The sequence below is a fragment of the Spermophilus citellus genome (assembly GCF_964194105.1).
Source record: "Spermophilus citellus genome assembly, chromosome: 5".
NCBI lineage: Eukaryota > Metazoa > Chordata > Mammalia > Rodentia > Sciuridae > Spermophilus > Spermophilus citellus.
Genome location: NC_138186.1, coordinates 113,709,864 through 113,781,952, shown reverse-complemented (window position 1 = coordinate 113,781,952; position 72,089 = coordinate 113,709,864).

Below are 72,089 nucleotides of genomic sequence, written 5' to 3'. Positions count from 1 at the left end.
GATACTCGAGGGAATGAAAGGCAACTTGTGCCAGCAGAAAACTGGCAATGAGCTCCCGTGGAGTGTAGGAAGGAAAACTGTGGTGTTTGAAAGATGATGAAACTGGAGCATGAACTGGGCCCAGAAAGGGAACCTTATGACCAACACCCCCCGCCTCCAAGCCCAGTAGTTTCTTAGTATAAATTTTCTAACTCATATACGTTAGTCATAATTAACATAGCAATTATTTTATATGCTTCTAAGGTCCTTTAAACTCATGAATCTGGTGCTTTAAAACCCTCTTTTCCATGATGTCCTCTGCTTTATCAATTTGCAGTCAATACTTGGGCAGGCTTCCCTCCCATCGCTGCTTCTTGGTGTTCCTTGCCCCAGCACCTACCCCTGACCCTCCTGCCCACAGACTTTCTGGATGGCTCTTCAGGGAAACCCAGAGTGAACCTTTGTCCCACTCTTTCTGAGTGATCAGCTTGTGATGTCATCCACATCCAGTCCGTGGAGTTTTCTGGCTCAGAAAACAAAAAGAAATGCTGCACCCAACAGGCTCTGAATCTTTGAGTTCAGCCCCAAACCCTAAAATTCTCTGGCCTAAACAGTTAATATTTACCAGAAAAGCAGTGAATTCTGGGATGTTAGGGATTGCTTTGAAGTCCCTCCTTCTAAGAGAAGGCCATCCTTTTATATATCACCCCGCTTCTACTGGGTACTTGCAGTTTTTGAAAACAAGCCTACAAAAGGCTTTTGCTAATAAGTCACATGCACCATGAAGTTGAAAGTTTGCCTGTCTGGCCTGAAAACATTTTGCCTGTTCAAACTACTTGGCAGAGATGGAGGGAGAGGTGGTCAGAGAGGAATAAACACAGCTGGTTTCAATATTAGAAGCAAAGATAGGCATTTTGCTCTTTCTTGTGGTACCTGCCTCAGGAGTCAGATCAAACCCCTGAAGAGCATCTGTGTGCGGGGCCTGGGAGCATCCAGTGTGGGAAGGTGGCCGCAGGGGCCCCGCTTCCTTCATCAGGCGCTGTGGTATCATCGTCTCCCCAGCCCCTCCTGTCAGCACTCTTGGTTTTCACTAATTGTGAAAGTTCCTCTTTTTGTAGAAGGATCTACGTCTACCTCGCCTTGTAAAAATCATCCCGAATTTTAGCTGCAACTATGAAAAATCCCCAGTAAACAAGAAGCAGCCTTTCTAATCTAAATTATGGGAAAGTGGACTTTTATTTTCTATTTAAAGAAGTGGGAGTTTTTGTAATGTATCAGTAAGTCAGGCAAGGAGATTGTTTTCCCTGCAGTCTAAAACATTCATCCATTTCGGCTCAGAAGCATCACTTTCAGTTTTTGTAAAAAGTAAAAGCAATTTGGAAATTGGAAACGATATCACTTGTGATGCTGCAATTCTCACACAAAAATTTAAGGAAAAGGGAAAAATGAGCATTTTTTTTAAAACCAGAAGTTCATGAAAGGTACCAGATAGTGAGAATTTGGTATTTATTGTTAAATACAGTAAATTCTCTCAGGAACTTACTGTGCTTATTCAAGGCAGCCTCTCTTCTTTAATATTTCTTTACTATTCTCATTTTGATTGTGTTTTTCTATTAGACTATTTTCTAATTAAAAAACATACATTGTCGAGCACAGTGTTGCATGCCTGTAAACCCAGCAGCTGGGGAGGCTGAGGCAGGAAGATGGAGAGTTCAAAGCTAGCCTCAGCAATTTAGCAAGACTCTAAGTAAGTTAGTGAGACCCTGTTTCTAAATAAAATAAAAAAAGAAAAGGTGAAAAAGGGCTAGAGATGTGGCTTATTGGTTAAGCACCCCTGAGTTCAGTTCCTGGTACTAAAACAAAAAAGCAAACAGCAGCGACAAGAAAGAACGCACAAAACTCTTTGTGTCTCAGGGCTGAGGCTCTGCTGGTTATGAAGAGGTGATTCTCTGCCCATCACCACTCTGAGCTCTGACCCTCTTCACCTTCCTTCCCATTCCATGTCTTCTCCCTGGGTGATTTCATTTGTTCTCCTCATTTTAACAACCTGATGACTCCTAGATATATTTAATCAGTATCAACCTCTTCCCTGCACTTTAAACTTGAATGTGCAACAGGACCCTCCAACCGGAAACATTCCAGTCTCAATGCATCATCAATACACCCCCCTCAAAACCACTCTCCCTGAGTCATTGTCTTCCAGCACCCAAAAACCTAGGAGTCCCTCTGGACTCAATTGTTCTTCTTTCCTTAAATCCTGACACGATGCAGTCTTATAAACTTGGCTCCAGCTTCTCTATTCCCACAGTCACCTCCATGGTACAAGCCTTATCCTTTACTTGGGCAATAACTTCCACTTGGTTTCCTGCTTTCTGCATGGCCTTCCTCTGCTCTGTCCTCCCCTTCTCAGCCAGATCCATCTTTCCAAAGCACATTTCAGATTAAGTGGCTCTGTTGCCCCATACATACCCAATTTTCTGTGACTTTCCAAGACTATGGGATGGAGTCTAAATTCTATAGTGTGTTGTTGAGGGGCCTTGTAATCTGGCTTCCTTTCCTAGTCTTCAGTACCTTTGGGCATTCTGAAATCCCTGATGTTGCCTCCATGATCTATGACATTTCACAGCCCTGGGCCTTTCCATTGATCACTCTATATGCTTAGAATTTTATTTTCTCATTCTTCCTGATCAAATATATATATATATATATATATATATATATATATATATATATATATATATATATATATATATATTTTCCCTCCCTCCCTCCCTCCCTCCCTCTCTTTCTTTCTTTCTTTCTTTCTTTCTTTCTTTCTTTCTTTCTTTCTTCTTTCTTTCTTTCTTCTTCTTTCTCTTTCTTTCTCTCTCTCTTTCTTTCTTTCTTTCTTTCTCTCTCTTTCTTTCTCTCTCTCTCTCTTTCTTTCTCTCTCTCTCTCTTTCTCTCTCTCTCTCTCTCTCTTTCTTTCTTTCTTTCTTTCTTTCTTTCTTTCTTTCTTTCTTTCTTTCTTTCTTTCTATTTTTTCCAGCAACAGGGGCTGAACACAGGACCATAAATACACTAGGTCAGTATTATCCCACTGAGCCACATCTCCACATTTACTTTGAGATGTGTCTTGCTAAGTTATCAAGGCTGGTCTCCACCTTGCAATCTTCCTCTCAATCTCATGAGTACCTGAGATTACAGGCATGTGCTACCGTGCCTGACATAATTTTTTTTTTCTCCCAGATTTCTGCCCTTTTATGAATGAACCTTCCCCTCAGGGCTGCTCTGCACATTCACCTTAATTTCTATAAAACTCAAGGGGAGGGGCAGGCATGAAGATGAAGCCATTTTTTTGTTTCTTTTTTCTCAGACCTGCCTTGACCACTTCTTACCTTTTGAGGTGTTCATATACTCCCCAAGTATCTTGGAACTTTGCCATAAAAGCCACTCAGACATGAGAGTCCCTGGGTCTGGATTTGTATATCGCCTGCCTTACCATGGGCTGGAAAAGACTGGGCTCTGTGCAGCCTTAACATCTTCTTTGAGGAAATGATATGCAAAAATTGAAATTAATGTGATTGAGAAGTGAGAAATGATTGTTCATGTTTTAACCGGATAGTTTGAAGTATTTGCTGTCTTTTCTATGTATTGAACATAGGCATTAGAACTGTAATGATCATGAAGAGAACAGTTTATCTACAGCCCCTTAACAGACCATCCATAAAGAGCCCGTGTTGCCACATGGTATGGTTTGCACTAAGAAGGTGACTTTGTCTTGCTCAATCCTAACCCCCTCAAGGTGATGATGTTAGGAGGTAGGGTCATTGGGAAGTCATGAGGGGAGAGCCATCACAAATGGGATTAGTGTCCTAATAAGAGAGGTCCAAGAGGGACCTTCACCCTTTTGACCATGTGAGGACACAATGAGAAGGCGACTTCTCTGAGCCACAAAGTGAACCCTCACCAGACACAGAATCTGCTGGCACTTTGATCTTGGACTTCCAAGCCTCTAGAACTATGAGAAATACATTTCTGTCATCCATAAGCCACTTGATCTATGGGTAATTTGTTATAGCAGCAGCCTAAAAAGACTAAAGCAGAAGGGGTTTTCATCCTAAACGAGTTGTTACATTGGTTCAAGTAGAGAACTTGGTCCTATAGGAGCTAATAAATGAATTCTAACATTTATATGTGATATAGGAGCAGAGATTCAAAGATTGAGGGTGCAGGGGGTGAGAGAGAGGAGAGGGAGGGAGGGAGGGAGGGAGAGAGAGAGAGAGGGAGGGAGAGAGGGAGAGAGAGAGAGAGAGAGAGAGAGAGAGAGAGAGAGAATGTGCATGCACTACAGATGGAACCCAGAGCCTTCTATATGTAAGGACATGCTCTACCTCTGAGCTCTTTCTCAGCCCCAGTTATATCTTTCTTTCTGCATTTCATGATAACCACCCAAAGTCCCACTAGCAGAAAGGCTCGAGTATGGGTTTGTTCTGTTTCTTCTCCCTTTTTCCTTAGGTAAGCTTGGAGCCAATGGCTAGGTACCCAGACAATTCACCTAGCACATTCAGGACACTGGTCCCTGTCTGACATGGATGATAGAATGTGACTGGGTCATTTCCACCTCATCCTGTGATCTAGGGGGAGCAGAGGCTGAGTGAAGGCAGGTCACTCACATAGCAAGCTCTTTTAAGCTTCAAGCCCTACTGCCACCAAGCCCAACCAAGGACACCACTGACTGCAGACTCAATAGAGTAGGCTTATAACTAGCAGAAACAAAAAGTAATTAGTTTCCTCTGAGACTCTGAAACGTGTCCTTTCTAAAGATTTTTAAGAATTACAGTTAAAGTTTTGGACGGCCTGCTGTGGAAGTCACATTTGACCACCTCTAGACTTGGGGCTGTTATTTTTGTGAAAGTCTATTTTAACCAAAGGAAATCCTGTTTCACCAGCAGCACTGGCAACAGCCCTGAGATGCACAGTCTCAGGAGTGTTGTGAGGATATAGGCTCTCTTTAATCTCAGAATAAAAATATTTGATGTTTACAAGGTGTATTAGTATAATTGGAACGTGTCTGCCTGTCTGCCGGCCTTCCTTCCATGTAGGACCTCGTAATTAAAGAGCATCATGTTCATGTGGCTGCCTGTTTATCCTTTCATAGCCTCTTGAGAGCAGTCACGGTCAAGACCGTTACCCTGGACTCTTAGAGAGCTCATCCAGGCAGAGACAGCTGCTTCCAGAACAAAGGGGAGGTGGCTTTTCACTTAGGATTCTCCCTTGTGCTCTGGGGCAAAGAGGAAAATGAGTCTTGTATAGTTCAGTGGGTGAGGGATGTCTGGACTCCCCAGAAACTACCAATGTGTGCATAGGATTAAATGTATATGAATATAAAAAAATCTATCTATCTTATCTATCTATCATCTATCTATCTACTATCTCAAGACCAAAAAGTGATTTTTCTTTTTTTTAAGTATCAAGTTAAAAAAAAAAACTCACCCTTATTTCTCTGTGTATCCAATTCCATATTGTTATGAACACACAAGCATACCACTTACTTGAAAACAACTATTAGATAGAGTAGAGAATGTAAGTGTCTTATAAAATACATAAAGTGCTCTGGGAGTCTAGAGAAAAGAAAATACCTAGACAGACGAGTTTGTCCTATAAGACAAAAATGACAAAATTCGAATGCTGAATAAAACCCTTAGCCTAACTGATGGCATTTTGATGCATTAAAAAAGCAAGATCTAAGGGCTAAGATAACTAGACTGGCTCCCTCTGACCCTGCTATATTGGGGGCATTAATATGGTTTTATGACCAGTGTAAATCCACATCATGTACAACCACAAGTTATACTCCATGTATACATATGTCAAAATACATTCTATTCTCATGTATGACTAAAAAGAACAATTTTTTTTGAAAGAATCCACTACTCAAAAAAATATATGATTTTATGAAGAAGTAAGTCCACGGTAAAGATGGAGCAGAGACTGTGTCTTCTTCATTTTTTTTTTATATCACTTCAGCCCTGAGAACAGATCTTTGCACATGGTTTATGGAACTGAAAAGATTCGAAATAACTTGTCAGCTGATCTGTTCCCTGCACCTAATAAAAGACTCAGAGGAACAAGCTACTTGATAATTAAGCAGCATTTTCTATTTGAAAGTTGTTTTTAACAACCACAAATCTGAAGTGTGTCAAAGAAACAGTTTTGTGATTCATTTGGGTAACACTGTCTTTCCTGGAATGAAAAGATTTCTTTTCATATAGAAATTGAAAAAGAAGACGGCCCTTATTTTGAACTTATAGTTGACACAGCTTTGTAAACAAGAGCAGTTCCAAGTCGCAGAGATATTTTCCCAGTCTGCTGTCTGGGAAGAGGTACAGGAAATAAACAGTCCTGAGGACTGGCCAAATAAGATGCTTCCTGGGGCAGCTCATCCCTTCACCCAGGTACCTTCCGATCTCTGCTCACACTTGTGAGGATGCAGTTGGATTGTTGGCACCTGGCCATACACATGTATCTTTCTTGTCTTTATTGATGGACTGTTGTTTAAAGCTTTATTCAGTTATTCCATAGACACACCAGGTCTGTAGCAAATGTTTGTTGTGTTAACAAAGGGACAAAATGTATAGCTGCAACCCTAACTAGATTGTAAATGTTTAAGGGTAGGAGAATCTCTCTTCAATTTCATTTTTTTCCTTTTCTTTAGATTCTTACTGCACTCATCTTGTAGCATGAAAGTCCAACATCAGACACTTATTATTTCTTAATAAATAGAATTGTCTTGAGATAATGGGTATTTTTAAGTATTTGAGTGTCCAACACCATGGTTGGACAACTCTGTGAAAACTTAGCTTCATGGATGATATATGGGCTCAGTGAAAAAAGTCTCAAATTACAAGGAATTGTAGTAGACACTTGTGATTCTATTCTTGTTTATGCTTTCTTTCCTTTAAGGAGATGTGCATGTTATCTACTATCGATTATGAGGTTTAGGACATTATCAAGATCTGAACGTAAACTATTAGTTGAAGAACATACTTTGAAGCATATCCGGTTATTTTAAGATTCACTTGCAGATTTTTCCTTGAAAGAGAGTGCTCGACTTTTTGGCCCTTCCCTTTACAAGTGAGGTTTCTTTGAATAATTAAGGCCCTAAGAAAAGTTACAACACACTGTCTTCAACCCATCTGCTAGACTATCTTTGCACGCAAGTACCCCATTGACGTCAGCAGAACTTGGGTGAAGTTCTTTTTTTTTTTTTCTTCCTGTCAGTGGGAACTGGGGAATGGAGGTGGTGGACTAAAGTGTCTGGGCCTGGGCCTGGGTGCTGAGGATGAATTGATGATGACGACATTTGGAATGTTACAGTTTTCTAATAAAATTGAGTCTTGTGCTATTTTCCTATAGGACAAGAAAAAAAATTACTCAGAATGTCATTTATTCCAGGAACTTTTAAAATTCTTCCATTATGTTAGACTGACGGCTGTTTTATGGTTTATGAGGATGCGCTAGTGTTAAAAGATTTGGCATTTGATTTTGGAAAAGGGTAACTGAGCTAAGTTTATTAGATTCTTTGAGGCTGGTCAGCAAGTGGGGATTCTGTGCCTTATTCTGAGATGATACTTCAACATTGAAGATAGTACATTCATAAGCATAAGCCTCTTAAATTTGTTTCAGAAAAATCTATGGATCTAACCTTTTGGAGATACAAAATAATGGATTATTTTTATACAGGATTTCTCAACCATGCATCTTTCTTGCATATTAAAATTCACTTCTAAAACTCCCTGTACTGTTAAATTTGAGCAAATAACCATCTTTAAAAAAATTTTTAGATACTGATGGACCACTATTTTATTCATATATTTATATGTGGTACGGAGAATCCAGTACCTTACACATGCTAGGCAAGTGCTCTACCACTGAGCCACAACCCCAACTCCAGTATAACCATCTTTTTTCCAGTAAATAGGACTAGGATTTTCTGCTAGATTAACAGATTTTTTCCCTATGGGTCTATGTACTAGCTTTGTAGGGATATATTGAAAAGTTTGCAACCTAGTTGAGGAGATAAGACATAAACACAAAGCATTTATGAGAAAAACACTCTTTGAGGTGGCTCAAAGTCTCAGTTTAGTTGCAATTTATAGACAAGATGGGTGGCAGTTTCCATAGGAGCGGCAGAAAATTTCATGAAAAACTTCTGGCAAATTTTGAAGGTGTAGCATAAAATTTATAAAATATCAAAAAAGCCAACAGAGGATGGGAAATTTTAGAATTCATTTTGGACTTTGTTGGGGTTAACCATGGAGTCATGAGTAAATGCAGTTTCAAGTTGAGCTCTGTCTTCTTGGCAGATAGACACGCGCCTGTGAACTCTTATTAGTGCTCTTTTATTTATAGCTCCCATTTGATTGTCTCATCAAGTTGTTACTAATAATGATAAAATTTGTGGGTACAGAAACACTTTGAAAAAAACCTTTTATATGTTTTGTAGTTCTTCAGCTAATTTGAAGAGGAAATTGAACAATAGCAAAAAAAAAAAAAAAAAAAAAAGAAAAAAGAAAAAAGAAAAAGAAAAAAAAAGAGTAACCAAATACTGTGAAGCCCCTAAATTTTTGGACCTTAGGCCAGGTGTCTGTTGTGAATCTTACTAATTCTAATAATTTTTAGTTTCATTTAAATTAAGTAACATGAAGAATTTTCTTATCCTTGATCATTTGAGTCAGTATATAGTACTAACTAATGAGAATATATTGAGTTGTTATTGTGTACTCAGAATTTTCTTATATACCTATAGTTAAACTTCTGCCTTATCAAATTTAGCAAGGCTAAATGTGTACAAATGTTAGTTAATAGTGTGATGCTTTATGGGAGTGTTAGTGGAAATCCAGGAAAGAAAGAAGTAAAAGACAGCTGGGATAATCAGAGGTTTAGATAGGAACATAGAAGGTCTTACAGGTGATTGGAAATGTAGAAAGAAAGCCCTGAGGCTGGGGAATGGAATGAAGGAATGGCAAAGGGATTAGAATTGATGGTGTTTTCCAAGCACATCTGACTTTCCTCGTTGGAGTGTGCAGCAGGAAGAATCCTGAAATACTTTTACTTAGCATTGCTTGGCAAAGAGCCCCAACCCACGTACACAATGTACATTCTCTTTCACACACACACACACACACACACACACACACACACACACAAATTTAAAACTTTGAATCAATTCCCTGTATCATCTTTGTACTTAATAATAAGGAATATGTATCTTTACCATAATTGACTGAGACTATTTGGGGTAGTCACATTATTAAATATTTTAAGATTTAAGCTATGAAGTTTTATTGGTAAATGACATAATTTGTGATTTCATTTAAAACCTCAAAAATATTCTGAATAAGTGAGTTCCAAGGTTGAGAATTTTATAACATTCTTGAGAAAAATCAAAGCAATCAAGACTTTCCCCCCTTTAATAAGACCATTTGGAAGTAAAAGTTTAAAACTAAGTATGAGAAATGCAGAAGTTATAAACGGAACTTGAGAATTTATTTTTATACTATTAACCAGACATATTTTTCTTGGTTGGCTCAAAACCCATTAAAATAATGCTCAACCAGAGAAACTATGATCAACTCTAAATGATTGTTTCAAATAATACATACAAAATATTTGCAGATTTATGCTCATGGGTAAAAGGCAGCATTAATGTATATATATATATATATATATATATTTTTTTTTTTTTTTAAATAATAGGGTTCTTCAAAAGTCCATATGCATGTGGTCACTTGGGTAACAAAATGCAGAATCAGCGGGTCTGAGGTGGGGCCTGGGTTCTGCATTTCTAAGAAGAGATGCTCAGTGATAGTGATGCTGCTGGTGCTAGAATGTGAGCCCTGCTCTGAATGGAGAGGTACTAGAGACCGGATAATAACCTCTGGGGATGCTGACTTAATTATGCATTGGTGTTGTTTTATTTGAAAAATAAGTGCACTGTCAGCATGGGGGAGGAGCTTTCATATCTGTAACATGGCTCAGCAATGTGAACCTTTCCTTAGATCAATTAGAAAGCTGCCCATAAGCACGGACTGAGCTAATTCTGGTCTCTACAGTACTCTAGTGGCTAATGCAAAATAGATTCTCAGTAAATAACTGTTGAGTAAATCAGTACATTTAATGCTGGTCTGGGAAGGCCATCTAGCTCTATGCTGTTCCTCATTATACAAGCAGAAGAACCTGACGAAGTACAAATGTCTTCTAGTCTAAAATAGCTTACTCTGGCCTGAAGTTACTTTAAAAAACACAGCTCAAGCATGGGATCACTGCATGTACAGTGCAGCCAAACCACCAAGGCTGAAGGGGGTCAGGGGAAAGAGAGTCAAGCTAATTCCCACCTTCCCTATATATTCTCTCTCACTTTTTATTATTATTTTACTTTATTTATTTGTTCTTTTTATATACATATGATAGTAGAGTGTATTTTTTTTTTAATTTTAATGTTTATTTCTTTTAGTATTTGGCGGACGCAACATCTTTGTATGTGGTGCTGAGGATCGAACCCGGGCCGCACTCATGCCAGGCGAGCGCGCTACCGCTTGAGCCACATCCCCAGCCCCAGTAGAGTGTATTTTAACATACATACATGGGTTATAACTTATTCTAGGATCTCATTCCTGTGGTTGTACAAGATGTACTGATGTATTCTCTTTAGAACAGTTCCTGCCATGTATTGGTGGCCTCCCTAGCACCTTTCTCTGGGTCCTTATCTCCTGGCCCACATTCAAACTTCCTCTACCCCTCCTTTCGCCAGCCTCTGACACTTTTGGCCATGGCCAGCAACTTCTTTGATGTTCTCAACCTTTTTTTTTTTTTTTTTTGGTACTGAGGGATTGAACTCAGGGGTGCTTAACCACTGAACTACATCCCCATCCCTTTAAAATTTTTTTCTATTTTTATTTTGAGACAGGGTCTCACTATGTTGCTGAGGGCCTTTAAATTACTGAGGCTGGCTTTGAACCTATGATCCTCCTGTTTCAGCCTCCTCAAATGCTGGAATTGTAGGCTTGTGCCTCCACACCTAGCTGCTCTCAACATTTTGTTCTGCTCGCCTTTCCTGTGTTGAGCCCCGAGTTCTCCCCTGGGACATTTCTAAGTTAGACATACTTCTTATCATTTATTAAAACAGGACATCTCTTTCTTCCTAACTGCCATCCACATGTGACTTCAGAATTACTGTAGTATTCTAAGTATCACCTATGTTGCTGTTTACATAACTTGACATTATCTGGGTGCTGAGTACTTAGTAACATTCCACTTCAGAATTACTTCTATTGCATATTACTTTTCTGTTTTTGTTTCATTTTATTTGATTCCTCTCATTTGTCCATGATAACAAAGCACTTCTTGTCATCAATAGGACTGTAAGCTAGAAATAAAGGCAGCCCTGGCATTTCAGGGAAGGATTGAACTTCAAGGAGTCATGAAGATAATCCAAAATATGTTTACATTGATTTTTACATTACTATTGAAGTAGAAACATAAGAAAAAAAATCTTGTAGAGAACTTGAGGACTCCTAAGAATATTCCCTTGGACCTGTGGAGATTTTTGAAGCCCAACTGGGAACTTCTCCAGATCTCAGGTCACCAGGTCTAGGCACAAAGAGGCTCTGTGACTTCACGTGGTTTAACCCGTGTTACCAGCAGAAAACATTAGGGATCAAGAAGATAAAAGCCTTGTGAACAACCACATTAATTTGTCCTTCTGGTGGTGATTTTGTTTTATGCCTTCCTCTAAACCGGTGGCTACTTGTCTGGTTCAGAGTGAGTTCAGCATTCCTGGGCCTCATCAGATCTCTGAAGAAACAACCACGCATACAAAAGCTGCAGCCTTGTGCAGAAAACTTGGGTGAGTCTGAGGCTGGTTATTCTCAATCCAATAACAAACAGGAAGCTGTTTTGATCACCCATGAGATGTTTCTGAGTCAGCTTACTTAAACACAGGGTCTGAGTTTCAACACTCTCTTCTTCATATCTTTGCTTAATAACTTTCTCAGCAAATCAATCCATTTATCACAGGTGATGCTCCCTGATTCTACCTGAACACATTCAGGGAGCTTCGCTCAGTGACATCCATTAACACAAATCATTCTGTTCTTCTTTCCAATTTTACTTTTGCTGTTTTGCCAGGAGGTGCTACTGTTTAGCTTGACCAACTTCTAATTTTCCTCTCCTTGTACAAGATGTACAGTCCTCAAATGATTACAGTCTCCTCCCTAGACTGTAATCAGTTGGTGCCTTGGTTTAACTTCCTTTTAAGTCCTCTTTCCCCTCAGAGGAAATGAATCCCCCCACTATGCAAGCCAGAGCACAAAACTTCCTCTTAATGATGGTCAAGCCCCCTGATAGCATTAGTAACCGTCATACATTGCAAAGCGTATCATGTATTGCAAAGTGCAACATTCTCTTCTGGAATAGTCATTGGCAAATCTAAGAGTCACCCTTAATTTCTCCTTTCACTCTCCTCTTGATTTTTTTGTTTTCTATTCTTCGATCCTATTGCCTCTAATTTGTCTTATGATACCATCACCATGGACCCCTTGCAAACTGTACCCAACCCCACGTTTATTTCTCTCCCTCAAAGGTGATTTTCCTAAACATAAATCTGATTGATCATTCCCCATATTTAAAATTTTCAATGGCTTCCTGTGCTCTGCAGGATGAATTCTAAACAGTGCCTGGCTTACAAAGCTGTCATGGTCTGGACTCTGCTTACTCTTCAGCATCAAGTCTTATCATACATGCACACACCCTGTGCTCTGGCCAATACTGAATGGCTTTCAGTTCCCCTAATGAACGAGGTCCTTTCCCACAGCTAGTCCTTGCCACGTGCTGGCCTCTGCCCTGGGGGAGGCTTCCTTCCAGACTCCTATTCCTCTTTCAGGGGTTCTGCTTAGGCATCACTTCCCCGGATAAGCTGGAGCTTCCACAGGTGCTTACTCCTCTTACAGTCCTTGGCATTTTGGACTGCATTTGTCCACTTGTCTTCCCTGCTCCAACACCTGGAAGGCAAGCATTATCTTTTAGGTTCAGCTTCATAATTTTCTTCAGAATATCAGGACTTTCCAAGAGCCAATTTCATGACAAAGGAATTTTAGCTGGGACAAGGGGAAACCAGTCATCTATTATCTATTGTAATAAGGGCTGGATTCTTCTAGGCTTGATGTAATGTGCTGATAAGATCAATTATTTTCTATTTATCCAGGTAAGGATTAACCCACTTCTGGGCATATAATGCACTTTTAATATATAACAGCTGCTAGATATTCTTGTTAGAAGTGTTATCTATGGGCTGATTACACAAATATCTTTAACCAAGAGGCAAGCAAACCATGTCATTTATTTAAATTAGCTCATCTTCATTTCAACCTACTCTATGATTGAATTTCCTGATCTATTCTCTTTAAATTTATTTGAATTCTCAGTGTGTCTAACTTTCAGTCTGCCTTACCCCAAAATCAAAGGAAAACACCAAGGATTTCTTCAAATCCTTGGTCAAACTGCCCGAATTTAAGGCCCTCCTAAGAGAGCCATGGGAAGTTTCCATCAGATTTTATTCTGAGCACAAGGAAGCCATTGGAGTAGGGAACTAACATGGGATTTGCTCTTAAACATGGCCTTGTTGCAGTTGAATGCCCCTCTGAAACTCATGTTGGAATTTAGTGGCCACCGTGAGGATGTTGGGAGATGGGACCTTCAGCTGGTGATTGGGTCATGAGGGCTCCATCCTCATAATGGATTAAGGTCATTACTGTGGGGTGGGCTTGTTACCCTAAGCATTGTTATGAAAGTGAGTTGGGCTTTGCTGGCTATCCCTTGTTCCCATCTACTCCTCTAGCCTTGTGATCTCTCTGCTATATTTTCACCCAGCAGGAAGGGCTTCACCAAATTTCTTTCTTCTTTCTTTCTTTCTTTCTCTTTCTTTCTTTCTTTCTCTTTCTTTCTTTCTTTCTTTCTTTCTTTCTTTCTTTCTTTCTTTCTTTCTCTTTCTTTCTTTCTTTCTCTTTCTTTCTCTCTCTCTCTTTCTCTCTCTCTCTCTCTCTCTCTCTCTCTCTCTCTCTCTCTCTTCTTTCTTTTCTTTCTTTCTTTCCCTTTCATCCTCCTCCTTCTCCTCCTCCTTCTTTTAAAATCAATCGCTCAGTCTGTGGTTATAGCAGAAGAAAACGGACTAAGAGAGGCCACTTGGCACTTCAGTGGAGAAAGGGGCAAGAGTGGAAGGAAAGGCCAAGGGGATGCTGCAGGAGCCCAGGCAAGCCCTGTGATGGCTTGATGAGAGTGGGAGCAGTAGAGGAAAAGGGGACTTGTCTGTGGCATGCCCTGGAGTTAGAATCCACAGGGCTTGTTTATGGGAGTAAATGTGGGGAGCAAGGAAAAGAGCCAGCTCAAGCCAAAGACCCTGCCATTCTATGATAATGGAGATAAATCTCCAGAGATGGGGATTTCAGGAGGGCTTTGCACAGACTGGGACTCATTCGGTAGGTAACTTACTTTGATGGCCCAGTATGACTCAGTCCTCAAATGAAACACTCCTGGGTATCACACAAAGGTTCCCTTAAGGCAATAAGAGGATAAAAATCTCCTCTCAGAGTTGTTTCTTTCATGTTTTTTTTTTTTCCTCCTATAGTGCTGTGGATTGAACCCAGGGCCTTGTGCATGCATGCAAGGCAAGCACTCTGCCAACTGAGCTATATCCCCAGCTTTTCTTTCATGTTTTGAGGCAGAGATCTTTGCTTATGTAACGTCTTCTGGAGTCTTGTTCTTTCTATTGTCTGAAAATTATTCTATTTTTGCTTCAGGGTGAGAAACATATTTATAATACATATAAGTAATGAAGAGCCCCAATCTAGAAATCTAGAATGTACAAAAAGATAAAGAGCTTTCTTTTATCTTCAAATACACACTATAAAAAAAGACAGTCAACACAATTACAGTGGGCAAAGACTGAAATAACTGTTGCATAAATGCTATTCCATATCTATATCTAAACATACAATAAATATATAAGATGCACTTTAACATAACCAGTAATCAGGGAACTCAATAGAATTACCATTATCCAACCATCAGAAGAATGGCTAAAGTTGAAAACAAAACAAAACGAAACAAAATACTGAGGGTTCAGAAGATACAAGAGCAACTAGGACTCACAAAAGTTGCTGGTATTGGTGTAAACTGGTACAACTGTTTTAAGATGTTGTTTGCTATTATCTACTAAAGTTAAACTAACATACTCTATGACTTGGCAATTTTGTTTCTATTACTATATTCCAATAGAAACATATAGTATGTGCACCAAAACACATATAAAAAATGTTTATAGTAGTGCTATTTGTAAAAGACAAAAGCTAGAAACAGCCAAATGACTAGTGATGAAGAATAAGTAAATTGTGGCACATTTCTACAATGGAGTACTATGCTACGATGTTAATGAATGAACTAGTGCTACACATAACAGGGCAGATGCATCTCACTCACATCCTGAGGAGCGAAGAAAGCCAGAAACATAGACCCTGACTATGCTTTCAATTATGTAAAAAACAAAAAGTGTGGTGTTGGGGGTAAGGTTCCTTTGGCAAGGACATAGGGAACAATGGCTGGAAGGGAGACTTGTGGGGCTTCTAAAGGGCAGGTTTTATTTTTTTTTTGTTATTTCTATTTTAATCTGGGTGTTGTGGGTGATATTTACTTTGTGATGTTACATCAAGCTGTACATTTATGGCTGGCTCATTCTTCTGTGTTTTTCACTTCAATAGGATGCTTAAAAATCCAGGACTCTTTATTGAATATTTTTTATTTTTTTATTTTCTTGGTTTTGGGGGATTGAACCCAGAGGTGCTAACCCACTGAGCCATATCCCCAGCCCTTTTAATGTTCTATTTTGAGACAGGATCTCACTAGGCTGCCCAGGGTGTCGCTAAGCTGCTGAGACTGACTTTGAACTTGTGATCCTCTTGCCTCAGTCTCCTGGAATCTACCTGTTTCTATTGTCTGACATTTATTCTATTTATTCTGTGTGCACCACCAACCATGCCTGACTATTGAAAGTTCTTTTTAAGTGGCAAATGGTTGGTACCTTCTTTTTGCCCTGGGATCAGTCGTTCACGGATTTCTTTTTGATCTCTTTCTTTTTCCCTGCTGCTGCCCTTGGCTTATCCACCCAATCCATCCATTTGCACTTGACCTTGAGGTCCTGGGGCTGTGGGGCAAGCACTTGGTAGCTCTGTGATGAGGGACTTGTTTACTTTAGATAGAAAGGGTAGAAGCTGCTTTTTAATCTTAATGTCCCCGAAGATCAGAATGAGGGACATTTGTCATTAGCTTTCTATCTGTCCCCAGAGTTCGTTTAATTTCTTTCTGCAAAGAACCCTACAATTTTGCTGGGAGGGCCTAAAGATCATGTGCGGTTGTCTGTCAGTCTGGCACAGGGGTAGGGACTGGGATGGGATGAAGGGCTCTAGATTAACATCTTCCATTAATCTTCCTCTGTGAGCTCTGTCTTGGCCCTCTGACACTCCTTTTCACACCTTCAGTCCCCTGATCCCTTCTCCACTGCAATTTCCTCACCGTGAATTCCAGATGGCCATTTTAATCTTTACTTTTTCTCCATCTATCTTTTGGAAACTTTTTGAAATCTCTCATGCTCTGATACTTCCCCTATAGTTAGTTCTCTGATGTTCTGGGTTTATACCTTTCCGTTTCCCTTTACAGTTTATTGCATTTGAGGAGGGAAGAGAGGCATGTTCTCATTTGGCCGTTTTGACCAAGAAAAGGCCTTATTCCATTACTGAACACATTCATGTTTAAACTGTTTCCTGCTTCATCATGTTCTGCTGTGTGTGACCTCCCCCAGGATCTATCATGAGTATTTTTTTACTACCTCTCACTTCCCTTTCCTGCTTCAACTTTTGATTCTTATCATTTCTAAATTGTCAAGGTTTATGTCATTTACATTTTTTCCTTTAATAAAATTAAACCCTTCTGTTATTGCTCTAAAGACTTCTAAAAATCAAAATCCCCCAAACAGTAAGTCACTTGACTGAGTCCATTTTGAAGGAAATACAATGCTGTGTCACTAAAAATCTTGTCAGAGTAGGTGGTCTTGAATGTCAAGGTCTAGTGGATCCTTGTTATTTTCATCTTCTTTCACTCCTTTTGGGTCAAAATCAGATGTCACTACTTTTGGATCTTCCTGTTGTTCTTGTTCTCTTTTCTCTCCCTCTCTCTCTCTCTCTCTCTCTCTCTCTCTCTCTCTCTTTCTCTCTGATACTGGGGATAGAACCCAGGGGCCCTCTACCCCTGAATCACATCCCCCAACACTATTTTTTTAAAATATATTTTATTTTAGAGACAGGATCTTGGTAAGTTGCCTAGGATCTCACTAAACTGCTGAGGCTGGCTTTGAACCTGTGAACAGTTTCCCGAGTCCCCTGGAATTATAGGTGTGTACCACGGTGCCCAGCCCTGTTGTTCTCTCTCTTTTTTTAAAGTTCTTTTTTTTTTTTTGGGGGGGGAGGGTGTTGCTCTTTTACTTCCTTGAGTAATATATTCATATTAAATTCTTGGATAATTATAATATTTCCAAGTTCTTGCATGTTTAAAAATGTCTCTACTTACCCTTGATTGGTAATTCGGCAGGGCACAGACATTTTAAAAATCAAACAATTTTCCCTTGGAAAATCGATGGTTTTCTTGTTGCTGCTTCTAGTATTTAATATGGGGATGGAAAATCTAAGCTCAGTCTGACTTACATCCCTTGCAGGTTATCTGTTTATTTGGAAACTACTGGAATTTTTATCTAAAGAACTTTGGACTCTCACAATGCTGGGTCTAGTCCTGGATCTTTTCCTCATTCATCCTGTCTTTCATTTGGAAGGGTCTATCATTCTTTGGATTCATGATTTTTTTTTCCTCAGGCTGGTGAAAGTCCATTAATTCTACTTACATAGTCTTGCCCTTAAAAAGGAAAGGAATACCCCAGATCTAGCTCCTGTTGCCTACGGTTGCTCTCACATTTCTCTCTCCTTACTTTTTTTTTTTTTTTTGCTCTATGTTCTGGGATCTAAAGTTAAATACCCGAATATCTTGGACTTTTGACTTATCTAATTACTATTTAGTGCCTATATATTTTGTTTTTTACAGTCTTATTGTTGCTTTGTGGGCAGGTTTGTCATGTTCTGTCATGGCTTCTCTTTATGCCACTCTCCCTCCAGCCCCAGTAGATGTGATGACATTAAATGTCTTTGAGACGGCACCTCTCTGTTTGGAAAGGTTCTCTTTGGTTCCTTAAATTACCTTTCTTTCTTCTGGGGTCAGTTTTTCTGTTTATTATCTGAATCCTTCTCTTTTTGTTACCCATTTCATACAAATGTTTGATAATTCATGGTTGCCAATTTATATTCCTCAAATGCATTGATTTACCACTGATTTCTATAACTATGTAATTATTTAGGGGTTTTTCCCCCTGCATTTGTTTATCATTTATTTTGATTTTTGTATGGAAAAGTTTTCCCATTATATTTTCTTAATGGTAATTCCTTAGCACATACATGAGTTTTTTTTTTTTTAAGAGAGAGAGGGGGGGAGGGAATTTTTTTAATATTTATTTTTTAGTTTTCGGCGGACACAACATCTTTGTATGTGGTGCTGAGGATCGAACCCGGCCGCACGCATGCCAGGCGAGCGCACTACCTGCTTGAGCCACATGCCCAGCCCCCACATACATGAATTTTGACAATGTTTTTGATGGTTCTTTTTTATTCAGACAATCTTCTAAACTATCTTATTATTTGTATTATCTTTCTCATTGCTTTTCTTAGCAAATTGTCATGTTGTATTCAGATTCATAATTTTCGTCTTTCTAGTTGTTCTAACTTTATTCCTGTTTCGTGACTTATTGGTTTGATAATTAAGTGCTTGGCTCAGTAATATCAAATAATGAATTATAACAATTATATTTTATATATAGGCCACTATAATGTCAATCTTGTCATAAAACATCAGAAAGCAACAGCATAAATGATATGTCAATTGTTTTCCCAGCAAAGTAAGTATTAAGGACTCAGATTTAGTAATTGAAAGAACACCGGACAAGGCTCGTCGTCGGAGAAATGCCCATTTATTGAGGAACAGTTCTGCACCTTTATAGACCTGGGGGCATTTTGACAGTTATGACAGTTTAACGGCTTGACAGTTGGCACGGGGTGCTTTCTGATTGGTGGGTAAGGATCATGTGAGTCAGCAGGGCTCACCATTGGTCGGCTCTTCTGGTGGGGGGGGGATGAGGAAGTTAGTAGTCTGATTGGTGGGTAAGGATCATGAGAGTCAGCAGGGCTCACCATTGGGCGGCTCTTCTGGGGGGATGGGGAAGTTCTTTGGAGCCCAGGCGACTCCCAACAGTAATTCTCCATTGAATTTTGCTCTCATCAATAGGGTTGATGTAAAAATGAAACCATAATAGATTTTTTTGTCTGTTTTTTAACTGCTACTGTTAGAAAATTTTCTTTTGGAATTTAGATTAGGGACGGGGGTTACTGGGGATTGAACACAGAGGCACTGAGCCACATCCCCAGCCCTATTTCGTATTTGATTTAGAGACAAGGTCCATTGAGTTGCTTAGCACCTCGCTTTGAACTCAAGATCCTCCTGTCTCAGCCTCCCCAGTCACTGGGATTACAGGCTTATGCCACTGCACCTGGCTTGAAATTTAGATTTTTAAGATGTGAATCTGGAATGGATTCTACTTTGTGAGGTTGGCCAGTTTCTATAGTAGCTACTTGTAGTATTTTTAATAGGTGCAATAGGTAAAAGTGCCCCTATAACCACTGCAGAATGATTTGTCTGTATTAAATCTGCACCAGAGTTGTTGGGTAAAGTTACAGTCCAGCTTTACCAAATAATTATAGCAAAAACAAAACAAAAATCAAGAAAACCTCAACAACAATCAAGTAGGCCCAAATTTTAATGAGGCAGGATCTTATTCCTTATATTATGAGTAGGTAGCATGTTTGATTATATGCACTTAATATTCAGGCTATGCTTTTTACTTCCAAACCATTATGAAAAACATCAATTATCTATTTTATGAGGTAAGTTCTTTGTATAAAATATCTTGTAATTTTTTTTCTTGGAATATTTTGCTGAGGATGTTCTGTAGTACAGGCTTTCTAGTTGTAAATTCTTTTTAACTTTTATTTATCACTTCCATGATTCATCATCAAATCTAAAACTTAGTTTTGCTGGATATAAGATTCTTGGTTGCCATCCATTTTCTTTCAGAGCTCGGTATATGTTGTTTCACAGTCTCCTGGCTTTGAGAGTCTGGGTTGAAAAAATCTGCTGAGATACGAATTGGTCTCCCCATTTGTGATCTGATTCCTCTCTCTTGTGGATTTTAAGATTCTAACCTTATTCTGTATGCTAGGAATTTTCATTATAACGTGCCTTGGTTTAGATCTGTTGTAATTTTGTACATTTTGAGTCCTGTAAGCCTCTTTTATTTGGTTTTTCAATTCGTCCTTCATGTTTGGGAAATTTTCTGATATTATCTAATTGAAGAGATTGTGCATTCCTTTTGTTTGAAACTCTGTGCCTTCCTCTATCCCAATAACTCCTAGATTTGGTCTTTTGATGCTGTCCCAAAATTCTTGTATGTTCTGTTCATGGTTTCTTACTATGTTCACTGTGTGATCAACTTTATTTTCCAGATTGTATACTTTGTCTTCATTATCTGATATTCTTTCTTCCCAAGTGATCTAGTCTGTTGGTTATGTTTTAAACTATTGAATTTTTTATTTGATTTACTGTATTTATTTATTGATTCATTTCAAGGATATCTGACTTTTTTTTTTCCCTGAGTCTCTATCTCTCTCTTGATGTAATCTTTTGCTACCTGTGTTTGGTCTCTTATCTCATTGTGAGTGATCAATTTTTGCCTGTATTTGCTCATTTAGGTCATCCTTTAATTCACAGATAATTTTAATTATGAACCTTCTGAACTCCTTCTCTGACATTTCATCAACTTTGCTGTCCATGGGTTATGTTATTGTAGTATCCTGGTTTGTTTGAGGCACATTCCTCCCTTGTTTTTTCATGTTGTCTGTGTGTCTTCCTTTCTTGCAGTGTGGATCTGAGATATGACAGTTTCTTCCCTATATTCTTGTAGGACCCATGCAGATTGTCTGTACCTCACCTTGATGTTGGGCTTCCAGACCCCGCTGGTGTCCCTTAATATATGCCACTGCATCCTGGATCTGGGTCCTTCACCAGTCATTGTGGGTGCATCTGTGTTGCTGGGCTTGACCTCCCTCAGGAGTCTGCTAGTTGGAAGGGGCGGTCCTGCACCAGAGGCTAGGCCCCACTGGTGGAGGGGTGGATGAGCCTACTGTGAGCCTGGGTCCCGCATGGGCTGGTGTGGGCGGTCTGTGCTGGATCTTGGCTCCTGCCATCAAAACATCTTTTTTGGTGCCATCTTACTTGTTTTAACCAAAGATGATTTCTTTCTTCTTCTTAGGTCCTCCAATGTGTATTTCCTCTCTGTGGAAGTATCTTCTTTTCATTTTAGAATTCTTCCTGGTTATACTTTGGAACAATTCCTGAAAACCTTAGAATCTTTTTCTTTGGGTCCTGTGACGGCTCCACTGACCTTAGGGGTCTGTGGAAGGAGAGAGCTCATTATTTCTTACTATATCTATTACTAAAAGTATGGGACAAATGTACTTCTTATCTGACAGATGGGAAACCATGGTTTCTCCAGAGAATATACAGTTAGTCAGTACTTTTTAGGAATTAGAATGAGTTTTCCCTTGTTCCTAGTCCTGACATGAGCCATAAAAAAAAAAAAATACCTATTCATATTTTCTTTAACACTTTGGCTACCAAGCATTTTATAGAAAAATCCCACTGTTTGCAAATTGTGAGGTCCCCAGCCTGCGTATATTCATTCTAAATCCCTCTTACTTTCCCTTTTTATTGTAATATATATTGTTTCTACCTCTGAATTTCTAAAATAATTCATATTTTTAAAAAATTTAAAAATTTGTTTTACTTAGTTGTGCATGACAGTAGAGTGCATTTATGCACTTTGATATATCATACATAAATAGGGTATAATTTCTCATTTTTATATTTGTACATGTTGTTGAATCACATCAGTTATGCAGTCATATATGTATATAAGGTATTAGTACCTGTTTGATTCTACTATTTTTCCTATCCCCATATCCTCTCCTCTTCCTTCATTCCCCTCTACCTAATCTAAAGCAACTCTATTCTTTCCTAGATCCCCTAACCCAATTATTGTGAATCAGCACCCACATATCAGAGAAAACATTCAGCCTTTGGTTTTGGGGGATTTGCTTATTTTGTTTAGCATGATATTTTTCAGTTGCATCCATTTACCAGCAAATGCCATTATTTCATTCTTCTTTAAGGCCGAATAATGTTCCATTGGATATATATACCACATTTTCTTTATCTATCCATTCATCTATTGAAAGACACCTAGGTTGGTTTCATAGTTTAACTATTGTGAATTTAGCTACTATAAACATTGATGTGGTCACACCACTGAAGTATGCTGATTTTAAATACTTTGGGTATAAACCAAGGAATGGGATAGCTAGGTCAAATGGAGGTTCCATTCTGGGTTTTATGAGGAATCTCCATACTGCTTTCCATAGTGGTTACACCAATTTGCAGTTCCACCAGCAATAAATGAGTGTACCTTTATTTTAAATTGTTTTTGGATTGCTTTCAAGCCATTTCATGTCCTTTGGGTGATACTAAAGTAAAGAGAAAGACAAGAAAAGGCACAGAGGGAAAGAAAAGGAAGGAAAAGGAATGAGAGGTAGAAAATAGGGTTTACATTAAAATTTTATTTTAAAAGAAAAATTACTGTTTTCTGGATGAGATCTTGCTGTGGCCTAACACTGATCTGGAGCAGTCTATATCTTCTTCTTCTCTCCCCTCCTCTCTCTTTTCCTTAACTATATCCTGACACTTGCCAGCAGATGAAGGCAGTCCCAAGGAGTTTATTCAACTTATCTCAGTGGGCGCTACTGACATCATCACCATTATGTTATCAGCTCTATTTTCTTTGATGGAAGAAGCATCACTCCTAGGCCCAGAGTCCAATGTATTGTCCACATGATTGTCTAGAGGATTCAAATGTTCAAGAGAGCCCTTGCATAGAGGAAGGAGGAAGGAAATTTGATATGGCAGGAACTCTCAGTTCTACTTTTTTGGATAAGAGTCTATCATTCCTCATCTGTCCTCACACCCCAGTCCACATACATATACATCACGTCACCTAGTTCAAGATTCCTCTCTGTTTCTCCCCAGGAGCCAGCCTAGGATACTGTTCTTGTCACACATCTGTTGATTGGCAAGCAAATGAGATTTTCAGACTTGCATACAAAGCATGTTACTTTCTTGCCTGTATATTAACCCAGTCTTTAAAAAAAATACATACACACACACACACACACACACACATATATATATATATATAATTTTCATAGTGCACTCTTCTGGTTTTTTATATATATATATATATATATATATATATATATATTCTGGTTTTATATATATATAAAACCAGAAGAGTGCACTATGAAGTGTTCTGCTTATTCAATAGCCCAGCAAATGAAAGATAAATGGTTTTAATATGTGATGTTAACAAAGGGTTTAGCCATTTTCATTGTGTCTATTCTAGGGTCAATTTTTTTTTTGCTTAAGTTTGTTTTTGGTGACACAAAATTCATCTGTAATAAATCTGTTTCTATAATTGCCTTTAGAGACTTAAAAAAGTAAGTAAAATGAAAAAAAGTAACACCCTTTGCAATGGCATCTGTGCTAGCCACAGCTTATTGTCTGCAGAGGAACTTTAGAGGCCGGGTGGCCCATGAGGAATAGGAGGCCTAGAATATTTCCTCTTTGACCCTTGCCAGCCCAATTGATCTTATCTACAACGTTTCATCCAAGGAGCCCCATCCTCATATCTGTCCCAAGAGAATATTGTTGTTGCCTTAAGTCCATGTACAGATAGTGCCTTGAAGTGCTTTGACCTCCTGGTCTCCATAAGGTTGGGTAGAATATCACCCTGCAGACATCCTACCCTGTGGGCACCAGCACCGACTCTGGGAACACTAGGGCAACCCAGGTTTCTGGAAACATTTCAACTAAGGCCTGCAGATTTATAGGACTATGTGTTCCGAGGCATTGGTCGGAATTGCTAATGGTGCCAGAACTTGCAAAGAGGTTGGTCCTGAGAGGATGTCACCCAGCGCTGCTGATCATGCTGGAAAGGAAAATGAATACAAATTCCCATACTACTGTCTCTCTTTGACTGTGTTTGTTGTTGTTCAGCAGGCAGACCTCCCCCTTGGGCAAGCCACAGATGTCCAAGGGGCTTCTCTGGGAGTGCCCAGGGTGCCTCTATTTCCTTGATTCAGCACAGAAGCTGTTTCTGATTTCTGGCCATGGCTCCTTACCATCTGTTCCAGGCTGCAGCTGCTGCTGTTTTATTTTGTTATAGGACTTATTACTATTGTTGATTCATCACTACATAATGTTTTATTTATACTCACAAGACCCAATACCACGTTGTTGTTCTTTTGAATAGAAGGCAGACTTTGGGGGGATCAGCAGATGTATGGAAACCTCCAGGTCCCCTGGAGAGAGAAGTTCACAGTCGGGAGAAGGGATCAGTGATCATTCTGCTTTATCTTCAGGGAGGGGTGTATGTGTGTGCATGGACAGAGTCCAACATCATTGAAATTCTCTTTAAAGATAAGTTATGTTGAGAACTTGAAGAAAGCTTAGAAAATACATACTAGTGAAGTTCATAATGCATTTAATACTGGTCATGTACATAGGCGGTGTTGTACTGTATGAAACATGAACTGCCTTTAAACCTTCTTTTGCCTGTGCCTTTCTTTGGGCCTGATAGCAGTCTGGAAATGATTGCTCCAGCAATCTTTCCACGAGGAGAAAAAGGTTTCTCTAGGACCACTGACTAGGAGGAGGCTCAAAAGAGCTTATCCTGTATTTCCTGGGACAATGTGAGAAAGTAAAGCATCCTGCTTTCCTCATTGCTCCACTTTCCCCACAAACCTTGTCATGGTCTGTAGCTATTGAAGGCCCAGACAGCAGTTGGGCCCTGCTTTTAATTGCTAACACTCTAGGTCACAGGCATAGAACTGACAAAGTAGGAGCCTCACACCAGTAAGGGAAATCATAGTCAAGTATAGACCTCATTTACAGTGAGTTTTAATTAGGGAGGAAAAGTCACTATACAAACTGAGCAGTATCAATATTGAAAACTGAGGTTACACGGGGAAGCCTCATTTTAGGATTTTCCTTTCTGAGCAGGTTGGTAGTGGAGGCTATATTTCTATAGCCAGCTATGCTCTAGGTACTAACTGTACAGGGACATGGTCTAATTTGTGATCAGGTTTGACAATGCTGAGCAATCTTACCAACCTGGTTGAGGGTTGACATTATACTCACAGATAGGTGTGGCGCTGAGTCTGATAGCAGGTCCTAATCACAAAACACTTGAAGGGTAGTTGGAAGAACTGTGGGAACCACTGTGTGTGAACAGACCCTGGTCTCCAGACACTATTAGTATTTTGCTTTTTAATCTGGCCTTCTGCTGTTTTCCACATCATCTTTTTATGAATAAAATGGTCAGTTATTGGGAAAAAAATTGGCTCACATTTTGGATAAATGTAAAGAACTTTGACATCTATTAATAGTTCCCTAGAGTCAATTATGTAGGAGCTTCACCCATATGATCTCTAACCCCCTGAAAGGAACCCAAGAGTCACAGCATGTCCTTTCAGAAATGGGAAGTCAACGGCCACTGTCACAGGATAAGGAATCCAAGGATCAGAGCCTCAATCTGGGTCTGAAAGAAAAGTCTGCCATTCTCCTGCCACTAGACCATTCTTGGCCTCAGGCCATGGTTTTAGCAGCTGGACCCAAACTTCTTTTCCAATATTGTGAAATTAAAAAAAAATAAAGAAAAGAAAAATAAGGAGACTTGATGATATCTTCACATGAGCTAAAAGAAACAAGCAAATAATAAAAACCCTGCTGAGTCAACTAAATGTTTGGATTTTAGGCCAAAGATAATAGATTTGCTTCCCTCAAGAAATAGGATCTGGGGGTACTGGGGTGTAGTTCAGTAGAAGAGCACATGCTTAGTATGTGTGAAGCCCTAGATTTGACTAGTAGCAGCACACACACACAACTAGATAAATATAAAATATAATAAATAAAAGAAAGAAAAAGAAATGAAGCAGGATGTTGGGGAAGGAAGGGTATACTGCATAGATGGAGAATTTAGACAAACATAAATGAAGTAGATTTAATGGGCAGATTGCAGTGTTCCCTTTGGGGTGATATCATCAAAAATTCCTTTTCATTGTCTAAGTCGAATGGACCCATTGAATAGACCTCCAGCAGGCTTGCATATTAAACTCCTGGTGATGCCTTGGGTACACTGGCTGATATAGCCAGCTGACTGAAGTACACCCAGAAAACAGAGGGGAAGCATTAAATCCACACAGGACGTGGATGTGACCCACTTGTATCTGGTACAGATCAAGAGTGAACGTGCCTTATGGGTTTTGGGCTTGAGTAAAGCGTGCAGCTGGGTGAGGACATTGGAGAACGGGGAGACATGCTGCAGGAACTCTATGAGAATTTTCATGGCCACCACCCAAATCCAGGCTACTGCCCAGAAAATGTGTGCACTGGTCAATAGAGAAAGTGACCTGCCAAGTGAATGGCCTCACTCCTGGATTTTTGCTGGGTGTGCTATCATTAGCAGCATTTCCTGTCATCAGGTTTATTTACCTAATATAAAAAAAATGACCCCCAGGATTTTTCCTAAAGGTTCTTATTGTAAACTAATTTCTCATCAAGCCTGCAGTGCATGGTCCCACCCCTCGGGGCCCCACCTGTGCTGTTTTGGAGGGCAGCCTTTCCTCAGCATCTCTTTTCCGCCTCTTGGAGTTACAGGCAGATGTGGCCGGCAGAGAGAGGTTAAGGAGCTAGTGAGGCAGGACAGCTGGGGATCGTTAGCAACAATCAAGAAGCAGCATTAAAAGGCAGCAGGGGTGAGGTCTTGGTTCTTACTCTGGCCTGCCTGAGGAAGCCATCTGGACAGAGGAAATGTGCCTTAAACTTTGGCAAGAGAACTTTGTTCTGTTTGAACTTTGTTTAAAGCCCCAGAGTGGGTGATCATTTTGTTTAAACTTTCCTTAAAACAAAGAATGGGAGATCCCCCGCAATTAACAACAGGAACCTTTCCCCCTCTTAACAGGCCTGATAGGAAAAAATGCAAGGACTGTTCTGACATCCATTAATGTGGCTCAGTTAGCAGGATGGAAAGAAAGATGCAGACGAATAGGAATTACCAGCCTCAGGAGAGCTAAGGTAATGTAATCAAGGAATAATCAGATTATGTGTCATCTTTATTTGGACCTTCTCTGCTTCGGGGACTACCCCATGGATTGCTGAGGCCTTCAGCTCGTGGCTTCCTTAACAGCAGTGGTTTAACTTTGAGCATAATCCCCTGCGTTTACCATTCACCTTTGCTCATTGATGCACATCATGCTCACAAATAATAGAAACTGCCCCTGTCCCAAGATGATTCAGCAGGAAAGTGCATCCTCTCAGCTGTGAGACAGAGCTGTGAATTCAGCTGCTTTTCTTTTAACATGCTTTATTCAAATATTGTTCAAATAGTGGACTTCAGCCTAATTCACAGACGGATATTAATGAAGTTGAAGTTTTCTCTTTAAACCCAAAGATTACTATTACATCATTATCTGCATTAATGTTCTCTATAATACACATATTTCTATAGGGAAGATAGAGCCCCCTCAGGAAAGTTCCCTGAGAAAAATCCTAGCACCTGGCTGGTGCAGGCCAGTGGCAAAAGCCTGTGAACCCACCTTGCACAAAATCAACCGCCTTTGGGATTTGTGGCAAGTTCTTTCCCATTCGGAGCCCTGTCACTGTCAAATGTCTGAGTTGCATTAAGCATGGTGCTTCCCTGGTCTCATACTCTATTGTTTTCCGGTTGTAAGTGGAAGCTGAAGCCCACCCAGCCTGGTCCCTTGGGCAGTTGAACAGCAAGCAGTGATTATCGCTGCCCTCCTGGCATATGTCCACCCTCTGCCTAGAATGTTTTGTCCCTGCCTCTCTTGCCACCCTGCAGTCCTACCCTTCTGCTTGGGTTATTTCTGTTCTGGATTAGCTGTTGGGCCTCTGCTTAGCATCTCTTTAGCCAGGGCTCTGCATTTCCTCTGTGTTGCCATTGCTTGTTTCATTCCTCGCCTCTTTGATTAGACCATAAACCTATGGGGCAGAGTGTTGATCATGTCTACGGATGGGTCCTCTGTGCCTAGCCTAGTAGCTACCACCTGGTTGTAGATAGGATCCTATAACTATTTTTTTTTGAATGAAGAACAAACTGAGAAATAAATACATGAATAAAAGAATGACTGAACTATTTTCTCATTCATAAGCATTCCTAAGAGATGAGTTTAGGAAATCCCAATGGAACAGATTGCTGCCTCCCTAAAGGCCTGATATAGCTACTAAGCTTGCACAGAAGGAACATTTTTAAAAAGCCACCTGATTGCTTCTTCACATGTTAAATGCAGAAAAAGGGGGTTGTTTTTATAGAGGTCAGAGCCAAATGTTCCTCAGCAACAGCCTTGGTGATTATAAACCAGGAGTACCTTTTCTCTGCCAGCACAAGATGGGCTGTGGGTAGGCAGGGTTTCCTGGAAGCCATAGATGCCCTGTAGGTGGAAGACCTTCATGCTTGTGGCCATGCTTCCTGGCCTGGTGACCCTTCTCTATCTGGAGAGAAGTTTGAATTTTCTTGTGTCCTGCTCATCAATACATCCCACACATTAGGAACCAGGTGAGTAGATGTTGTTTGAGTGGTACAGATATCAGAATACTTGATAATGATAAATAGAATTTGGGGTTCCTGTTTGTCTTGTCACTATTCCTTGCTCTTATCCCTAAACCTGATCCATTTTATCCTTTAATCCTACCTTAGTGCCCAGATTTATAATTAGGTAGACCTCTATCTAATTATAATCTGTATCAATTAAATATTTAAGTAACTAGTACTTGTTGCTTAAGAAATATATAAAATCTATACTTCTATATCTGTTATTTCATCTCAATGAAACTAAGACTTAATTTCAAATGTTAATATTTTTCAGTGTTAAGAGCAGCCAAACATAACTTATCAACTACAAAATAAGACAACTGTGAACATGTACATATGCTACAAATTGGAAACACACACTTATTTATAAAATGTTCATATGTACTTCTCAATAATTTGGCATCTGGCAGCAGAAAACCTAGACACAGCCTAAATGTCCAACTTCAAGAGAATGAGTAGGTAAAATGACAGTGAAGCCTTATAATAAAAAGGAGTGAAGCTATAGAAAAGATCTTTACAGAAGATTCTTAATGTTCATTAGTGCTGAAGACATAAAGTGTAAAGAGCAATGTGTGTGTGCATAGCAGGGTTGTAACTATTCTAGCCCAACCTGAACACACGTAGGAAAACACATTAAAATGTTAACAGTGATTATCTGCGTGGTGGGATCTTGCGTTTTTAGTCCACTTGTGATGTTCTTCAAAATTCTGCAAAGGTCCAGCATTACCTCTTAAGTGATTACTCTTATTGTTAAGAAATAAACAATTACAAAACATCAGAGTAGATGTTGTGTCATTAGACTCTTTACTAGGTCACCATCACTCTTTGTCAAGAAGAACAAATCATGACTTTTTTTCAAAGCTGCCATGAGCACTAAAAATTATGAAGAGGGTTTTGTAAGCATACACTTTGCAAATTCACTTGTCAAAGCAGAGGTGTTACTATCATATAATTCTGGATAGAAATTTTTGAATGAATTATGTTCTCTGAGAAAGATTTCTCTTGGGATCAAGACTTAATACATGTTACCAGAGTGGCAGTAACCAGTGGATAGCTAGTTACTAGGATATCTTTTAGAGAGCCTGTAGTCTTTACCCATGAAAGTTACTTCATAGTTCATGTCACAATCCCACAGGATTGTGGTGACTTGTGTCTTAGTTTACCTGTTGAGGGCATTGCATTGGTCATTATGGTCCAATTTGGGCTTGCTCTCTTCTCTTGCAAACATAACTACTTGTGTAGGCAATAGCCAGACAATTTTAAATTAGTGACAGCCTCCTTTAGGATAGTGAAGCTGTATAATTAAATGTCTAGGTCCCAGCACATTTAGTTTGATGCAATATTCTTTTTTCCTCTGAAGAGGCTGGGTTGAACAGAGGCTTCAGGTAGTGTGTGGACTTGATTATGGTCTCTGGATCATATTTTACTCACATTTCAAAACAACCCATGATGTGCCACATAAGGGCCTTTTCCTAAGAAGTGAAAGATTGCAGGAGAGAAGGAAAAAGAACTCTAGTAGAATTGGATCATAAGACTCCTGACTCTTCCTATCTAGGCTGAATCCAGTTTTACCCATTCCTTTTTTTTTATTTGCTTCTCTTAACTTTGGAGCCATGTAGTTCTCTCACTTATATCAATGTAATGACCAAATTTTAAGAGCAGACAATGTGGGATGAGAAGGCTGGACATGAGGTGAGAAAGAGAGGAACAGAAGAAACAAAGGAAAACCAATCCAAACCCTATCTTCTGCATAATCCCTAAACTACCCTGCAGTTCAGGAATATTCTGTCATAACTAATATTCAGGGGATTTGCATTGAGCCCTACATAGTTCTTTGCAGCATGACCTCATTGATTCCTTGTAGTCACCATTTGAACTAGGTGTTAGTTTTAACCCTAATTTATAAATGAGAAAAAGGAATTACAGAGTGGCTAAAGAGCAGGGTTTTTTTTTTAACCCCTTAGGCCAAGATATTATATTATGGACCCTTCACAAAGTACTATGCATTGCTAGGAATCACTTGAGCATTGCTGTACATGCAATTAATCATAACACTCTAACTCCCAAACTATCTCTGCATTTTCCTGTGTATTAGAACTTGTCCTGATTCTCAGGTGTTCAGCTCCCTGAGCCACCAACAATAGACATTCCTCATTAAATCAGGACCAGAAAGAGTTCTGTAACTTTACTTTCTAATTGCTTAAGCTAAGCCAAATAATGAACAAGGAAGAAAAACTCCACTTTGGCAGGGTTGGGATTATGTCCTCTGTGTGTCTTCCTTCCATGTTTCCAAGAAACAGAAGGAGATAGGTACCAGTGACAAGAGCAAAGGGAAGGATCAGAGGTGCTATCTTGGAACTTCAACTGGTCATGGACATCACCTTTGCCTATACTGTGTGCTCCTCTTTGCTTTTTTAAATTTTTTTTATTCTACTCTTATCTAAATCAATCCATGTGGATATTATGATAAATAAATTTGGGAGAAAATCAAGCTATTTGATGGTCTAGAGATCTGAATAGGTTTTCCATGTCATGCACATTTTATTTGACTGATACTAGTAAAAGAAAAAGAAGCAATTTTGATCATTGAAGAAAACTTAGGCATAATCGCTTAAGCTAAGCCAAAAGGGCAGTTTTCTCACTGTCTTTAAGTTTGTATGTTCAGCTTAATATTCAATAACAAGTTAAACACAAAATAATAGAAAGTGAAGCTCTGAGGTATAGTTTGCAAAGAGGCAGCAATTCTAACTTCTTTCTTTCTTTTGGTACCAGGGGTTTAACCCAGGGGTACTTAATTACTAAGCCACATTCTTAGCCCTTCTTATGTTTTGTTTTGAGATGGAGTCTTGCTAAGTTTCTTTAGAGCCTTATGCTAAGTTGCTAAGGCTGGCTTTGAACTTTCAATCCTCCTGCCTCAGCCTCCTGAGCTGCTGTGATTACAGGTGTGTGCCACCACACCCAGCTAGTTCTCACTTCTTGTCTGCTTGTCCTTAATTCTTTTAGGACCTTAAAAATTCAGCTTATTTATCAGCCATGGTGATGATAGGGCTGTCAAATCTTATTATGGAACTCCCTGAATAAGGAATTCCTCAAGTAATATATGAGCCTAATTCAACTTGCCTGATTTATAGACTGCTGCGCTTGCTCCAAGAATTGCAGCTCATGACAGAAGGAACAGCTGCTCTTCTCCAGAGAAGGAAAATTGGCAGTTGTGCCTGTTCCCGTATGCTACAGAAGACAATTGGACCTAACTCTAGCTTTACGTGCTGCCACTTTTCACCTGTGCAGAAGCATTATTCCAAGGATGACTGCTCACATTGCGTTTCTCCTGTTGTTGGCTTTGAATGTTTTTAATCACTTCTTATCTTTTACCTATTTTCCTTCTCTGTCATGTTGACTATCCCATGGATTGCAAACTCAATAATCTGGTACCCTTGAGGTCCCCATGTGGAGTCAAAATTTAAGCCTTGAGGAACAGGGCTGATGTCTGAATAACCTGATGCCAGGGTAACTTGGGTGCTCCTCCTTGCTTTGACTCAAGCTGATTATTTCTTGGGGGTGGGCAAGGATTGGGTCCCATGTGATGGAAGATTCCTTCCTTCTATTGTATCATGTGTGTAAAATGACTTTACTACATAGTATAATTCTGGCTGACTTAGTCATGTCTTCTTTCATGTAACTTTACTCCTCGGCCCCAATATTTTCAGCCTCCTTGATTGTTTTATTTTATTATTTTTACTGTGCTTTTGTTTAGACTTTTCTGGTTAGCTAGATACTAGTTGACCTTTGACCATGAGGTTGCTTCCATGAGATGAAAACCAAAAGGCTCTTTATTTTTCCCTCACTCTCTTTTTTTATCCTCTTGGTGTGATTTCCTCTTTCATCTCCTTGGTAAATACGTCTACTTTCCTTCTTATCCTTCTTTAGACTGGCCCTCTCTTTGTCCAATGTGAAAATGCCCCAGCACATCAAGAAGAAAAGAGAGGTGGAAGATGGGTGGAGCCCAAAACATCACCTCTCTGCACTGTGCACTGGGTCTCCTGGCAGTGCTCACTCCAGGGGCAGCGCCTCCCCACAAGCGTTTGGCCAACTTCCACGGCCTGTCTGTGGAGCATCCTTCTCAGGCACCATCCTGCATTCCTTTCTCCCATTGTTAAGCATATCTTTATTGTTATGTCTCAAGCCTCAACTCCTGGGATGCAGGGTGCTTCCTTGCCTTTTTTTCCTCGATAAAATAGTAATAGCTCATTTATTCTTCATTTCCTCCCTGGACTGAGTAATCTCATCTCACTGCCTCTTGTATTCCTGTCTTCAAATCTCATCTTGTCGCATTCCCCTAGACTGCTTGCGACCACTGAAAGTTTCCTCCTTCTCATCCAAAAACAAACAAACAAAAAACCCACAAAAACAAAATACCCTAATTCCATTTTTCTCTCAACTTCCTCCTCAAAACCTTCTTCAAAGTCTTGAATTGACATTCTCCACAAGTAAGGGGTGTAAACAGGGCCATAAATGTCCACTAATGTTAGCGGGTCTTTGTGTGGGCTGATCTTCCTGCCTGGGCCCAACTCCTGGCCGTTGACCATGAGGTTGCTTCCATGAGATGTAAACCGAATGGCTCTGGGATGCCTGCCAGCCTGGATCTTGTCTCATGTCCTGACTGTTGGTGGTCTCCAGGAACCCAGACAGGACTTGGCTCACTCTGATTCCTCCTTGCAGGGCTCTGCTCATTGCAACCAGGTGATTTCCTGCCGTATGTGCAGGGTCTCAGAATTCACCAGGGAAAACTCATGTCAGTTAAAAAACTTATGAACATGCTATTGATTTATGGATAAAATGTAAGCATGTTCCACTGTATCAAATACAATGCATTTTATAAAACATACAGATCATGCAACTTTTAAAGGCATAAGCTAAGGCTTAAAAAATGGTTCAAGCATAATTCTTTAGGTCAGTGGTACCAATGATCTTTTTGTTCTTGTTAGATAAATCCTGTTCATAATATTTTTAGTGAGGGCAGAGTGTTTTAACATGTCAGCTCCAATGAGATCACCAAAGTTTTTGTCTCACAATTTTGGGTAAAGGGCTCTGACTTGGAAGAAAAAGGTTGATTTGCCAGCTTCTTGCTGTTTGTCTTCTTCTTATTAGTATTCTTTTTAACCCACAATTTCTTCAAAGGAAACTTTTCTGTTTTGAGAGGGTTAGTATAGTTAAAATAAGATTGTATGAACTGTAAGCCCACTGAACCAGCCAAATGTAAACCAGGGCCCACCTGCCTATCCCTGAGCCATCCCGGAGGCCACGACCTTCTGACATACAGGTGAGGAATCCAGTGTCAACCTGAATTCTGGCACAGCTTAATTTACAAAAAGATTAAAAACTATAGAGATTTTAATGCTTTCTTCTTTCTACATACCAGTGGATCATGTCATGTACTTTGGAGACCCCTACCTTGTGACTGCTTCCTGATGTACTCTGGGTTTAATACCTTCTAGGACAACCCATCCCCGTTTCCCATCTCCCTTTTAGTAGTCCCTTGGAGACTATTCCAACACACAGCTGTTCTCAAGAAAATGCCAACAATAATTTCTTAAAACAGGCCTGCCTCTTCCTCCTGTCCCAGCCCCTTCCTCAAGAGCTCACAAATAAAATTTGATTGTACGTGATTTTTTTTCCAGTTTAATTGACTTGAATTTACCTTAGAAAATGGATGGGTTCAGGGGGAGTGTTTAACCTGTGCCTGATATTCTGGAGCCCATCTCACGCTATCCTCAAAGTCTGATAAAGGCAGTATAATAAGAAGCCCTGAGGCTCAGAGATGTTACATAATTGACTAACATAATACAGCTAGAAAACAGAACTAGAATTGGAATCCTGATCCTTTCGATAGCAAAGCCCACTTGTGTTAACTTCTATCAGGGATCTAAGCTTTGGGAAAATCTGGTTGGGGCATGTCCCCAGGGGCTATGTGGAAGCCTTAGTCTCTGAAAGACCAGAATATTTGGGTGATGGATTTTTCTGGAGTTTATCCATTCACCTATTCATCCACAGAAAGAAAATGTCTTACCTAGTATGACTCAGGCATTGAGTAGACATGGTATCTAGGAGGAGGAAAACACATAGGGGACTGAGACAAGTTTAGAAAGAGGGAGGGAGGCACTTATTGGGTAAATTCTGAAGCCACAGGAAAAGTCATTCAGACAGGGTGATGATGGTCAGCTTAGAATAACACCTCATTAGGTTGGGGTATATGATTTAAGATGGAATCTGTGGACCGTGTTTGGAAGCTGGTGATCCACCTGAATGTCCTGCTGATTACAGGGTACACATGTAGGCCAGGGTATCTAAGGATTAGGACTAAGTTTCAGTACCTGGAGCTGTTCCTCAGGTCTGTGAACCCCCTCCCACTCCTCATGGCACCTTTATTGAGCTGGGACTACATAAAATACTCTCTGAAAGCATGTCTTGTTGGATTGATTTTATTTGATTAAAAATCTATTCTCTATTTGGTATATTTGAATCACTTATAGCTGATTAAAATGAGATATTTAAAAAGAACCATGACTTTATTTTATAATGTTAACTGCTTTCTGAAAATCAAATCAATTGACATCATTTTTTACATATAATCTTGCTAAAAAGCTAACCCAAATAAGTTTGAGGCCTGCCTAATGTAGTCTCTACTTGGGGGGTCCCCTGGGACATTTTATTCCTCCTTCTTCCCCAGATGTTCAGGAGGTTCACAGAGTTAGTCATCCAGATGTCTAAATCCAAGTTTTTGACAATAGTTAAAGAATTGCCTCATAATATTAACATGACAGAAAAGGTTTTCTGCTATGATACATTTCATAAATATAGAGACTCATCTGTCATATTTATCATCGAATCCCCTAAGCACAGAACAGTGCCTGGCTTGTAGTAGATGGTCAGTAAATATTTATTGAACGAATGAACAAATGGGTTTTTTAAGGATAGAGAATAATGTGTTATATTTTATATTGTCCAGTGTGGTTGTATCTGTCAGCTTTTATTCTATAAAAATATGGTAAGCAATTAGGAACTACTTACTATTTTAAGGAAATGTTTACTATTTAAGTTGAATGACAGTGTGTGATTTTATGTGCTTACATTGGTTCTGATCATAGGAGATGGGTCCCTGAAGGTAGTCATCCTGGTTGGAAACAGCTGAGATACATGCCCATACTCTTAAATCAAGCTTAGACAAATCCCTTTTTTGTGTGATGCATGTATTGAATTATTTTCTTTCAAACATTGGCATACAATATACCAAATGTATTGTGTTGGGGACATTTTTTTTATTCATTTCTTTTTAAAATCCATGTGTGTTTTAAGGGAAATATAAGACATAAGTTTTTGATTCATTTACACTTAACTCATCATGATGTGGTTTTGTGAGCACTCTTTGATATCCAAGAAGAATTCTTTTTTGTTTTTACTATAATGTCCTTTATACTATACTGTTCCAGCTTAGAAACTGGAAGTTGCATTTTGCCAAGGATGGAAATGTATGAGGAAGTTTTAAACTTGAGAAAATGTTGCCACAATTCTATACCTTTCCCTCTACCATTGAGTGCTGCAAAGCCTCAAAGAGGACAAGGGAACAATGTGCTGGCTATGTCTTGGGAAGCTTGCTGGTTCTTTGTTTTGAGAGTTCCTGGAAACTTTGTTTTAAGGAAGTCAAGTTATGTGGCTTCCAGTAGATTTTAGCTATGGATGGGACAATCGAATAATGTGGATTTTTTCTCCTCTTTTTACTTGAATATTATTAATTTTTTTCAAGTGGGGGCAGATAGTAGCATGCTATATATGGCCTTGAAAATTTGCAAAACTTTAGTATCCGAAGAAGTGGTTTGTGTTCTTCTGGGTCTTGCCCCGCCCTCCATGTCCCATATCTGGGCAGAATTTTATGTATACAAGATTGCTAAGCCACATACAAATCCTGTGGTTACTATAAATACAGAAAATAAAATATTTTTAAGTGTACTTACATGTAGTTAATATGGAAATTATATTTCTTCTCAGATAATTATTTTTTTAAAAAGATAAATCATTATCAGACTCTTTTATGACCCAATTTTTCAAAACCAAAGTAAAACAAACCAAAGCAACACATGTGAGAAGCTAAGACACATCTAGAAATTGTTCTGAATCCCCAAGTTCTAATTTTATAACCCAAAAAGCTGATGAAAGTATTATGCACCTTGTTTGGTTGCACATAGCAAGCATTTAGGCCTCAACTATTCTTTAGACCTCCATCAACATGCATTTACCCCATTTTCTGTAACAAATTAGTCTGAATGCTTAGCTGGCAAACAGCTGCCATGGGTTGCATGAGAAAAATAACTCAAGAAATGAAAAAATGTTATTGGTTCCTTAAATACTGGAGGTCAGGACTTTGAGAAGACAGGAAACAAAGTCTTTTGGCTTTGGGGTCTTGCCAGGAGGCCTCATCAGTTTCAGCTGTGGATAAAGGCCTTGTCTAACCCCAGGTTTTTTTTCTGCTTCTATGTAAGTTATCATGGACAGATTTCTTCTAACGAAATCACTGGAAAGACATCAGAAGATGACATCAGCTCTCTTCAAATATCCCACCTCGTGTCATTCTGAGGACATTTTCCTCTTGGTTACCTATGTTAAACTGGTTTTCCCTGGGCTGTTATCCATTAATTAATAAGGTCAGCTTCTCAGATTCAGATAGGAGAGGACCCACAAGGAAGAGGAAAGGAGGCTACATTCTGACATCCGCCTCTGACTTTTTTTGACAGTAGGTGCAACCTTTTGTGACAGGAAGTGCATCTTTTTTTGTTCAAGAACTTTTCTTGAATGAACAGTAAGATATCGAATGGTTCTGTCTTACACAAATAGGCAGACTCAACAAAATCAAGGTATTCCAGGTTATAAAGTCTTTCTCAACCAAATAATGCCAATACTTGAAGCAAATTGGTATTTTATAACCGATTTAGGTAGTTTGTACATTCCATTTTTCTCTAGTTGGTTGCTTCCATTGAGATTTATATTCTATTCTGTAGCTGAGGGCAGGTCAAGCATCTCAACCTGTCAATATTGGGTAGGTCTTGCCAAGGACTGATGTCTCTACTTGTGTGCAGGAGACATCTTTCTCTGGCTTTTAAAATCCTATTTGTAGATGATAACAACATACCTCTAATGCTAGGACAAATTTATGAAGACTCAATCATGTAGATAATTCCCAGAAACTTGGGAAAGCCATCAATTTATTTTTTTCTGTCAACAAAAATGTCTTAGGGCTTTAATTATATTTTCATTGTGATATTTCTTCTTATCAAGGTACAATAGTTTATTTATTTTTTAATTTTTAATTGATTTTATTTTTAAATACACAACAGCAGAATGCATTACAATTCTTATTATACATATAGAGAATAAATTTTTCATATCTCTGTATATAAAGTATGTTTATACCAATTCATGTCTTCATACATGTACTTTGGATAATATTGTCCATCACATTCCACCATCATTGCTAACCTCTTGCCCTTTCCCTTTCTCTCCCACCCCTCTGCCCTACCTAGAGTTCATCTAGTGCTCCTATGTTCCCCCTCCCTACCCTACTCTATGAGTCAGCCTCTTTATATCAGAGAAAACATTTGGCATTTGTTTTTTAGGATTGGCTAACTTCACTTAGCATTATCTTCTTCAGTTCCATCCATTTATCTGCAAATGCCATGATTTTATTCTCTTTTATTACTAATATTCCATTGTGTATAAATACTACATTTTTAATCCACTCATCTACTGAAGGGCATCTAGGTTGGCTCTATAGTTTAGCTATTGTGAATTGTGCCACTATAAACATTAATGTAACTGTGTCCCTGTAATATGCTGTTTTTAAGTCTTTGGGTATGACCAATTTGCCTTCCCTCAACTTGTACCATTTCTATCTTTGTTTTTTGATGCAGAGAAAGTTCAGACAGAAGTGAAATGAATATGTTCCTATTTCAGAAAGGCTGTGCCAGCCACTTGGGAAGCTCAATAATTTTAAAATGATGGGCAAATGTAGGAGATTATCAGCTGCTATTTACAAATTAAGAAGTCGTAAATTCACAAATGAGAGTTTTCAGAAGTGGAACTTCCAAATGGCAAAATTCATCCCTCATCAGTCCTCCCCCTGATTCCTCATCCTGTCCTGTGGTACCAAGTCATCAGAACTTAGAATGTGGAAAAAGAAGTCCACCTCTAAGGCAGAGTTGATCCTGCTCAGCTTTCTCCTGTATGATGATTCATGCCTTCCTCCTCTGTCATACTGTCAGCATCCGCTAATCATAGCCCCATGATCACAGGACTTGTGCACGTAAACAATTTCCAGGAGGTACAGAACAGCCAGGGACCTCTCAGGCATAAACATAAGTTATTCTGCAATTCATTACACCTCATCCCCATTCTTTGACATGTGCTTGAAATAATAGCTTTCCTTAAAATGTTTGAACATGTCAATGGACTAGGTCCTTTCACTGTTTTTGGTTCTTAGCTTTTTGATTCATCAGGTTCCCTTCCTTTGAAACAAAAATCTTTGGCTGCTCTAATAAAACTCAGTAGATTTGCTTCTTGAAGAATATCAGAAGGACACAGTGATGGAATTTCAAACACATGCTCATTTCTCTTTTCATTTATGTTTTTGAGGATCCAGGATGCTAGGGAGGCCCTTTACCCTTTACCACTATTGTTAAGTAGACTACATATATTTGGTGTTTACCTTTTTTTTTTTTTTGTACACTAGTTAGTTATGTTACTTAACCCCCATTTCTGCTGAAACAGGTGTCTTCAGCAAACCAAGTTCCTTCAGTCACCCTATGTATCTAGAGGCAGGGGTCAATAACTTCTGATTACTCTGATGAAAGTAGCTTCTGCATTCAGTCAAAATGCATTGATTGAATGCATACTCTGCCACCCATCACAATAGGCCTTGGAGATTCAGCAGTAGATGTGACAGTTTCTGCTCCCATGGGAGACTAGAATTGAAAAGAGACACTTAACCATTTGAAACCACATTTCTCCAGTGCCTGAACTCCCAGATGATTTGTGACAATAAGGGGTGGAAGATTTTTATCAAGTCTCTTAATAATAGGGAACTTCAAATATAAAAGAAAAATGTTCAGAAAAATGTTTGATTCCCTATATGTCTGAGCTATGTGTCTTCAGTGATTAAAAAATGAGAAGATTGTATCTGTTGTCACTTCTATGGGCTAGGAATTCTTAGCTCTTTAGTTGTGTTTCAAAACTAAGCCAAAGTTGATAATTTCTCATATATTATAACAAATCTGATCTTCCCACAGCTTAGCTTAGGGGTTAATATTATTTCTTTTTATAAATGAAGACTCAGGCTCAGCATGCTTATTTGATTTACCCCAAATAAGTAAACTCAGTTGGTATGTAGGGTCTGGGTTTGATCCTATGCTATAGCACCTTTACCCTTTTTGTGCTAATTAGTGAGACTAGCAGTCAAGTGTAAAGACAGGGAACATGTGTTAGTTTAGAATCATTTATGGACATTGATGTGATTTTAACTGTTCTTCCTGCATATCATGTGCATTGACCTCTGACACATCATGTGAGAGAAGCACCAGGAAGAAGAACTTCCAAATCATTTAAATATGGCCTTAGAAGTCATTTACCCCCAATTATACTTTTCTTTCATGTTCTGGAAATTAATAATAGTTTTCAATGAAACTGCACTATTGAAGTCTAATTGTCATGACCAGATCGTTTACAGAAACAATAAGAAATGTTCAAATGTATGAGTAACCAGCAACATACAAATGAAAATAACAAATGAGCAACAAAATAGCAAAAATTAAAACACTACAGTGATCCTAATAAAGCAGATCTCTTACACACTTTGTGGGTAGCAGTTTAAATGAGGACAAATCCTAGGAAAGCAGTTTGGAAACTATCAAGAGCCAGAAAAATGTCCATGCTATTTGATCCTATAATCCCACTCTTGGGAATCTATCCTAGGGAGCAATCCAAAAATATGGGGAAAGCTACACACCTGAAAAAGTAAAAATAGCATAAACGCCCAATAATAGGATAAGGGTAAATTATATTTTATTCACTTGATGGATCATGGCCAAAGCAGTGACAAGTTGAAAAGATTAGGAAACAATGTCAATTAAAAATGCAAAATTGTCAGTATACATATCTATCTTCTGATTACAGATAGGAGAAAAGCAGATGAATAGGGGGAAAAGTTAAAGGAAACTTGGCCTAATACTAACAGAGGTTGAGGTCACAGGACTTCTTGGTGGTTTTTTTCTTTTTCTATTTTCCAAAAATTCAGTAGTGTTATTTTTATTGCCTTTATTCAAATTATCAATAAAAATATATCTAATTGAGTTGTTCTCCACAGCTGTGTTGAGGTTCACTGGTGGGTTTGGAAGTGAGTGGGAGGGAAGTGGTGGGGTTAGAGCCCGCAAGCAGAACCTGCCACAGAGGGTCCTCCAGGAGGCCACCCACCAGGAAGGACAGTCACTGAGGGGAGGTGTTCTGCACAAAGCTTTGTAGAAATATTTGTTAGGAGAAATCCTAATAAAGGTTACCCTTATCCATCTGTGCCTTCATCTGAAATAGCAAGATAGTAGTTGTCTAGCTTCCTTTCTGTATTGCTGTTGATACACTTGAGGTAACGCATTTTTAAACACATGCATCAATAAATACCTTATATGATGTTGGTTACTGACATTTTATCTTATTTTAAAATTTATTTATCTTATCTATCTATTTATTTATTTTGTGGTGCTGGTGATGAAACCCTGGCCTTGTGCATGCTAGGCAAATGCTCTACGACTGAGCGACACCCTCAGATGGCTATTGTTTTAATTATAATAATAGTTTATTTAAATACTGGTTTACTTTTATGAACAATAGCAATAATAGTTTCTGTCCTACCTACCTCATAAGATTATTGTTAGAATCAAATGAAATAATGTATGTAAATGAGTTTTGTTGACTCTAAGAGTTACAGAAATGAAAGCTGTTATTTTTGACAGGACACCTGGTTCCCAGGGTATTGTGAATTTTGGAGTAATGCCAAGGCCTAGTTTTACAAAATGGTGCCCACCTCAAACTTCTGGGTTGATGCTTTTTCCATGGCAGAGAAAGATAAATTCTGAAGTCTTTTCTTCTAGCTCCTGCTAGGCCAGGTGAAGAAGATCCTGTTTATGTCAAGGAAATATGTTGCTTACAAGCAGAGAGTTCTCATGCTTGAGGAGACTTTGTAGTCAAGATGGGCTGTTGCAGTATGAACAATCCATTTGAGGCAATTGGGCTGATTGTGCAGACTGATGTAGGCAATGGTGCAACTGTTCTCATCTTCAAGAACTAGAAAGCAACAACTGTCAATGTACTAGAAAAGTTATGAAACAAAAAGGCACTAATATCTACTTTTGGAATTTCGAAGACATTGCTCAATCAGAAATCCAGAATGTTCCATAGGGGGAAAATCAGATTCAAATAAATCTTATCCAAATAGATCATATCCTGTCAATTTCTCCCCAGTGAAACTGAGGTCTATGGTAGAAAGCTCTCAACACCTCCCATGACTCTATGAGTAGCTGGTTAGAAAGAAAAGATGAGAATGAGGGGGAAAGGCTTTCCCAAGTCTTTGACATTGATCATCATTTGCTTCTTCGTTGCCAGATGTTCTGCCTGCAGGACAAATACTGATATAGAAGGCTGATATTTAACAGGTCTCAATTTGCTTGTGAAGTAATAATTTGGGTTAATTTCCTTTGTAGAATTAAATGAATTTTCCTAGTAATATTCTTGTGTCTAGTAAGTGAGATAGAATGCAGGTAAAACCCTTTTATTATTTCTTCTAGAGAAAAATAAACAACATTCATAGATTTTACATAAACTAAAGAGGCAAAGTATGGAGATATATCTTAACTCACACGTGTATATATGAAATCTCAGGGAAGTGGGCTACTTCCCTTCCTTAAGAACTCTTTACTCCTAAATATGACCTGCCTGTTCCAGTTAGGAAGCTCTTTGACCTTCCAGTTTTACAAGAACAGACTTTTCCTAAGAAGTCTGTTTAAAATCAAACCCAGCCACAAAGAGAGAAAACACACACACACACACACACACACACACACACACACACACATTAAAATTGAAAGGAGTTGGGGGAGGATATGGAAGAAAAAGGAACTTAAACCAAAATTCTATTTTCAAGGAGTGAATAAATTTGATCAAATCTTTTTTTGTGTGTGACAAAATGAGGACTTACTGGAACCAAACCGTATGAAGCACAAAAAGTATAAATGCTTATATTAGACACACTGGGTGGGGTCCAGATCTTGATGCTAGCTCAGTCCCTGCACTTTAAGCAGTAGTCACCCAGTTGACCTTTGGTTTTCTTATCTCTAAATTCCAGGTTATTGATGATTAGATTTGAAAATGTCTATGAAACACCCAGAACATGAATGTCTTTGATAGGTTTTAATGTATTGACCAATATATATTAAAGGAGTCATATTTAAATAGTTTGAGAGCTCCAGAGAGGTTATAATCATAAGTTTTTGTGAATTGGATCAATTTTGTGAAGTGCATCACATTTTGAGAGCTCCTGTGTGAATTCACTACAGAAAGGTACCCTTCTATGTAAATTGCCTTTTAACACTAGTATTTACCTCTCAGGACATGGGTTTGTAAACTAGGATTTCTTTTCTTTTCTTTTTGGTAGAAAACATATTTAATTTTAGTATCAAAAGCATTTTTAATTTTATGTTTTTTTCAGCGTGGTAAAATAAAATTATGGTATCTAAATTTATGATAGGAGAATACTGAGACCAGAGAGGTCCAATGACTAAAATTATGTAGTGCAGACCCCTAAATCAATTTTATTTATTTATTTTTGTTAAAGTGTCTTAAAACCAATATCCAAGCAGATAATTTCCTATAGGCCTTTTGTGGATGTTCACAGTGTGTACTGGGGAGTAGAATTTTTGCTGTTTGAGAACTTCACTATTGGACTCACATAATTTTCCAAGAAAACTCCCTTTCAAAAAAGTTCTGCAACAAGTAATCTAAAAGTGATTTTTTTTTCTTCAAAGAAAATCCCTTTAGAAAAGGAGGAAGTGTACCAGGACAAAGGCAGCCAACTGACATCAGTGACTCAGTGTGTTCCATAAATTATAGCTCTGAAGTTCGTTTGAATGAGTGTTCACATTTCCAGAAAACAGACTGTGATGCTACCTAAGGGTATAGAAATAGCTACACAAGCAATTAGCTTTATAAAACAGAAAGGATTAGTAGGTGCATGAACTCTTCAGTTACATGCAGGCCCAGAAACAGATCTTTAAACAGGAGATTGCTAAAGGGCCAATGGCACATTGAGAAATCACACTCCCCTGGTGGTGGTGAAAGTTAAGTCTGTGTTATGTATGGAGGAAACGAGCTTGCCTGTGTGTTTACCTTTGGTGACCTAGGTTGGTGAAAGAAGGTAAAGACAGTGTGGAATAGTCAGGTGCCATGTTCTCCTGAGAGGGAAGAGCCTAATGAGTCCAAATGCAGGCTTCTTTTCTGGGTTGTTCTTTCAGTTATTTTTTCAAGACCACAGACCATAATTCCTGGTAAAGCTTTCACTTAGGTGGGCGCTCTTGGCAATGAAGAAAATCCGGTGAAAGGCCAAGAACTGACCTGGATGAGTCCTTGGCTATTACATGGACAGCATAGTTACAGTAGAAAGACATAAGTCAGCCAATCACACACATTCTTTTATCACTCTGTTCCTTATTCCTTAAGCTTTCCCCTTGGCCATAAGAAATGTGGTGTTAGAACACTCTGTTGAAGTCCCAGGCCAATTCTGTGGGTCTGTTTTCAGAGAAGTCCTATAAGTTTCCGGTCCTAGATATTCTGTTTCTTGAGAATTTCTTTTCTTCATCCTGTTCTTCTCCACACTATAGACATCTGATTCTTTCCTATGTTCAGTCTTCCTGGATGCAGTTTTCCCAGTGCTTGGAGTTAGGTTTGATCACTGCTTGTCAGAGCTTGTCTCCTTTAATTACTTTATCTACAGATGAAGAAAAGATTCTATAATTTTTGCTTCATTCTCTAGCCAATAGGAGCAATCATTTATGAAACAGGGAGAGTGGTTTGTCTCATCAGCAAAAGCAACTGAGAACCTTCGAGGAAAAGTGTACATTAGGGTTCCCTGGAACTCCTACATAATGTTAATATGTGATTTTTTTTCCTCTTTGGTTTCCCATAATAGTTTAATTTGGAAATGCTTGTTCTTGTGAAGTTTTACCTATCTCACAAACAAGCATGCACGCTCCTTATTAGCTGACACCAACCTTTTTTTGGTCATGCATAGTGAACACTGCATGTTCAGATGATACTTTGTGGCTAATGGGTTAGAGACTTCTGAGACAGTAATAAACTATTACCTCTTGGAGTCTAAGCAATATCTTACCTCACTTGATGATTTCCTATTGTAATTTCCGAAATCTGGGGAAAATTAATGGATTTACCACCTTTAAAACATAATCTAATAATAAACTCCCTTATTTGGCCTGCTCCTTCTCCAGCTGCCCCTTCTGAGAAACACACCGCAGTAGAGTGGTTTACATTATCAACTTCTAAACATTTCACTGTGCTGCTTTGGAAATGTCAGTTCCGTTTTGCAAAGCAGTTAGGTCTCCATTCAGATCAAATGAGACTTCTTGTCATCGTGGCTGCCATTTACATTCTACATCTCTTTAGCAGGTTCTCATTCCTCAGCCCACTCTCAATAAATCTGAGACAATTTAAAAACTGCTTACAAGTAGATATTTTAATAACAATAGGGACAAGCAACTCCTTGAGGAGGAAATCTAGGTGAAAAACATGTGGAGGTACATGGAAATTTCTTCCACATGGCATAAGAAACTCTTAATGGAGCAGATTAAATTGTTTTTTACTAATCTAGAAGGAAAGATGTCATTGGCTGAGATTCTGTGAATGTGTTTCTGTGTTTGTGCTTCTTGCTAATCTTTCTGGTTGCTCATTTCTATCAGACAATCAAATTCAGGCTAAATCTAAGAAGGAGCACCAGAGACTCAGTGAGCATGTCTCACAGCTCCAAATTGGGGCACTTGTGCTCTGATCAACTATCTTTGTCTCTTCTAGATGCAAGAAGGAATCTATAAATACTTATATATTGGTGTTACTTAAACACAGAATATTACATGTGGGCAACACAGCAGAGCCTTTGCAATCAGGATGGTCCCACAGAATCCAGTACAAATGGTTGCTTTTGTCCTTTATAACAATACTGCATTTGAATTATACTGAGTACACTGTAAAATATGTAGCTTTTAAATTGAAGGATGGTGATGGCCAGACATCAAATAGAGCAGAGGCTGGCAAACTGTTTCTGAAAAGGGCCAAAGAGTAAATAGGTGAGGCTTTGCAAATCATTTGTTCTCTGTCAGAACTACTCAGCTTGGTTGTTGTCACATGAAAAAAACCTATAGACAGGAGATGAATGTGTGCAGCTATTTTCTGATAAAACTTTGTGACTACTGACATTTGAATTTTATATAATTCATGTCACAAATTTATGGTACAAAAATATTCTCCTGATTTTTCTCAACTATTTAAAAATGTGAAGCCAATGAGCACAGTGGCACACACACTTGTAACCCCAGGGACTTGGGAGGCTAAGGCAGGAGGATCTTAAGTTCAAGGCCAGTTTGGGCAACTTCAAGACCCTGTCTCAAAATTAAAAATCAAAAGGACTGGGGGTATAGTTCAGTGGTAAAGCACCACTGGGTTCAATCCCTAGTACCACGGGTTGGATGGGAATGTGGGGGTGGGGGTGGCATGGAGAAAGAGAAAGAAAGAAAAGAAAAGAAAAATGTGAAGCCATGTATACTTTGTGGTGTGTACAAAAAAGACCATGGGCTGCATTTGGCCTATGAGTCAGGATTCCCTGACTCCTGATACTGTGAATTAGTAAGTTAAGGACCTGAACTCAGAAGACAGAAGATGTCATACACATTTCTTGGATCTACTTTCTTTCTCCAGCTATTAAATCTTTCAAATATTACCCAGGCACGGTGGTGTACCCTTGTTATCCAAGTGACTTGGGAAGCTGAGGCAGGAGGATCACCAGTTTTAGGCTAGCCTGGGAAACTTGGTGAGACTCTGTCTCAAAGTAAGAAATTAAAAGAGGGCTCATGATGTAGCTTAGTGGTAGTGTAACTCTGGGTTTAATTCTCAGTACTGACAAGAAAAAAAAATCTTCTAAATATCATTCTTGGTTGTGGTTTGAGTGTTTGCTCCTCGCGGGAGTAAATGAGTATCTTAGGAAGCAGATGTGAGGGGATCTATAAACAAAAATTTACTCCTGATGACGGAACCTTACATTTGTGAAGAGCTCAGAGCCACTCACTGGCTGTAATATATATATATATATATATATATATATAAATAATATAAAATTAAACTTGCCATGAAAACAATTAAAATGTGCTCTCTTAGCAATTTTCAAGTATAAAAAGACTTGCTTGCTATAGTACCATGCTGCACAATGGACCCCTTCAGCATAGTTCTCCTTTCTAAATGATTTATTTTTTAATCCTTTGACTAACATCTCTCCGATCTCCAGCCCTTGGGAACTACCATTCTACTCTCTGTTTGTATGAGTTCCACTTTTTTAGATGCCATCTATAAGGAGATCATGCAGTATTTGTCTTTCTATGCCTGGTTTATTTTACTTATTATAATGTCTTCCAGGTTCATCCAGGTTGTCACAACTGACAGTGGTTTCCTTCTTTGTTGAGGCTGAATGGTATTCCATTGTGTATATGGTCCACATTTGGTGTATTTATTTCTCTGTTGATGGACACTTGGGTTTTTTGCATTTCTTGGCTATTGTGAAAGTGCTGCAATGAACACAGAAGTGCAGACGTCTGTTTGACATTCTGATTTCATTTTCTCTGGATATGTACCTGGTAGTGGGATTGCTGGATGGCACAGTAATTCTATTTTTTTATTTTTTATTTTTTTGTAGTTGGACCGAATGCCTTTATTTTATTTGTTAATTTTTATGTGGTGCTGAGGATCAAACCCAGTGCCTCACGCATGCTAGGCAAGCACTTTGCCACTCAGCTACATCCCCCAACCCACGGTAATTCTATTTTGAAGTAGAAATAAATGATAAGTATATGAAGTTAAAAAAGAGAAAAGTCTGGTGTCATTAGCTTCTGCACGATCTCCTTATATTTGTAGTCTAAAAGAGTTGAACTCCAAGAAGCAGAGAGGAGAATGGCAGTTTCCAGGGGCTGGCAAGAGCCCTGGGAGATTGGGGAGAGATTAGTCAAAGGATAAAAACAAAAATCACTTTGGCATATGCACTTATTTTTGTTTGTTTGTTTGTTTGTTTTGGGGGTATCACGGATTGAACTCAGGGGCACTTGACCACTGAGTCACATCCCCAGATCTATTTTGTATTTTATTTAGAGACAGGGTCTTACTGAGTTGCTTAGTGCATCACTTTTGCTGAAGCTGGCTTTGAACTTGTGATCCTCCTGCCCCAATCTCCTGAGCTGCTGGGATTTCAGACATGTGCCACCACACCCCGCTGCACTTACTTGATATTTTAAAAGTAGACACTAACATTTCCTTTTCATTAGAATTCTTACTTTATCATTATGGGATTATAGTTTTTAGAGTGTAATTTTGGAAGCATATATTTTCATCATGATAATAAATATGCCATTCTATGGCTGCTATTTTAAGTATCCAATGATTAGGTACAAATATAATAGTCCCCCTTTCTACTATTTAGTTTTAAAGGCTGAAATAAAATGACATGTACTAGAAGCACTATTTGTAAGAGCCGAAACTATAAACAACACAAATGCTCATAAATAGTAATTTACAAATTAAAATGTGACCTATGTACATAATAGAAAGCAATATAGCAATAAAATGAATGACCTACAACTACACACACAAAAATATAAATGCATCTCACAAACAGTATTGTGAGAAACAATTCAGAAAAAATAGTATATACAGTCTGATGCAATTTTTTGAGGGGCAAAAATCAGAGAATTCTGGTAGAGTGCAAAGGATGGCTGCTTTTGGATTATTTAATGGAAAGTAGCAAAGTGTGTGTGTGGAGGGGGCTTTTAGGGATCCTGATAACATCCTGTTCCTTAATCTGGGTGCTAATTACAAGGGAGTGTGCTTATTTTGCAAAAACTCTTCAGGCTGCACATTATAAAATGTGCACTTTTCTGTGTGCATGTTTTAAGTCAATAAAAAAATTAAAGGGAGAAAAATCATCTTGCTAAATCTTTAGTCTTTAAATGTTTCTTAAGATGAAGAAATAGTGTGGACAAAAGAAAGTTTTGTTCTTCAAATGGTGATCTTTTGAAATATTTTGGCTGTGACTCTTTCCATAAAAGCAAAGTCATGACTCAGAAAGAAAATGCTGTTAGAGAGAAGCTATCAGGGACCAAACCTTGTCTTTGAAAATGACTCTCCAGGAATCCCCGGTGTGTGCAAATCTCCACTTCTCCAACTGGCTTCTGGAGCAACCACCTCTCAGTACTGCTTCACCAAGTAATTCAAAGAAATAGATATCACTGGTTTCCATTGAAGTTTCTTCTGTATAAAATGCTTTGTTTGTTCCTTTTATTATTCTTGTGTTCTTAATCTCAGAGGCATAGCTTGATTTTTTTCTTCCCCTTTTCTCCCTTTCTCAATCTCAGATGTCAAAAACTGACCTCAATGCCAATTTCCCACCTCTGATGTCATTCTCTGTGTCTGATGTCTCTGCAGGGAAGGCAGGAAGGAGGACTGGAGCAGCCAGAATGCAGAGTGGGGATACCCCCTTCTAACGCACATTGTCCCTGAGTGGGTTCAACACACCAATGTAGTGCAGGCTTTCAAAAAGGGAGAATTAAAAAAGAAATTGGCAGACATGTATCTGTGGTGTCTGATTCATCAGTAGTACAACACTCCCAGGAGAACCCAGCGGAATTGGAAATCAGATTCTGTTAGCTCAGTTACATCTATAGCTTCCTGGATGGTACAGTCCCTGTACATACACCAGGAATCTCCACTGATTTAAAGAAAATTTAATTTCCTATATATGTTTATTTAAAAATTTTACTGTACTTAAGCTGGATTTCCTCATGTATATGTAAATATTCTGAATATTTTAAATGTATTAGTAAATATCAATTGATAAAAGTTACAAGAGATCCTTTCTTTTCTTTAATCTTTCAGTATCCCATGAGACTCTGATTCTTGCATGGGCTGAAGCACTCCTGGCAGCCTCCACGTTCTGCTAAAAGCGAGATTTAAGAGATGGGTGTTGAGAAAAAGTCAGAGGTGATCTTCCTGCTTCACTGATGCTACTAATTTTTCAAATAATTTAGTAGACTATTACTGTTGATGCTGTGGGGAAGAAAAGCTATTTAGTATTAATAACTTACCCAAGGGAAAAAAAAAAAAAGAATGAGAGCAGCTGATCTTACTTCCATGAGGCAAGTTCCATAATATAGGAACATCTCTTTTGTGTCAGATCTTCTTTGGTCCACTAATCCAACGAGATGACAAACTCTAGTCCCCAGAAATATGCTATTAGCCTCTAAACATGGTAATAAAAGGACAAATCAGTGCCCAGATTGTGCATCTGAAGCAAGGGGCTGGCTCTGGTGCTTTAAGACACAAGGAGACCCCTGGGCTCCCACTCTGACCTCACCACTCCCCAGGTGAGTACCTGCCTCTTCCACTTGAATGGGGATGGGTGTAGGCTGACATTCACCTTCCCTTCACCATGGTTAGGGATTCCTGATTCAGGTACTCTAAGCCTTCAGCCCTTCTAGCTTTCATTTCCTCTGCCTGAAGGAAAAGAATCAGAAACTTAGTTGACTTAGCTATTTCAATATTTTCCTGCAAAGGAGATATGTATACAGTGAAAGCAAATAAAGAAAAAGACATGAAAACTTGAAATGTAGGAAAGGAGAACACCAATATAAAATTAGGTGTATTCTCTTTAAAGATCAGGACATTTCTTATCACCATACCATTCAACATTGAACTAGTCAAGATATATAAATGAGAATCATAAAGACTGGAAAGAAAGATAGAATTTCTTTATTTGTGGATTATATGACCATCTACCTAAAATGTGAAAGATAATCAACTATGTGCATCAATGAGAGTTTGGCAAGTGATCAGACCCAAGAAAAAACATTTAGAAAAAGTGAGCAAAAAACCAATGATATGATGCACTCAAAAAATAATTATATAATAATGTAATAAATGGAGAAAATTTGTCTTGTTTCTTTCTGGCTATACTCTTCAGGTTCAAAAGACTCCAAAAGTTATAATGACTTGTCATCTTCTTTAATAGTTAAAATTCTCTCTTTGTGCCTTCTTTCCAGGTGATTTACCTCCCCTCTCCCAAGGCTAGGGATTAAACCCAGGGCCTCACACACCCTAGGCAAGTACTTGACCACTGAGCTATCCCCAGTCACCCGGCTTGTGATTTACTTTTTCAAACATATTCTATGCATAACAGTCTTCACCAAACTTCCTACATATGCACAAGCTTTATTTCAACAGTCTGGGTACTTTCCCTTTTTCTGCCTTCCTCTTTGACATATCTTTCTTGTATCTTGGCTTTGGATATGGATGGAACTTGACACTTGTTTATATTTTTCCCTGGGCAATGTTCTTAATTGCTTGTTTTGTTTAACTGAGAAGATCACTGGCTTTAAATTCAGATGTATATGGCAAATTATTGAACCTCTTTGAATCTCAGTTTCTCATCTGTGAAATGAGAGTGACAATAACCACCACATTGGATTTCTATGATGATTAAATAAATGCAATTGATATATCTGAAGTGCCTGGTAGAGAAGATGGGCGTTACACATTCAGGTCAGGCCTTGAGGGTCAACCACTCCCACTACCCCTCATTCTTGCCAAAAGAATCATTCAAATTAAAGTTAAAATGAAGTTATTAGTTTGATATAATTTGTGTCAGGTCAGACAACTAAGGGTAAACATTTTAAAATCAAACAATTTATGCTCATGTTTATTTTATTTTTGGTGAAGTATAATGTATATACAGAAAGGTATTCAAATCCTAAATATGCAGCTCAATTACTTTTTATATGTATTTTCTGCTCCCTCACTTCCCAGTCAATAATGGGTATACTCCAGAATGCTCATATACTAACTTTTATTTGTATTGGTGGGGAACACAAAGAAGCATAAGATATAGGGCCTGTCCCGGCAGGTGATCTCTGTCCTCAAGGCCTAACTGACTTGTATTGTCTTGGCTAGGTCATGACACGTCACTATGTCAATCCTTGGGATATAGATGAGATTTGACATGAAGTGATGTTCAACAGACCAGGTGGGAAGTTTTAGTAAATGCCATTGACAGGACATTTGTGAATGGAAAGCAGCCTCAGTGTTATTGTGCCCACTACCGCTTTTACAGGGTTTCCGTTCTCTACAGGCCCCCAATATTACGTTAAGCCTTGGATTCTATCTAAGGAGGTTGAAGATGATTGCACTTGATATCGCTTGATGCTTCTCTTCTGTGGCCTGGTTTTCAAACCAAGTTTCCACAAGAGTGAGTTGTTACAAAAAAGAGTGATCCTGCTGCCTCTCCAGTCTCTTGCTTGCAGGTACGCCCCTTCTGCATTTAGCAGCTTCCCTTTTTGTTCCTTCACCATGCTGTGACAGAGCCAGGGAAACCTGTGTGAGGATATGGATGTCATGATGTTTGGATCCCCCAGTCACCACAATCATGAGTTAAATAAACCTCTTTTCTTTACACATTACCCATCATTGAGTATTTTGTTATAGCAATACAAAACAGACCTCACAGACTTCCCACACCTACATCAACCTGCTACCTGCTCCTCTTTCAGTATTTCTTTTGTGAGCAGTTACTGATTTTTCTACACTAGAAACTAAGGAATCATCCTTGACTACTTCCTCTCCTCCACACTCCATGTCCCCAATTTTTCTATATTGCTATTGCACAGATATTTTCCAACTACCTTCATGACGTGGAAAACTACAGTGTTCCCTCCATTCTACTTTCCTTCCAATTTTCTGCACAGCATCCAGAGTGATCCCACTGTTATAACAATGAACAAATTCTTCAATGTGGGTGTATCTTGCTTCCCTTCCCTTCTCTCATGCCATCTTCATCCTCTGAGCTCCAGCCCACTGGTCTGCTTTCAGTTCTTTAAAACATCATTCTCCTTCTGCTATTGGACTTTCACACATACTTTTCCTTTTGAATGGAAAAATGCTTTCTTTTTATTAAAAAAAAATCATCTTCTGCAGATAGATTAGCTTAAATGTCAGTTCCCCGGGGGAAGCACCCCCAACTTTCCCATATAGGTCAAATTTCTCCATGATACATCCCAAGAGCAACTTGTTCTTTTCTTTCAAAGCACTTGATTTGGATTTTCATAATATTTATTTGTTTGGGACTAATTTTTTTAGCTGGAAATTTATCTCCTTCATTTGACTATGAACTCTATACTATTGAGACAGATCTATTTTTTTACATAGAGTTTTGTATTTACAAGGACCACTATAAGCATGATAAGCACTAAACAAAATATAGTGAGCCATTGATACAAAGTGACTATAATTGCGGTCAGGTCCTATGGTCACTTAGAAAGTTGGAATCGCTTCTTCCTTTCAGTGTCTAAAGCTTGCTCTTATATTTATTGCTCCACTGAAGGCTAAGAAGTAGAGTCTCTTCCTGGAGTTTTGCAAATATAAAAGAGCCATGAATGTCGGGAGGGCAGTGGTGACTGGGGAGGAGGTCCTTTCCTCCTGGCTCCTGGTCTTTAGTTGTGATGCCAGATTCCTTAAATTGGTGCTATTCAAACTTCATCAAGCAAAAGAATTAACAAGAGCACTTGTCAAAACATAGATTTCTGGACTGGGGATATAGCTCAGTTGGTAGAGTGCTTGCCTTACATGCACAAGGCCCTGGGTTCAATCCCCAGCACCACCAATAAATAAATAAATAAATAAATAAATAAATAAAGTGCTAAGGCTGTGGCTCAGTGGTTAAGTGCCCTTGGGTTCAATCCCTAGTACTGAAAAGAAAACAACAACAACAAAAAACCAAACCATAGATTTCTATGACCTACCCTCAGAGTTTCTGATTCAGTAATTGGGGGATCAGGCCTGAGAATCTGCATTCTAAGTTCCCAGGCCACGCTGATGCTGTGGGTATAGGACCACTCTTAGAGGACCACTGCTATAAGCAGTTCCAGCATGAAACACAGCCCCAGACTGATTTCCTTCATGCAAAGGGGCTCTCATTCCAAGGCCTGCTTGTCTTAGTGATTCCATAAGTTCATGGGGTTGAAGAATTGGACTTTGGTGGGCAGCATGTGATTCCTTGATCACTCCACAGTTGGAGGGTCCTGAGTGACTCATGATCTTATCAATATGACACCTCTCTGGGATATCTCCAATAAGTAATCACATTATCAGTACTGCATCTCCAGGTGTTTCAAGAAATATAGTGTATTAATTAGAGTGTGTAAAGGAAAGGGAGGAAAAACAACAGATGATCCTCTGGGCAGAATAGCAGATGAGGAGTGTGACAGCATCTCTTGGCAGGGGCAGGCCACCCACTGTGGCTCAAGGGAAGTTGATGCAAGCCAGCCAAGAGGAATGGAGCCTGGGGAAGCTGAGAGATGAGCTCAGGTAGGAGCAGCCCTTTGCAGGTGAAGTAGAATTTTAGTCTAGTGATCTCTTAGTCTGTATGTCAAGAGATTTAAAAGAACACAGGTATGAAGACAGTGATGTGGCGTTGTACACAAATCATTGGCTGAAGGACGTTTTGAAGAACAACTGTGACTGAAGTTTTGCCAATTACTCAACATTTCTGGGCTTCAATTCCTTCATCCATAAAAATGGGGTTAGTCTAGATCAACGTTAGTGAAGTTTTTCTATACAGGGTCAGGTAGTAAATATTTTTAGGATCTGTGGGCCATACAGTCTGTTGAACAACCATTGAACTCTGCTGCTTAAGTAAAAAGAGACTTAAGACACTATGCAAATGTATGGGTGTGGCTATGCCCTAATGACGCTCTATTTACAAAATAGGTAATAGATGGAACTCAGTTACAGGTTGCAGATGATTAGTATTCAAATTTTTTTTTCTTTTGGATCATACCCTCCTATAGTAAAAAACCATTACCTAGTGCACACATTTTGATGAGTGTATACTAATTAAAAAATAATATATATCTGTAATGTTCTGATATGTGTATTATAAAACAGACTCCTAAAATAGAAATTTAAAAGGGATATGATAAAATAAATAAAAACAGATGGTTCCCCCCACCCCACCATGCTAATGGCTCATCTTGTATATCCCCTGGAGACTCTGGAGGCCACTCTTCTTGATGGTTTCCAAGGTTCCTTGATGCTGTTCTGTCCTATTGTTATGTGTGTGGCACACCACCCAGGATAGGATGTACAACTGCCAGGTGATTTTTGGCTGAACCAACTACAGAGTAAACTCTGGATGATTTGTACTAACAGGGAGAAGAGGGGGTGGAGGCAATTAAAAAATAAAAGAGACATTCAAGTGTGGCTTTGGAACACAGCAAGTTCCAGTTCTCAGAAGCCAGGAGCTCCTCTGGGCTGGGCATTTGGTTAGGCAGTGGTTGCAGTGGGCAGTCAGGAAAGGTCAGCTATGGATAACAGAATATTTATATGAAGAAAACTGATCATGGGCTTTTGATTGTGGAAGGAGCTGTAGAAATCTGTCGGTTCACCCTCTTCATGTCTCAGATGAGATGGTCGCGTCCACAAAAATTCTGTGATAGCTAGTAAAGAGACAAAGTTGCCTTTGAAACTGGGACTTTAAACATTCTTACCTAAGTCCTCTCTGGGAAATGTATTTTCTTTGTAGTTCTTTTGTGCCTTTTATTTTAGAACAACCCCCTTTCCGGATCATTATGAGCTAAAATGGCAAGAATTGTTCCTCTCCATAGGTAAACATTTAATTGACTTTAATCCCAAACACTGGAACTAGGGAAGACATACATGTTTTGTGGTCCTTTTACCAGTCTCGCCAGCATATCTTAACCTGGAACATACGGGCACCTGGGACCTAAAGAGAGTACATGATTAATTCAGTAAGAGCATGCCTAGTAGTATCAACCTGAGGTAAATGTGGTAGTGTTTGCAAAAAGAAATGAATGGATATGAAATTCAATATTTTCCATTTGACTTTGTGAAAGTTCTGTCATAAATTCTCTTCAAAGGGAAAAGAAAGAGGGAGATATTACATATGGGAGAAGTTGGTTAGCAGTCCTCCAAGGCTATTGATCCAACTGCCCCTATTTCATGAGACTTTAGAAAGTGAAAGTTGAAGATTTCTTCTGTGGTGAAGGGATTTAGCTTCACAATAACCTGGATGTCCCAATGGGTCTAGTGCTTAGTTCCTAGCACGAGCTCATATGTTTGGAATCAACGAGGATCTTAAGTGTGCTAGCTAAGGTTGACTCCAAGGGAGTGGGAGCGAGTTTGTGCATGTTGAGTAGGGCCTCAGGAAGCAATGCAATATTTCAGTAAGTTGTGGGCCTTGGCTGAGGAGCGCCAGGGCAGATGTACAGTGGCTGGTGAGAGAGCCATCCACTGGGCTCTCTCTGGTAACTCTCTCTAGGAAGTACTTAACACAGAGCTGACCTTTTCCGGGACAGAAAGTAAATAGGGGTTTTGTGTGGGTCTTTGGATAATCTCTCTTGGGTAGCCACATCTGGTGCCCTGATTCTGCTGGCATTTCTGCCCAAGTCCATTTGCCAGTATCTTCCTTTTTGGATGTACTTCTGGGCATTTCCCTTTTAGAAAGGCATTAGGATGGAAGTCCCCAGGGGTCTGTTCCCTTCCTCTAAGTTAGTAATTCCATGGTAAGAAGTACAGAATTTTCTATGTGGGTGGATGCCAGAGGGTTTGTCGTGTTGTCCCCACCCCCAACCCCGGTTCACCTGAGAGTGATGATGAACCTTCCCTCTTAAGGTCTTTGACCCCAAAATGTGCCCCATGTGCTGTCTGATCTTACTTTCTGTCTCATGAGTTCTGTCCTTCTTGATCTAATTTCAGGAGTGACTAGCCAGCTAAACACATCGTGGATCTAGAAGAGGAATTTGAAAACTGCCCATTTCTTAGTCACTCTCTTTTACATCTTCTGGGAGATTTATTTCATTAGCTAGTTCTTTCATATACCTCGGTGGCTAGTTTTTTGCCTTGAGTACAAATTAGAATGTATCCCCCAGCTCCTCTCCCACCCCACCTCTGTCTTCCATTTTCAGTCACTCAAGAAATAATCAGTTTTTGAACTTCATCAAAGAAGTAGTGATTTAGAGTCAGTGTTCAAGAGGAGAAAACAGTAGGTATGATTAGAAAAATTCTCTATAATAGGGGAATCTGATTAAATACAGTTCTGTCCTTTCTTTTGGAAAGGCTAAAGCTTTGTAGCAATTTTTAGCTTGTTCACCCCTTTTCTTTTTTTTCCCCCTTTAATGCCTATGCTAAAATTTCCTCTTGCTCTCATATTTGCATACAGATCCCTGCTTTAGGAAAATCACAGCTGACAAAATTATCTCAAATAGGCAAGAGATTTGGTTCTCTGCAATCTTTGAAATTGCAAAAGTTAAGGAGGAAATGATTTAAACCCATCCAGGAGAGCCCAGTGGCCTCTTAGAACAAGAGCATGGCTTTAAGTGTTCAGGGCTGAGAAAGGTTGACATCTCAACCTTGATGCCAGTGTCAGAGGTAAACACCTTGCCACAAGCCAACCTGAAGAGGCTGGCTAGGGTGGGGGAAGGGAGTGTATTCTAGGAAGTGCTTAACACAGCTGACATTTTCCAGGACAGAAAGTAAATAGGGGTTTTGTGTGGGTCTTTGAATACAGAACTGGTAAAAGCCCCAAACAGAAAAACAAAAATCTCCCAGAGGTGGGTTCTAGTAAAACACATCATGTTATCCACCTCCATCCAAAAAAGAAAAAAACAAAAACCCCAACAAGAGTAAACAGCACCTTTTCAATGACTCTTCCAATGCTTCACTGCACACCTGAGTTGGTTGATGGAGTTTCCTCCACAGGTCTGAGGGGCATTGTTCCCATTGTCAGAGGATGACCTAAGACCCACAGTAATCAGGGGAATTGTCTGCTCCTGAATAGAAGCCTTCCTGTCCATGAAAGTTGCCCCAAAGCTAATCACAGGTGATGTATGGGGACTGCATTCCTGCTAAATGCACTTTTCTTTAACAGAGTGTTTGCACCTTCTGTTGGAAAAGAATGCCCCCTCCGACCCCACTCCCAGGTTATTCTTTAGGGCCCAAAGAAAACTTTAGATTCAGTCCTCAACCAGACTAAAGAGGAGTTGTCACCTTTCTGTGCACAGGTGAATTTTTGTCATATCAAAGACCTCGTGTGTAACTTAACATCTTTCAAAACAGAGATGCAACTTGGACATGTCATTCTCGTATTTAAGGTTGTAGAGGCATAAGGATATAGTGAGATGATCAGGGCCCTCATTTGTCTCTCTCAGAAATATCATTGATTTGATGGGTTCCTTTCTGTTTGGAAGGGATCCACTTCTACCATGTTAGTAGAGTGAGAAGGATCTGATTCCGGCTCCACTCAATTGCTGCCTCTTTCACAGGAGGTTTGGAGGACCACTTTCATGACCCTGGTCTGTAATTCTTGTTGCTGTCTTCTTATTTTCCTTAAACATCTTCCATCTCCTCTATTAAACACCAGGTTCCTGAAATGTCAAGGCCAAGGCTTTTAATCTCTCTCTCTCTCTCTTTTTTCTCTTCACTCGCCACTCCCACCTACACCCAGCAAAGAGAATAGTACATAATTAGTGCTTGGTAATAACTTATATTTGTAAAACACCTTGCCTGTTACAAGTGCTTTCATGGATATCCTCCTACCTAATTATATGAGTTGAATTGAAATTAACTGAAGTACTGAATTGAGCAATCCCAATAGGGGGTAGAGGCAGAAGACAAGCAAGAGGAATGGGACAGGGCAAGGCAGAACAAATGGGATTAAAGCTCAGAGTGAGGAGTGGCAGAGTTCTGCTGACAGATACTCCTGGGACATGCAGACTCCACTGGGTGGCTTGTCCTGCTACCCCAGGTTGACTGGCTCTCAGCTCTGTACAGAGAACTCCCATATTAATGACACAGAGTTGTATACACAAAACTGGAAAGATGAATTGTAGATAGAGTCATTCACTTTTTTTTTTCTGATAAGAAAGATGCTACCATATGATCTAGCTATCCTACTCCTGGGTATATATCCAAGGAAAATAAAATCAGCAAGCCAAAGAGATTCTTGCAGACCTGTGTTCACTGCCCCTCTATTCACAATAGCTAAGATAGGGGAAATCAGCCTAGTGCCCATCAACAGATGAATGGATAAAGAAGAGATGGTTTATGTATTCAGCTACAAAGGAAAATGAAATTCTATTATTTGCAGCAAAGGAAATGGAGCTGGAGGATATTATATTATGTGAAATAAGACATAGAATGACAAAGTAATGCATGTTCTCTCACATGTGAAAAAAAAAAGTCTACCTGAATGTAGAACTGGCTGGGGATACCGGGCATGGTGGTACACATGTAGTTCTAGTGGCTTGGGAGGCTGAAACAGGAATATTGTGAGTTCAGAGCCAGCCTCAGTAACTTAGCGAGTCCCTAAGCAATTTAGTGAGATCTAGTCTCAAAATAAAAGACAATAAAGGGCTGGGGATGAGTGATTAAGTGCCCCTGGGTTTAATACCTGGTACAAAAAAAAAGAAAAAAGAAAAAAAAAAGAACTGGCTACTGGCTGGGGGATGAGTGTAAAAAGTAGTTGGATATGATCTAGGCATATATGGTAATATCACACTAAATTCTCTTAATATGTACAATTATTATGTGTTAAAAAATAAAAAGCCACAAGTAAGAACTCCCACCATGATTATTTATAACCCTAAGTTCATTGTTGTTTTCTTCTTCTGCTGAGAGAGTATTCCGGAATAGGGTTTAGCTAAGCCACATGAAAGGAAAGAGACTTTTCATTAGGGACATGGAGGAGAGGCAGCAAGGCAGAAATAGGACAGTAGGTTCCAGGTGCTCCTGAAGTTCAAAGGAATTGGGAAGACTTTGACAAGGATAGGAACAAGAAAAAATAGCAGAGATCGAAAAGAACTTTCTTATATCAACCAGGGAAATCCAGACTTCAGTTCAGTAATGAGAATCATGGAAAGCAAGAGGATTCACTTATGTTTTTATAGATCTCCAAAAATCCACTCCACTCTGAAGTATATCTTGAGCTCCTTAAAGTGAACATTTATTTTTCTATTATTTTCATAGTTATACTTCAACATGGAAATATGTGTTTTATAATTCTATAGACAAAGGATTAGGACATAAATCTTTTGCTATTCCTTCTTTTCCCTGTTCCTACAGTTGAAGAGAGTTTCACGGTTTGGTCAATTTAGCACATAGATACCAGAATGCCAGGTAGTATTCCCAAGAGGAGACAATGGATTTTGATGTGACTTTCCTTGCCCCAAACACACTTGTTGTGACAATACAAATGTCCATCTCCTCACATCAATGCCAGTTTTTGCAGATCGTCTACCTTTTTATACTCCTTAGGTATGTAACATTAAAATGTGTAAATTATATCTATTCAGTTTCTGCCATTCTATTCTGGGACTTGCAATGGAGGAGACACTTTAGATACTATTTGATGATCATAATGAAACTGATAGAGGGAGAGTACTGTAAAAGTCTTAGCTCTTTTCCCCAAGGTGGTTGCTGTTTCTAAGCCAGTTGAGCATGTACTTTCTCTCCCCTGATGCACACATATACCCCATCCCCACCCCTATTTTAAGAGCAGGGACCATTCTTAGAAATATGTAATGGTTGGGACAAACCTAGCTCTCACAGATCCGAATTGGGAACTAGTGAGAGTGCCTAAAGCCTCCAGCATAAACCTCTTTTGTTGCTGAATCGTGGGGAAGTCCTGGGGACAGACCAGCCAGTGGGTAGAGGTCTGGCATTACAAAGTCACCAAGCAGTAGCAATGAAACAATTGGTGCAGTCAGGGCTCCAATCAAATGTCAACCCTGAGAGGACCTGTAGTGAGTAGGGATAATACTTAGGGCCACACAGAGTGTGGGACATTTGTCCCTGGGCTGGGCATGGGATGTAAAGATAAGAGACTCTGCCTTAGTCATCTACCGCAGGCAGTAGCAGGAAACATTTCTTCTCTACTTGCCTGCCGGACACCCTCCTATCACTATATCCTGCTCATTTCCAAATGGTGTGATTTAAATACATCTGTGTGTGGATGTGTATGAATCTTGATCTTAGACTTCTGAATAGACATGAGCTCCAGGTCCTCAGTTCCTATCAAGGTGCATGACACCTAGTAAAGCATAGAAGAAATATGTATTGAACAGATGAATCAGTGGTCACAAAAGGATTATTCGGTCAAGAAAATCACCAAAAATTATTAACTATTAGTTGTGTGGAAGACACATTGGTATATACCAGAAATATCACATGAATGCTGGCTTCTGCCCTTGTCCAGGGTGACTGGAGGTAAGTTAGTTTCTAGGCTCATCACCAGTGATATGTTCCTCATGGAACCTTTGTGGCACCCAAGTCTAAGAAAGAGTGAGTGCACTTCCTTTCAACTGTCAGATCCATGACACTGTTTAACTGCTGACTACTTAAAAGATGAAGGTACTCCAATCCCAGTGGATGACCAGCTGAATGAACTCCGGCCAGACTTTCCTGAACCTTGAACGTTGCTGGAGGAAATGACACTTTGAAGTCTCCGCAAAGATTCCCATCTGGATCATCCTTAGATAGGGGGAATTTTTCCCCCCCGTCAATTTATTTGACTCATTTCACCCATCCTTGCAAACAAGACAGAAATAACCCCTTGATGTTTTCCCTTTCCTTTTATTAACTATGTAGGTCTCAAAGGAAAACAAGAAAAGAAGTGGGCTGAAAAGAATAAATAAGTGCCACGGGCCAGTTTTTGCAGACTCCTCCATCAGGCTCCATGGGTCTTGGAGAAAATCGGAAGGCCTGTATTTGGTAAAGGAAACTTGTTGGTGTCCTCGCTCCCTCTCTGCTCCTGGCCAACCCTCTGCCAGCTCCTACCCTGTTCCTCAACCCCAGCGCCTCCAACTCCACCCTTCCTTTCCGTTGCCCCGGAGGGGAGGACATGAGTCAGCATTCAGACTTGAAAGTGTGAGCTGCCTCTGAGTCCTCAGAATGTAATCATTTCAGAAAATCTAGGACACACAACTACAGAGAAAGTCACCCTCCCCACCTCCTTCAGCTCTGTGGCCAGACATGTACTTCCACTCTCTGAATACAGCTTCAGCTGGACCCAAATTTTAACATCAAAACCACCACCACCATCACCACCAAACGGTATTGTGGCGTGTCGGAAAGCAGCAGTACCAACCACCACCCAAGTGCAATGGACAGATTTTGCAGAGAACACCAACAGTTTGAACATCTGGTGTTTGGCAGTGTTCAGCCTGGGGTTGGGGGAGGTGGTGAGGCGGGGAGAGCAAGCAACATGTTCTGATCAGAGTCTCAATCCTAATCTTAGAATCCAGAATTAATTTTTTTCCTTGGTTCTTCCAAAAGAAGAATACGTTGGAATACGTTGAAATTCCCTCCTGAAATCTTGCTAAAATATCTAGGCTCACCTTTAAATTGATGCTTTTTGGAAAGGTACCAGCTTCACTGATTTTTTTCATTCAGTCAACATTTAATCAGTCTCTGCATCCAGGTTTCTACTTTGCACTGAAAACAATAAACTTCATTACATGTCTCTTGCTAGCCCAGAGTGAACTCTTATCCTGGCTTTGGGGAAAAGGCTAACAGGCTCACACATGGGGCTGCTACAGACTTCATTATGCATCAGACAGTTCTGAGGAGAAAATCTCCTTAGACTCCTAAAGATCCAACTGGTTTAGGATTAGGAGAAATCCAAGACCTCAGCTGCTCTCGTGTGTAACAATCTGGCAAAAAGTCATTTAGGAAATTATGATCCTTCAGATCCCAAAAAGGGAAGAATTGCTGAGCTCTTTATCATGCTCTACCTGCTTGGTTTCTTTGGTGCTGGGTTTTATCTTGCTTGATTTTGAAGTTCTCCTTTTCCTTTTCCAGTGATCAAAGCAGCTCTGATTAGCAAGGGACAGTGAGAGTTGATGGCTGAAAGCTTAGTTGTTGAGTTCTCATTTCCAAATGCCTTGTTGCCAAAACAGACAGGAAGTGCTCCCACCAAGCTCTTATTTAATAAACGGATCTGGGATGTAACCTAGTTGCAGTCTGCAGAGCAAATGGAAAATCAGATCTTGCTCTGGCTTTGATGGTGTCCTGGTGGAAACTAGGAAAAGAGCGATGGAAGCTCCCTCCTTCTGAGAAACGATGGAGATGTGCACCTTTGTAATATCACTGAAGGAAACTAAGAGACCTCCTACTGCATGAGAAGAGACCCAAAAGGCAAGGCCACACAGCTGGATAGCGGCAGATAAGAGTAGAATTCTCGGTTCCATCTGCCAGTTTTAGCCTTTCCCAACCCTTGACTTTTAGTTGTGCTGTTATTTCTGATGGGGTGAAGCTAGTCAGGTTGTGATGAGTCAGTGAAAGGAAAATGAATTTTTCAGTGTTTATGAATACTTTGTAAGAGAAGGAGACGTGTGTGTGTGTGTGTGTGTGTGTGTGTGTGTGTGTGTGTGTTGAAAGACTGGAAATATCCCAAATGCTTTCTCTATATTGTAGGCAACACATCATTCTCAGTATAACTAGTTTGGCCTGAGGGTCAATTCACTTTGGTAAGTTTTTTCAGGCATGGTTCTGTGCCTGAAAAATGCTCATGACTGTGGATAAGGAAAAGATGAGCAGACCTGGCTTTCCCCTTCCACATCCCATAGGCTGCTTAGGGGAATTTACAGGTACACCAAAGCTCTGTCACTAGGTGAACAACGAAGTCATTGTGATAGGGCTGAAAGCATCGAAGACTGGGAGGATTATTTGTTTAGGGATCAGGATTTTCTCTGCATGTCTGGAGTTTGAGGAAACAAAGTGAAGTCACCAAGGGGGTTGGCTTTGGAACTGGCTTCTAAGCAGGGGTCTATTCTGAGTGTAGAGCCTGGCAAAGGACTAGGTAAGTGGAGATGTGTTCCTTCTCCCTTTGTCTTTTCTCCAAAACTTTGGGACTTTTTGAGGAGTTGTACATAGTTAATTCAAGTGATGACTGTGAAGATTATAGTCATTTCAGGGGCATTCCCAGCAGCCATCACCCAAACCAAGCAATATTCAACATATTGGAGAGATACACAGGGTTATTCTCTTAGATGTTGGTGTTTTGCTTTATTCTTTTCATACCTATACTTTGTTTTACATGTATATAATTACATATGTTATGTGCATGTGTGCATATGTGAACGTAATTAATTAATGGCATGGTAATCTCCAAAGAATAATATACTTGCAAGGGAATTAAAGTCAATCAAAGATTTTCCTACAGAACTTGTCCCCTTTTTGTTGTTGAAAACAGTCATGTTCGTGAGATCACTTTGGCTAGTGAGAATCCACAATGGCTGCCTGCCCTCTCTCTTTTCCCATCCCATCCTCTCTCTTTCCTCCCTCCTTTCTTCCTGTCTTCCCTCGTCTCTTCCTCCTCTTATCTTAGTTTAAGCTGTAATACATCTGGAAGTACAGTTGAGGGACTCTAGAACTTCGTTTAATCCTACGAACCATATGACTTTTAAACTAAAGATATAATAAAGTCCCCTTCGATGTGATTCAAGGTAAGTTTAAGATATTAGAACAGATAATTTTTACAATTGTAAATTCTTAAAATGAGAAGCTCTCAATATTAGTAATGTTCACTGAAAACTAAGAATGGCCATGCTGTTGTTCCCCATATTGTGGTCTCTGCAGAGAGTTTAAAAAATGCCTGCCACAGCCATCAGAAGAGCAAAAGCCAAACAAATAAAAAACCTAACAACACCACAATACCAAGTACTGCTGAGGACAGGGAGCAATTGCAAGTTGAGTGCATGCTGGTGGGAGGCTAAGTCGTTAGGACACCTTACAAGACTGTTGGCCACTCTATCTTGAAGTTGAATATATGCAAGTCCTATTGCCCAGCATGGCACTCCTACATTTACACCCAAGAGAAATGAATGCATGTGCACCAGACAGGTTCTAGAACATTCCCAGCAGCACTATTTGCAATAGCCCCCAAGCTGGAAGTGACTCAAGTGTCCATCAACAGAGAGCTGGAAACAACTCAAATCTCTGTTGACAGAGGACTAGGTTAAGAAAATGCACTGTATTTATACAACAAACAAATTATGACAAATTGCAAGGTAGGTGAATCTGAATCCCACTAACAGGATGTTGAGAGAAATAAGCCAGGCACAAAAGAATATCTATACATTAAAATTTTATTTCTATAAATCTGAAAAACAGGCAAAACCAGTACCTGGTTTTAGAAGTCAGCAAATGACTGCTTTGTAAAGAGGTAGCCATGGAGAAGGGCGATGTAAGAAGCTTTAAAAAGGGGCTTCATATTTTATTTCTTAATCTGGGTTTTGGTCCATGCAGGGTGTTCATTTTTGAAAATTCACTAAGCTCTAAACTTATAATTTATGTAACTTTCTGTGTATAATTAGAATTTAATAAATAGTTTGTGTTTTACCTTCTGAAATAAAAATTATGGGTACATTCTATTTCTTTATCTGAAGGTATCTGTTTTTACTATTCTTGTGTTTACGGAAAATATGTTTTATTTTACAAACTAAGGTAAGTCGATCTTCTATATCCAAATCTATATTTGGCTTAGTGTTGAGCAACATTATGGGTGCCAGGTTTGAAATGATATTAAAGACATACACAGCACATATGTGTCCTAGTTAGCAAGTCACATTTTCCTTAACCTTGGAAAGACATAGGGTGTTTACATTTGGGGACATGGTAAGGGCAGGAAAACAGGAGGCTGATGGTCTTTAGGCACATGGATGATCCTATGAAACATGCAGACCTTGGTCAGAGTGTTCTTGCTGTTTCTTGGCACAGGCTTAACAGTTTGTTCTTTGGGTTTCTCCATCTTTTCCAGGACTATGTTGAAACCATGGTAGGACTGACCATGCAAGAATGATGGAATTAGTCATTTTGTTAAAAGCCCCTAATATGGCAAGACCAGTTAGGGAATGACCATGCACACTGAACACAAAGTTCTTTTAACACAAAAGGTGGATGAAGAACACTCAGGCAAAAGGCTGAGATGAAATGCCCACGCAAGAGCAGGCTTGCCAGGGGCAGGCAGCTCTGGGCTACCCTGCCTTGATGTCCTTAGAAGTCCAGATGGCCTGTTTGAGGAAAGCATCACTTTGATTTTATCTTGAAGCCCAAATTCTGAGGAATGCAGTCTTCGTGGCATTGGAAGAGGTCTGTGAATGTTTAAAAAGTGTGTGTGTGTGTGTGTGTGTGTGTGTGTGTGTGTGTGTAGTATTAAACTCCACTTCATGGATAATGAGTATGTCTGAACTTCTACTTGCCACATCAGCAAGAGATGTATGAATTCAACACCTCCTTTAACAAACATGATAAAATATTTTCTAAAGAATTCTCCACACATATAAATGTATGCTTTTGTCCTTTAGCCATTCTGTTTCTTTTATCCGGTAAGTTTTTTGAATATATGGTTTGCATAGTGTTTCCTCTCTATCTAATCCCTCCTTAACGCCTTGAAATCAAATCTCCATCTCCTCCTCTTTAACCTCTTTACCCAGATTGGCTCTTTACCCAGATTAGAAGTCATCCATTGCCACTGCAACCTCCAATGTCCTTTTGGTTTCATCCTTGCTGTCCCTTCTGTGACTCTCTTTAACTTTTCCCACTCTTATTCTTGGAAATTCCTCGTTCTTTCTATCTCTGGCATTGTCGCCCCCTTGTTTTCCGCTAGCTCTCCAGTTCTTCTGATGCTTCCCACGTGTCTCTTGATTGCTTCCTCCCTCCCCCTCTTAACCAGGGTTCAGTCCTTAGTGATCCACTTTTCTTTCTGGGCGCCGCAATGTGTGGAAGATTGTCCCTGTTCTCATGGCTGCAAACATGTGCGGCCGATGACTCAGATTTACAGCTCACGTCCTGTCCCTTGCTCAAGGTTTATTCCCATCTCTGTGACTGCCCACTGGTCATTTTCACTTGAAAGTCTCCTCAATGTCTCAAACTCAACAATCTCTAACTGAGCTCATCATCTCCCCCACAAAACCAGTTCCCCTTCCTAGTTCCTTGTTCATGCTCCCGCATCCTAGTCTCACGGTCATTCCTGCTCAAAACTTGGCAGTTTTTAAGGTGTCTCTGGTCTCTATCCTTGTTCACCCCACAGCCTTTCCCCGGCAGAACTGATAATTGTCAAGTTCCACTGCTTTTTTTCCCTAATACCTCTCTTTTTTCCCTACCAGGGAACTTAACCACTGAGCCACATCCCCAGCCATTGTTTACATTTCATTTAGAGACAGGGTCTCACCAAGTTACTCAGGGCTTGTTAAATTGCTGAGGCTGGCTTTGAACTCACAATCCTCCTGTCTCAGCCTCCCAGGCTGCTGAGATTACAGATGTGCACCATGCCCCTGGCCTCCTTTCCATTTTCTAAAGTGAGTTCTCGTTGCAGGGCTAGGTCATTATGGTCCCTTCCGGGCCAACTTCCAGCTTCTCATCCTCCAAATCTGATCTCATATTCTCGATTGGTAAATTTTCCAGAAATACAGCATTTCCCCACCACTCCCGGCATCCAGTGTTTTGAGGCCTCCTTTCTGTTCCTTACACTTCTTTCACATTTTAAAAGAAACAGTTGCTTTTTTTAAATGTGCTGAATGCTAGGTTAAATTCTACTTGAGAGTGGATACAATGACTTCTCAATCAAAGGGAGTCCTCACATTCCCACCTTCCTCCTACCCACTAAGTTGAGAAGGAAAACCAATATGCAAATAATAGAAAGGATAAAGAACTAGGAAGGAATTAGAAAATTATAAGTGCTGCTACCTGCTGCAAATAGAATAGTAAGCCAGGAACCAGATCCTTGCATCTATCTGGGAACATGTGCTGATTTTAAAGCTCTGCTTATTTTCAGGCTCAATAGTGGTAAATTCGAAGAACAGAGAACTAATATTTGACCTGGTGAAAGACACAAAGAATGTTTGATATTGATCATGTTTCCCCTTCTGGGTTAAGCCATCTGAAGAAGGGGCTGGCTGGTATTCTCTAACAAATTTTAGAGTGCTGAAATAATTGTTGAACTCCTAGGAATTTTTACCAAATTCCTCTTGATTCATTTTCTGACTGACTATATTTAGGTGTTCCTTATTCACTTTGTGACCTCCATGGCTCAGCCAATCACTGAAGCCCAAGTTCAAGTGACTCAAAGGTAAATTTTCATAATGCAACCATGCCAGTGATATAGTGGGCCTGATGTCTTGTCTTGGATTATACTAGGACTGTCACATCCCCATGTACTTTCTTTAGAAAAAGGAACCAAAAAAGACTCTTTCAATTCAGTTATACCAGATGTTGGAGAAGAAGATGTTGGAAGAAGATAAAATAACCAAGCAAATTAACTTAAAAAGGAAAAAAGTGGCTTAAAAAATGTTGTTGAGTTTTTTTTAAAATCTATTTTTATTTAAAAAGGGAGTTGGTGTGTGACTTTGTATTTTGTTTTTGAAATCACTTTTATTTTCCTAACCACACCAGTTGATAAAATCCAGATGAATATTTGGCTAGATGAACCCCCTGGATAGCTTTGTCAAGTGATGTCCATCCAAAAAAGGTCATGCTTCTTAATCCCCATCATGGACCACTATAAACCAGAGGCAAACACAGGAAAAGCTAGATCTTTTAATTCTATTGAAGACCACGACCCTTGGTCCACCTATTGACCTTGTAGGAAACCACTCTTCTCTTGGTCTAATAAGAACATGGGTATCTTCAAACAGACAGACTGAGTCAAACATAGCAATGTTTGCTGTTGTGTTTACAGATTTTGCAAAAGGACATGATGTACGCTATACATGAAAACAACCCAGACTGAAGTGGTAGAGCAGCAGTCCCTGTGTTGATCTGATCACAACTGTGGACATCTTTTCCTGGGAGTAATGGTATTAGATGAAAATATGAAACAAAGTAGAGGTGTATACTTTCAGGATGCAGACAAATCTCAAAAATTCACAGTATGGGGAATAGGCAGAGAAACCTGGTATAATGCTGGGTTATGCTAACTCTTGTCTTTAGTTTCAGTCAAATATCAAATATCAGAAATATCAAATTTCTTAGGTAGATAACAAGTTCAAACACTGGCTTGAACCTCATTTTGGTTTATGTAGTTATAACACTGGATTTTTGAGGTTTCTTCTGTCTGATTATAAGGCATGATGTCATGTTGTCTTTAATTGAAGTGACTGGACAGTGAAATGATTAAAAAAATAAAATAAAAAGATGCCAGTTGCATTGGCAGGACCAATATAATTGGGTACTAAGTAATCAGACGGTATTTATGGTTTTGTTTGCTTGAGGGACTATTGAGCAACCAGTATGGGCAAGGTCTGCTTTTCTGTGAAATCTCATTGGTGGTGAGAGATTTTGGTATATAAATGTTTATTTGATTCAATAGCTAATAAGATTTTGGTCCCTTTCCCCATTTTAAGTAGGTCAGTGACTATATGGTTTAAAAAGCAAAACAAAAGAAAATAGCTGTCAAGAAGTTCTTCTTGTTTCAAGATGAAAATGAAGGACATTGGTTAAGTCTAGAAAATACTTCTGATGTTGGAATATAGGTGGGACCAGTTTATTTGGGGTTTTCCTTGAAGGTGTTTCAAAGGGCGTGGATTTTATTCTAGATAGTGCGATATCTAGGAAAGAGTTGATTAAGGGGAACAAAACACCTCAGTTACTAAGAAAACTATGTGTCCTACGAGAAGGTAATAAGCTTCCACCCTTCCTCCCTTGGGCCATCTAGCTCCATAGGTTTCATAACACAGCTGCTGTTCTTAGCAAGAGCAGCCTGTGGACGAGTTGAGAAAGGCCTTCAAGAGGGAGAATGTGACCAGGAAAGCTGATATTATAAAAAAAATCCATGTAAGATGAGAACAGAACATCAAATGGAGGTCGCAAATAACCTGACAAGAGAAGTTCCGGTCGGTGTCAGTGGTGGGGAATAGAAGTCAGACAGGAGGAAGTTGAGAGAACTGGGAAAGGAGGAAATGGAAACGGTATGTCCAGAACACTCTCTGAGGAAAAGTAGCAGTGAGTGAAATGAAATAGAGGGGATTGGTGATTGTAGGGAGTGTAGGATCAGATGAGGATCATTTAAGGTGCTTGATGGTAGAGTGTGATAGACTTAAATGGATGCTCTAGCAGGCGGGGAGAGACTGATGTGGAGAGAGGAGAAGACAGTCCAAGGAAGGAGCCCCTGAAAGTGTGGAAGGAGGCAGGGTCTAGAATCCATGAAGGAATTGTCTTTTGACAGGAGAAGGGATGCTTCTTTCACTGTAATAAGAGGGTAGGGAGAATGTAGATGTTGGTCTAGGTAGGTTTAGAAGTGCAGTGTTGGAAAGATCAGAGAAGAGCTAGAATCCTTTGGTTGCAAGCAACAGAAGGTATCTATGGTTAATTTAAGCTAAAAAAATTTAAATGTGTTAAATGAATTCTGGGTAGCTTAAAAACAAACCAAAAAACTATCACAAGCTGTTAAAAACCACTGACGATTCTTCTGAAAATCCCCAGAGAGAGTTGACTCCTTTTTAGGTCTCTGGACAGAGAAGCAGGCACGCATGGTTCTTTACTCGACAACTGAGTACATTTCTTTTTTTTTTTTTAATTTTTTATTGATTATTTAAAGCATTACATAGCTCATGATATATCATCTTTCATACATTAGACTCAAATTGTGTTTTGAACTCCCATTTTCACCCCAAATATAGATTGCAGAATCACATCTGTTACATATTCACATTTTTACATAATGCCATATTAGTGTCTGTTGTATTCTGCTACCTTTCCTATCCCCTACTATCCCCCCTCCCCTCCCCTCCCCTCCCATCTTCCCTCTCTATCTCCCCTGCTGTTGTTCAATTCTCTCCCTTTTTTTTCCCCTCCCCCTTGCCCCTCATAGCCTCTTATAATTTTATGTATCCTTGAAGGTCTCCTACCATTTCCATATGCTTTCCCTTCTCTCTCCGTTTCTCTCCCCCCATTCGTCTTTGTTTACTGTAGTCTTTTCCACATGCTCTTCCTTCCTGTTCTGTTCTTAGTTGTTCTCTTTATATCAAAGCAGACATTTGGCATTTGTTTTTTAGGGCTTGGCTAGCTTCACTTAGCATAATCTGCTCTAATGCCATCCATTTCCCTGCAAATTCTATGATTTTGTCATTTCTTAGTGCTGCATAATATTCCATTGTGTATAGATGCCACATTTTTTTTATCCATTCATCTATTGAAGGGAACTGAGTACATTTCACAGAGCAGGGTAGCATAGTTCCTGATCCTTCCACTACTCAAGGGTGCCTCTCTTCCACTCCCTCACCTCTCCCCTTTCTTCTCCCACTGTTCACTCTCAGCCTCCCAGGGTGTCTGTTCCATCTCCTCTTCAGGAAGTAGAGCGCCTGTCTCCAGGTACTTTGTCACTCCATTGCCTTCAGAATGTGCCATCTACTAATGGAGGCTCCTCTTCATCTGGTTTTGGCAACTGGAGGGGTTAGGGTGGATTTTGAGCAAGGAATGGGGTGAGTGGGTTGCTCCAATTCATTTTGGGCCTTTCAAGCAGTGAACAGGACAGTGTGGCCTAGTGTTCACAGACAGTACCCCTACATGAAGAAAGCACTGGTTGTCTGCAGAGGCAGCCCGCTTGAGTCCCATAATAGGGAGATAGCCTTTGACCCTCCTTCTTGCACAACAGCTATCCTGATGTTACTGTGTTCAGGAA